Source organism: Pyrus communis, chromosome 11, assembly GCF_041283825.1.
Source record: "Pyrus communis isolate YQ-2024b chromosome 11, ASM4128382v1, whole genome shotgun sequence".
In the NCBI taxonomy this organism is placed as follows: Eukaryota; Viridiplantae; Streptophyta; class Magnoliopsida; order Rosales; family Rosaceae; genus Pyrus; species Pyrus communis.
Genome location: NC_142575.1, coordinates 29,843,146 through 29,912,867, shown reverse-complemented (window position 1 = coordinate 29,912,867; position 69,722 = coordinate 29,843,146). Strand labels below are relative to the sequence as shown.

The 69,722-nt window shown below is 35.8% G+C and overlaps 8 protein-coding genes across 26 annotated transcripts; 3 read left to right on the top strand and 5 right to left on the bottom strand.

Annotated features, from left to right (window-relative positions):
* Positions 1–2,571: 2,571 nt before the first annotated feature.
* On the bottom strand, positions 2,572–8,880 carry LOC137742665 (protein SRG1). Of its 3 annotated transcripts, none has more exons than XM_088680101.1 (4): positions 8,570–8,880; positions 7,541–7,806; positions 3,682–4,006; positions 2,572–2,981 (listed from the first exon to the last, which is right to left on the bottom strand). In XM_088680101.1, the coding sequence occupies exons 1-4, from the start codon at positions 8,840–8,842 to the stop codon at positions 2,736–2,738; spliced, it is 1,110 nt and encodes a 369-aa protein (XP_088536227.1). In that variant the 5' UTR covers positions 8,843–8,880; the 3' UTR covers positions 2,572–2,735. The 3 variants fall into 3 exon arrangements, with proteins under 3 accessions (XP_088536227.1, XP_068338690.1, XP_088536228.1); XM_068482589.2 differs by having other exon boundaries at positions 7,559–7,806; positions 8,570–8,879; XM_088680102.1 differs by lacking the exon at positions 8,570–8,880 and adding an exon at positions 7,948–8,087 and having other exon boundaries at positions 7,559–7,806.
* A 5,080-nt stretch (positions 8,881–13,960) lies between these two features.
* On the bottom strand, positions 13,961–17,377 carry LOC137742569 (putative sodium/metabolite cotransporter BASS1, chloroplastic). The gene is made up of 7 exons (XM_068482476.2): positions 16,621–17,377; positions 16,098–16,191; positions 15,963–15,996; positions 15,620–15,674; positions 15,038–15,121; positions 14,665–14,952; positions 13,961–14,374 (listed from the first exon to the last, which is right to left on the bottom strand). Exons 1-7 carry the CDS (start codon positions 17,185–17,187, stop codon positions 14,222–14,224), a joined length of 1,275 nt encoding a protein of 424 aa, XP_068338577.1. The 5' UTR covers positions 17,188–17,377; the 3' UTR covers positions 13,961–14,221.
* Positions 17,378–17,871: 494 nt separating this feature from the next.
* On the bottom strand, positions 17,872–26,272 carry LOC137741951 (protein FLX-like 1). 13 transcript variants are annotated; one of them, XM_088679278.1, is made up of 8 exons: positions 26,026–26,272; positions 24,893–25,552; positions 24,627–24,790; positions 24,401–24,483; positions 21,580–24,208; positions 19,964–20,056; positions 18,127–18,340; positions 17,872–18,076 (listed from the first exon to the last, which is right to left on the bottom strand). In XM_088679278.1, exons 2-5 carry the CDS (start codon positions 25,471–25,473, stop codon positions 24,116–24,118), a joined length of 921 nt encoding a protein of 306 aa, XP_088535404.1. In that variant the 5' UTR covers positions 25,474–25,552; positions 26,026–26,272; the 3' UTR covers positions 17,872–18,076; positions 18,127–18,340; positions 19,964–20,056; positions 21,580–24,115. The 13 variants fall into 13 exon arrangements, with proteins under 13 accessions (XP_088535404.1, XP_088535407.1, XP_088535413.1 ...); XM_088679281.1 differs by having other exon boundaries at positions 24,078–24,208; positions 24,401–24,477; XM_088679287.1 differs by having other exon boundaries at positions 24,078–24,208; positions 24,401–24,444.
* A 1,944-nt stretch (positions 26,273–28,216) lies between these two features.
* LOC137741871 (uncharacterized) lies at positions 28,217–30,454 on the top strand. Its single transcript, XM_068481574.2, has 2 exons — positions 28,217–29,084; positions 29,719–30,454. Exons 1-2 carry the CDS (start codon positions 28,437–28,439, stop codon positions 29,764–29,766), a joined length of 696 nt encoding a protein of 231 aa, XP_068337675.2. The 5' UTR covers positions 28,217–28,436; the 3' UTR covers positions 29,767–30,454.
* A 166-nt stretch (positions 30,455–30,620) lies between these two features.
* Positions 30,621–34,375, bottom strand: LOC137742352 (bidirectional sugar transporter SWEET2). Its single transcript, XM_068482201.2, has 7 exons — positions 33,948–34,375; positions 32,484–32,520; positions 32,143–32,359; positions 31,892–32,050; positions 31,666–31,785; positions 31,385–31,542; positions 30,621–31,138 (listed from the first exon to the last, which is right to left on the bottom strand). Exons 1-6 carry the CDS (start codon positions 34,006–34,008, stop codon positions 31,429–31,431), a joined length of 708 nt encoding a protein of 235 aa, XP_068338302.1. The 5' UTR covers positions 34,009–34,375; the 3' UTR covers positions 30,621–31,138; positions 31,385–31,428.
* A 5,234-nt stretch (positions 34,376–39,609) lies between these two features.
* LOC137741872 (rRNA 2'-O-methyltransferase fibrillarin 1-like) lies at positions 39,610–45,816 on the top strand. Its single transcript, XM_088680345.1, has 7 exons — positions 39,610–39,625; positions 40,070–40,410; positions 41,577–41,672; positions 41,844–41,921; positions 42,049–42,225; positions 45,028–45,096; positions 45,542–45,816. Exons 1-7 carry the CDS (start codon positions 39,610–39,612, stop codon positions 45,710–45,712), a joined length of 948 nt encoding a protein of 315 aa, XP_088536471.1. The 3' UTR covers positions 45,713–45,816.
* Positions 45,817–49,732: 3,916 nt separating this feature from the next.
* Positions 49,733–53,308, top strand: LOC137741730 (trifunctional UDP-glucose 4,6-dehydratase/UDP-4-keto-6-deoxy-D-glucose 3,5-epimerase/UDP-4-keto-L-rhamnose-reductase RHM1). 2 transcript variants are annotated; one of them, XM_068481442.2, is made up of 3 exons: positions 49,733–50,053; positions 50,896–52,471; positions 52,561–53,308. In XM_068481442.2, the coding sequence occupies exons 2-3, from the start codon at positions 50,909–50,911 to the stop codon at positions 53,002–53,004; spliced, it is 2,007 nt and encodes a 668-aa protein (XP_068337543.2). In that variant the 5' UTR covers positions 49,733–50,053; positions 50,896–50,908; the 3' UTR covers positions 53,005–53,308. The 2 variants fall into 2 exon arrangements, with proteins under 2 accessions (XP_068337543.2, XP_068337544.2); XM_068481443.2 differs by having other exon boundaries at positions 49,848–50,053; positions 50,899–52,471.
* A 1,069-nt stretch (positions 53,309–54,377) lies between these two features.
* On the bottom strand, positions 54,378–68,634 carry LOC137742351 (alpha,alpha-trehalose-phosphate synthase [UDP-forming] 1). 4 transcript variants are annotated; one of them, XM_068482199.2, is made up of 18 exons: positions 68,448–68,634; positions 61,344–61,770; positions 61,023–61,120; positions 60,481–60,869; positions 59,719–59,833; positions 59,454–59,555; positions 58,799–58,949; positions 58,566–58,654; positions 58,002–58,050; positions 57,730–57,830; positions 57,316–57,503; positions 56,857–56,974; positions 56,152–56,328; positions 55,952–56,074; positions 55,779–55,866; positions 55,485–55,615; positions 55,288–55,386; positions 54,378–55,011 (listed from the first exon to the last, which is right to left on the bottom strand). In XM_068482199.2, exons 2-18 carry the CDS (start codon positions 61,699–61,701, stop codon positions 54,610–54,612), a joined length of 2,778 nt encoding a protein of 925 aa, XP_068338300.2. In that variant the 5' UTR covers positions 61,702–61,770; positions 68,448–68,634; the 3' UTR covers positions 54,378–54,609. The 4 variants fall into 4 exon arrangements, with proteins under 4 accessions (XP_068338300.2, XP_088535291.1, XP_068338301.2 ...); XM_088679165.1 differs by lacking the exon at positions 68,448–68,634 and adding an exon at positions 65,855–66,119; XM_068482200.2 differs by lacking the exon at positions 68,448–68,634 and adding an exon at positions 62,397–62,840.
* Positions 68,635–69,722: the final 1,088 nt, after the last annotated feature.

Sequence of the window (69,722 nt, the reverse complement as noted above, 5' to 3'; positions counted from 1 at the left end):
AAGATGCGGTTCATAGCATTCTGAGTCCTATTGTTTGGAAGAACCATTGTGCCTTGCTAAAGAGGAGAAGGCTTCAAGCTGTGAAGTCGCAATGGCTTCTTCATCTGGTTCCAATACTGCAGGTAAGTTCTCGAGTCTTTCTCATGTATGAATTCATCTCTTGGTTAAATGAAGTTGTGATTTAATTGGTTGTATCCATGTTCTTTAGATTGATAAACTGTTCGAGTTTATTCTTACATTAGCTGCTGGATTTCATAGTTTGGAACATAGTGAATCAAGTAAGTTTCTTTGTCTTGTTTGCTTTGCTTCCATCTTTCTTAATCTCTATGCTACATTGTTATTGAGCTTTATTTCGGTTTTCAGTTGTCTTCTTTGTCATTTGAACCTTTTTTTATTATTCGCTCAGATATCATTGCCTTTTTTTTCATTGTTCAAAGCGTTTGTAGTCGTACGTCGAATAACATTTGAACTTGTGGTTGATTCAGTTCGTCTGAATCATAGTATTTATGCCTTCTTTGTGAAGGAGTCTGGACCTATGATGAGTTGGATAAAGCCACGTAACCAACTGATGAGGAATTACAGAAGCTATTTGTATTGTTATTAATTCTTTGGATTCTTGTGTCCATTCTATTGCAGCTCTTGAATCCATCTCCTTTGACTATGCATTCGAATAATTTCATTTAAGATAATGTTGCTTACTGAGCTTTGCAACTCACACTTTTTCCCTTCCGTTTCAGCAGCTTGGGTGAGAAGTTGACACATGTTTTGGTGTATATTTGAAGAGCTGTACAAGATTTTTGTTCATTTTAGAAAACATTAAATGTTTTGTAGCTATTTTGACAACATTGTGCACATTAGATGTTTTCTACGTTTATTCTAGATTTTGGAACCTTTGTAATTTCATTTTCAGGTTATTTGAAGGAAATCGTAATAAATTGTTTATTTTAGTTTGGGAGAACGGGAAGTATTACTTTTTGCTCTTAAAAGTAAAATGAAATGTCACCTGCTCGAATTTAGTTTGGGTCAAATCTGTTACATGACATATAAGGTGATAGTACTAGTGTAATCCATTAGGTACCATTTGGTACGTGGGATGGATGGAACGCAGTGGGATGGGACGCACTCGTCCAACGTCTGGTGCCAATTTTCCTAGGATGTGTTGTCCTGTGAAACGGATTTTAGTCAATTTTTTGTGTCACCCTCCCCCTAGAACGACTTGTTCCAGCCCTTGGAACACCAAATTATAACTTTTTGGACAATAATACCCCTCTTTTTTTCATTAATTTCACTTTCTACCCTCTCACTCCCATAACCTCCCTCTCTCTTATAGCCTCTTCCTCCTCCACCACAAACCCAGCAACCCAAGCTAACCCAATCCCAGTAAGCCAATCTAAACCCAACCCTACCTTCCTTCTGCCGCCTCCCTCCTCCCTGCTAGTCCCACGACAAGACCGTTGCCCTCTGCCAAGAAAACCTCAAGACCACCCCACTTGCAGGACGTGGCTGACGTTGTCGCTCGAGGGATAGGACGACAAGGATTAGGCGGAAGATGTGAGGGATGATGTTGAACCCGTTGGCGGTGGCTCAAGTAAGGTCGAACTCGTCGGAGTGGATGGGTACGATTGTCATTTAATCCTTCATTCCATTCCGACCTAAACGTACACTAAACGTAACCTCCATTCCGTTTCATCCTGTCTGCATATCAAACGGTACCGTAGAGCATATTACTTTGTAGTGTAAACGATTTGATCATAGACTTTAAGACCTTCAATTGGATAGAGACGTGGAATTACTGAACTAGCTTGAGTGCAAAAACTTGAGTGTAATGAGGATATTTCTGGGAACTTGGTTACATAATAGTGTTAGTCTTAGGTCATGTGATAAGTGTTGTAAAGTGATGGAATATGTAACAATTTCATGTCCTTTTAAAATTAGGAAAACTAATGAAAATTGCTTGAAAACTTTGAGTTTTAATGAAAATGACAAAAAAGTGTTGTAAGTGAATACTACCAAGATTGACTTTATAGAGTAAAAATGTGGTTTTTCGTTAAAGTGAACAGTACCGGAAGCTTTTCATTAAAATTCCCTTTAAATTTTGGGATGTTTAAGTAATAAATTAATTGTGATGCACTCACGGTTAAAGTTTTCAACTATAAGTTTGTCAAATAAATTATGGAGTTTTAACGAAATACTCCCTGATACTGTTCACTTTTAACGAAAAACCACATTTTTACCTTTACTGGATATTATTCACTACACTTTTATTTGTCCCTTTTCATTAAAACAAAATATTTTTGAAATTTTTGTTAGTTTCCCTAATAAATAAAGCATCATATCCAATAAAATAAAATAAAAAAAGATAACTATAGTTTGTCAATATTTTTTTGAGAGATCGCATTTTTTAACCATTAGTGTACCATTTAATGTGATAATTGATGTGTATGTGTCATGCTTATTAATTAATTTATCTCATTGGATATTAATTGTATGCATCACTTGTCACAAAAGATAATACACTAATATAATACAAAATTATAATCTCCCTAATATTACTTCAGATTTGTCTCATGATAACAGAGAATGGTGTCCAAACTTATTATTAGATGATAATTTCTGACAATTAAGACATCATTTGGGCAATATTAATTTTACAACATACACCTTTTTATTCCTTTCAGAAATTTACATAATCCTTTTTATTCTCTTCAGAGTAATTTCTCTACTGCTTAACATCATCACTTAATCCTCAACTCGTCAAGAAAAGATTTTCCATGAAGCTTACGTTGAAAAAATGCTTTGAAATATTCTTTAACACTCAGCCTTTTAAATGCTGCAGGTGTTTGCTCAGTGATCAAGCTAGAGGCCGGGCATATTTCACCATCAACTCCGGGGTTGTAAAATGTGGCGATTGAGAGCCTTTCTTTTTCAGAGTTCACAGTTGCACGATGTTCAATGCTACGATACGTCCCATTTGTTATAATCTGCCACGTATACATGCATATATTTAAACACAAAAAATAAAAGGCAACAGCTGCAATAGGTCTAAATTATTAAGGATCAAGCTTTTGTTTGAAATAATTAATTGTTCAAGACATTTCTCACAAAATATAGGACACACTCACGCAGTAAAAAGTTATTGAAGATTAAGCTATGTGTGAAAGATTCACATGCTTAACAACATAGTCAGTAAACATGACATGGATAACACTATATTCTTTTTTTTTATATAACAGAAAGTTTAGAGCAGGGGGAGACTACCCATTCCAAGTCCAAGGCATACCACATGCCTCTTTGAGGACTTATAGAGGGGGGTTTTAGCCTTTTTTTTTTTGTTTTTACAAATCGCTCACCAAGAGAGATTGCTAGCAGCGAGACTCAAACTTAAGTTTTGGTCTAGTAAAGAGAACGATTCTTACTAACTCAACTAACTCTTGTTCGCAACACTACACTCTTTATATACACTTATAAAATTGGTACTGAGTAATGTTGGAGTAAAATTCTTTTTTACCAGATATTTTTCTACGTAACGGTGTAAATTAATTTTGAATATCTATATGTAGTTAAGAAAGAATTGATCACCTGATGGTCAATGGTATGAAAATGACAGTTGGATAACGTTTTCATCTACGTATCGAGCAAGATGATATTCAAAAGGATAAAGTTATCAGTGAAAATCATTACCTCTAGAACGTCTCCAATATTCACAATAAATGCATCTGGTAGTGGCTTCACAGGAACCCAAATCCCATCTTTCTTTACTTGGAGGCCATCCATTTCATTGACTTGTAGGAGGATGGTGAGAGCTGCACCATCAGAGTGAGGGGTTAGACCGAGGACTTTCCCCGGCTGAGGACACGGAGGGTAATAGTTCACCCTCACCGCTTGCAATGCACCTTCGAATATGTTGGTCGCTTCGTTGGTTTCCATCTGCAAAGCTTTTTCCATTTGTGATAGGATAGTCATGGCTAGGTTTTTCAGTTCCAATGAGTAAGTTTCTAAAGTCTCTCTGCATTATAAAAATATAGGTGAATTATTTGTACATATATCTTACAATGATATATTGTGCCTAAAATATGTTACAATATATGCAAAATAATTTTCGTACAAAATAAAGCAATATTGTTTGATTCAAAATTAATTTACTTATTAATTTTACATATATCTTATACTAATAAAATGTGCCCTATATGCATGCAAAATAAACTACCTACATAATAAAGGGTTGTTATTTTGTATTAAAAAATAATTTACCTATAGTTTAAATAAAAATATAAATTAATTATTTGACAATACATATTATTGTTGCTTTTTTTTTTTGTCAAAAAATAGATTTTGTTAGATTAGCCACCGGTAGAGTTTAAACCCACACCATCATGTAAAAGCTTAATTCATTTCCACCATTGTGATAAAGGGCCAATTGCATATTACTATTGCTCAATATATTTAATAATACATGTAAATAATTTACCTATAAAAATAAGTTATTTGCTCATCATCAATTTGTAAATAGGTAAACTAATTGGTAGAATATTTTTGTACGTATTTGTATCTAGGGGTGGAAAAAAAATACCGAAAATTCCGAACCGTACCAAAAAATTCCTGAAACCAAACCAGAAATCCCAAAAATTTTGGTACCGATCCCGACCTTTTCGGTACGGGAATCAGTCTCACGATTTTTTCGCTAATCACAAACCGAACTGAAGTGAAAATATATATAGATTTAGATATTATAAGCCATTGGATTGGTTGATAATTAATCTCAACCGTTCATTCAAAATGAAACCCAGCCTCACCTTCACCTTCACTATTTGACCTCTCCGCCAAACTCTTTGACCTCACCTCACCTTCACTTCCTTACCTCCCTACTCCTGTACTCCTTTCAGTTCAGACCCACAAATCTCTCTCTCTCTCTCTCTCTCTCTCTCTCTCTCTCTCTCTCGACCTCCACTCTTTCACTCTTTCCCCCTTACCTTCACACTACATCCAGACTCCGGTCTTCCATTTTCTTTTTGCATTTGACAACTTCCTCTGCATTTGATAATCAATACAGCCACCTCTGCTTCCTTTTAATTCTCTCTTCATTAAGGTAATATTCTTGTCTTCATCTAGTAACAGGCTCGGCCCAGGCCCAGTGTAGGCAAGGCGACCGTCTGAGGCCCCAAAAAATTGGGGGCACCAAAATTATTAGGGTGGTATATTTATATATGTTTTTATAAGAGTATAAATTTATAAAATTTGGTTTAGTAACAAAGAAATTTAACTAGAACTAGTGGTTTTGTTGTTTAAAATTAATGAGGAGGTCTTAGGTTCAAAACATCATGTGTGCTTATTTACATTCCAATTTTTACAAATTTTTTTTTATAACAGTATAAATTTATAAAATTTGGCCAAATGATAAAGAAGTTTAATTAGAAGCAATGGTCTTTGTTGTTTAAAATTAACGAGAGGTCTAAGTTCGAAATGTTATCTGCATGTTTATTTTTTTTCAATTTTTACAAATTTTTGTTTGGTTGTTAATTTATTTACTAGTTAGTAGCTATGTAAGTTGCTATTTTTAAATAGCCACTCCAATTCAAGTCTAATCTTCAGCAAAGAGTAATGCGTAGACTAAATTTTTAGATCAAATATGCAAATAATATTACGTGTCATCAAAAAGTTTAATTTAGTGTTCATTCATTACTTATACATATTCTTAAAGACTCAAAAATATTAATATTTTTTTAGTCGTATATTGACAAGGTTAGTAAATAAGAAAAAATAACTCACGATTTATACAAAAACACTTTAAAAGTTCAGATGGAAAACAAAACTCATAATCTATCTACTTGTAAGCCCAAAGTTTTTTAGTTTCCTTCTCTTGATACAAAATAAATTAATTATTCCATGTTTCTAAATTATTGAGTTTGAAGTGTTTTTCTAAATATAATTGTATCGATGTCTTACATATGAAAACATGCATTTTTTTTATATGAAATGAGGGCACATTTTTTTACGTCGCCCCGAACCTCAAAAATCTCTGGACCAGCCTTGTCTGGTAATCTTGATGTGGTAAAGTCTATTTGCGGCTTCAATTCATTTTTAATTTGGGCATTTGAATTCTAGGGTTTGGATGTGGGGGTTTTCCATTTCGTTTGAATTCTAGGGTTTTGTGTTTCCAACAACATTGCTAGCAAGGCAAGTTTAAATAAATTCATTTTTTTTAATCTGTTCACGGTATTAATTTTTGGAATTTTTAACCACAAAGCCTTCATAAAACATGGTGGATTAGATTTGTTTATTAGCAAGATACCATCCATATTTGAATTCTATGTTTCTTACAGTCCCCTCTCTTTCTTTACAGGCATGAGAGAATTTAGGCCAATGAGTTTGGTTTCTTGCCTTGGAGATTCTAGGGAAGGATAGTTTTCTTTATTTTTCAATGAATGTTGTAATAGCAGAATGTTTTGCCGAGACTTTCTCTGAATTCGTGAGTGTATTTGCTACTTTAGCTACATGAACTATATGCTTAGCTGTAAACGAAGTTTCTATGTTGTTATAATTGTTTTGACACATGAGCCAAAAACTATTTCGGGATTCTTGAAAATTTGGTTTGGGATCGGTCTTGAAATTGGGATTCCTGAAAACTTCGGTTTGAGAATCGGAACAAGAGTTTCGGTTCGGTATCCCATACCAAACCAGCCCTAGGTGTGACATCCCACATCGCCTAGGGGAGTGATCCTTAAATGTATATTCCTATCTCTACCTAGCACGAGGCATTTTGGGAGCTCACTGGCTTCAGGTTCCGTAGGAACTCCGAAGTTAAGCGAAAAGGGGGCTAGAACAATCTCATGATGGGTGACCCACTGGGAAGTTGCTCGTGAGTTCTCAAAAACAAAACCGTGAGGGAATGGTAAGCCCAAAGCGGACAATATCGTGCTACGGTGGTGGAGCGGGCCGGGAAAGTGATCCGTCCTGGGTCGGGATGTGACTCTAGGTGTATCCCTAAAACACCCTAAAATAAATTGTTTTTAGTCTTTCAAATATAAAATAGAAAATTGGATTAATGTCGATGATGGTTTTATTAAATATTGGTGCCATAATTAGGGTTTCACCATGGTGATAATCATGATATACACGTAGGTACGTACTATTCTAGTTCATTGTTCTGGATACATTTTATGAATTATGTAGCGTACCTATGCGTATAGATTCAAAAGATTTGAAACAATATTTTACCTCATAAAAAGGACCAATATAAAAAAACTAATTCGACACCTGAGTTTAGTATAGGAAAATCATGTTAGGATGAATATAACATAGATGCCCTAATGCACTGATATCTATCAATAATATTATTAGACACATAAAAATGATTTCATTAGTAACACGTGTTAATAGAAGTAAGTCTGTATGTTACACTCACTTATGTCAGTACTCAACTAGAGATTGTCAGAAATAAAATCAGATTTTTTGTTTTTTTGTTTTACTAAATAACATTATTCTTGGATATATTCGTGCATTCACATTCATATTGCACAAAATCATAGACAAACATATTTACTTGGAATCACGAGAGGACCTGAAAGGAGAAGGGAGTTTTGGGAGTAGATGAGGCCTCCTCAGTTGGGCAGGAAGGGTGGTCAAGACGAAAGTGTCAGCCCAATCGAGTTTTTGGTCTTCAGAAACTACAAAATTTTGTCCAAAACCTTCAATGTCTCCTGGCTGTTGCGAAAATTTTTTCTTCTCTTCCATGGGTAGGTTGAAGAACTCTTGAGTTTCTGTCTTCATTTTCTCCAACAAGGAAGAGCTCACACCATGGTTTACCAACTGTAAAAATATATAGAGTGAATACTATGGCCAAAAAAAAACCTACGAAATAGCAAATTCTAAAATTTAGTATGCAGGACAGGTGAAAAAAACATAGGTTAGGCCTAGAAAGTAGCCAATTTAGTATGCACCATACTTCACCTGAGTAAGGGGGCGGTCTCACATATAAAGTCCAACGGCCACATGTACTTCACGTTATCCAATTTGTGTTGTTCATGTGTTAGGCTTGAAAACTCACCACACGTGAGTAAGGGTGTTGACAGTATGAATCCCAAATCGAAGAGAAGAGATTTTACATGTTCTTATAGTAACTGAACTACACTCCATATTGCCACTTGATTTTGTTACGAAACCTCAATATTTTTCAGATCAGCCCATTCGATTGATAGCTAAAATGGTTTTATCCGTAAAACGGTCCTTAAATAACCAAAAGGTCGAAGCCATGAATTTCCAAAAGGGTGGGCTGGCTGTTTTTAAGTTTGACTCACTTGTTGCTAACATGAATTTCAACCAACGACAAATCAAATCGTTGGGAAAGTTTGATATAGAAGTGGACTACTAATTAAGCTTAACTTGAGGTGAAATATATATATATATATAATTACATGATTACATAGTTATGTACTGCTCTTCATATCGCCAACGAAGACTAGATTATACTAGACTAAATGATCATCGGCAAATTCCTCGAACTCGTGGGCAAAAAACAATCAGCACTATTTGATGAAAGATTTAAGTGACAAAGGCTAGGTAATTTAATTACCTGAAAGAAACCCCACTCTTGGCAAGCAAAATGGAGCCTGGCTAGTTCAGATTCAGAAATGGTTGATTTTTGGGAAATCAATATCTGCATGTCAATGGATGGTATTTGATGAGCATGATGATCAGAACTGATGATCTCTTGATGAAGAGGCTGTACGTATCTGGGTGGGATTGTGAGTATTGGCTTCTGTACTAATTCTTGAACACTAGGAACAGGAAGAGAACCACCGTACAAGCTCTTCCCTGCAAATGCCTTTTCTTCCATACTTAGCATTTGCGTACGCTGTAAGTAATGGGTGTTTTAGATAGGCTCTGGTAATGATATATATACTGTGTACAATACTATGTGTGTGGATGTGTTGGTGCCACGACGACGACTGATGGTTTGTCACGGGCTCTCCTTTGTGCCTCACTTTCTGTATGAGCTCGGTAGCGATATGGACCAGTCACCAACGTACCTTTGAATCTTGATCTGATTAGATTAGTCTGTCTCTCTTTAGAAAGGACACGTGGTTCTTTCATATATAATTAAAATAATGACTATTTTAATGATCAAGTATTATTCTTATCTATTTGTATATTACATAAATGATGAGTTAGAGCATCTACAGCGAACTACCTAAATGAGATCCTAGCTAAAGTTTAGAGAGGATTTGAAAATGTTCATTTCCAATCACACTTTCAATCCACTTCTTGAGATAGAGATTAGTCCACAATTATAACTTCCTAACTTAGAGTCACTTAGTATTACGGTATAGTGATATTTCTCTTTACTTGTAAGTAAGAGGTTTTAGGTTCGATTCTTGTCAAATACAAGTTTGAACCACATTATTGCTAGCCAATTATGAGGCTAAACCTATCATTTCCCCCCTTTAGTATAGATAATATCGTTTGTTCAACCAAAAACCAAAAAAAAAAAAATAAAATAAAAAAACATTCCTAACTTAGAGAATATAATTGGAGAAGAAATTTTTTAAGGATCTCTTAAAATAATTTCCTAGTCTTTTTAGCTGCAATCTAACTAAAAACTATTTCGTTGTATTTGACTTCATAAGACAAAACATATCACTAGAGATGACACGTATCAATGTCTAGAAAGGGCTAAAAAAAGGATAAAATGTACGTAGTTGCTTTATTCTTAATTTACTATACTTTAAGAGAAGGGATTTCCAATTTTTTTTTAAAATTGGGGATTAATTGTAGATCCGACTCTACATTAAATTTTAACGATCCAAACTGTTTATTTTGTAGGTCTCGATTCATAGATGATCCTTACAAAAATTCAATTCAATCCGAAATCATTTGTCTATTTAATTATCACAATGGAGTTTCAATGTTTCGTAGAGAACAAAGTGTTCATCAATTTCTTTGAAATTAATTAGATGCCTCAAATATTTTTTATTTTGCTAATATTTTGCAAGGAAGATCTATGAGATACACATTGAAAAATGATGTTTCGAATCGTTAAAGTTCAATGTGATGTGGTCCCCACAACTAATTCTTATTTTTTGGAAAAAAAAAAATTAAGATTCGTTTCCTTAAAGGCCTCTATTTACAATATAACTAAGATCTTGTAGAGGATAGAATAACATTAGTTTGCAACTTTTTTTTCCCAACTCACTGTAGAGATCTTGTAGAGGATAGAATCATTGAAGCATTATTAATCTTCTACGCATATAAAGGGAGAATGCAAAGGATAAAGTTTCCATAATATTTAAATTACTCTTCTTCTATTTGGATATCAAAAAACAAAAAGAGTCCACGTAGTAGGGCCATTGATGGTTACGTTCATTATTTTTTTTTAAATATATTTAAATTAAAACAATAATATTTAAAATAAGTAAAATTAATAAATAATAAAAGATAAAACAAAAAAAGAGTCGATTTCTAAACTCATAATTATGAAACAAGCAAGATGTCTACTATGTAAGGACAAGTCTTGCTCAAATCTGCTGTCGGGGGCCCGATTAGGCCGCCCATGGCGACTTTTATTGTTAGATTAGGGGACTTTTCTGAGTTCATTGTCATCTTCACATTAAAGTAGTGAGGATAAGAATTCTAGAGAGGTTGACTACGCACGGTGACGGTTTATATTTCTTGTTTAAATTAAAGAAATTTAGCTTGACTAGATCAGAAGCAATACTGCTCATGAACTGTGACTAGGGCTGGTTCGGATCGGGATCCCGAACCGAAATCCCTAACTTGAATCCCAAAGCAAAATATTTCGGGATGAAACAAGTTAAGCTCAAGTTCACAATTGTCTACCAAACTAGTTAATTAAAAGTGCATGCAACCAAAATGAAATAAGTTAAGTTTTACAAACCAAACTTCCGAATGAGTTTAGATTAAGTTACAAACCAAAAGCCAAACATAGTTTATAAACAAGAAAGTGCATGCAACCAAAATGAAGCTTAAGTAAGTTCATTCCCTTTTGCCCCTTCCCCTTGTTGATGAATCAACCACACTCTTGATTTTTCCCTTCTCTATGAAATACAATTTTAAAACCGCTGCCGCCACCTTGTTCCTATTTGGAAGCTCATGCTTTGGATTCAAGTCATGGATCCAATCTCTAAAGTCCTCTTGATCAACCATCCTAAAAGGCATTCTTTTTTTATTGAAAGTGTGAGCGACAACTTGACCTCCCATCCCCCCTTGTGACAACAATGGTTGTTTCGAATCCGGGGTCCTAGGTGTACTAGTAGATTGTGATTGGTTACCGCTACCACTACCAGACTCGTCCATCCTGACAATGCACAATAATATATCACAACACAGTTCAGCATATATATAATATTCATATATCTCATCTCATATACTGATCAAACACATATATATCACAACCATAAACTAACAGAGTGCACACGTTCCATAAAATGATCCATATACACATATAATATATATCAAAGTCAAACACATATTTATCTCTGATCCATAACATGCCCCAAAAGACAAAAGGATTATTAAACATCCTCCTACAGTTACAGCAGGGATAAGTTTCAACATTACATATACAGATATACTTATAATGTTTTCCACTACGCGTACAAGAAAAGCATGCGACTTTTGAGCACCACCCAACGCGGAGATTAATACGAAAAAAAAAACTCCTAAAATCGAGTGAGTTACGAAACTTTGAAAATTACCCAAACTTCCGGCCAAGAGCTTCGGGACACTTAATGGAGTTTTTAACAGAATAACCAAAATGATGGATGGTGGACAATCTCAAGGACCATTTCTATTGATTTTCAATCTCAAGGACCAAAGTGATGTGTTATGCAAATTTCAAGGATCATTTTGGCTATTTAGCCATAATGTAATGCAATGTAATGTTGAATTAAGACATCACGCAACTATAAACCTATTTCGTATAAGTTGATCTTCTTCTACAAATCAGTATTGCCTCTTTTTATTTTTGTTATGTTTCAGTATCAAAACACCCAAGAGACATACACAAGGGGCTCTTTGCACTCGAATTACACAAACAATTTTGCTGGACCTGAATGAAAAAAGTTGAAGTTTCATCATAAAATAAATTGACAATAGAGGGTTTGGTAAACTTCCTATGGGAAACATTTCTTCACACTTTTCTCATGTGTAATGAATTTTCAAATCTAACACATGAGTTACATTGGTCTGCTACCCTAATTAAAGTAACAGCATAAATCAATTGGCAGTATGACAAATTAACTAACTTCTTATCGACCTTTGCAAGATTAGCGAACTTCCGATATGCAACATTTATTTACATCCTCATACCGCCGGATGCAACGAGTCCTCCCTTTGTATGTCTTAGCTAGGCAAACGAATAACATCCCACATACTTCCCTGCCAAAGAACTTTTCCTTCAATAGGCACCACATCTTCTTTGACCTCCGTAGAAACCCTAGCAACTGCCACAAATTCCGATGAAAAAGTCAAAGCATGTGGTCAACAGTTTATTGCAGCAATGTCATATGATTCAGCCTTAGACCAACTTCAATGGTGGGTTAAAAGTCAAATTATCCCCCAAAATTTCCCCCCAAACGCACTCCAACCCAAGGGGAAATTTTGAGCTAAATGCTAAATGCTAAACCAATGCCAAATTCCCCCCAAAATTTAGCTCAGAAATCAGGCTAGACTCTACCCAATATTTATCGGAATTTAAATTTTTTTAGATTAAAATGTTCATAAAATTAATTTACGATAGTCTACATTTTATTTATTTTTTAAAATTTAATTTAACAAAAAAAAAAAACCTAAATTCATTCTTTAATAATCCCGGGCTAAAATTTTAGGGTAGAATGGTTGGAGTATAAAATCTGTTTTTGGGCTAAAAGCTAAATTTTTCGGGCTAAAAAATTTGACTTTTAGCCCAACCATTGGAGATGGTCTTAGAGAAGGAAGAGAACCAACTTGAATAGGCATAAGCAGTTGCATGTAAAATATACAATATGCATAGAATATTTACAGCTCTTTCTTTTGACTGCTTAATGCTTACTACCACATGCAGGAACTGAAAGCTACAAATCAATTATACATATGCCAAGGTGCGATACATGAAAATGAAAGAGATCCCTCGTTTTCTAGTTTTCGGGTCTTCCCTTTATTTAACCTATGTAGAAATTCATGTATAAACATATATTACTTAATTTAACGGCTGAATGTGCGGTCAAGAATCCACAAATATCTAGCAAGTGGAATATCTAAGCAACTTATAATGCATTGATTTATAGTAGGACTCAAAATGCAGACCACATATCTAAATATTTGGAAGAAATCCTTAGAGCCTTAGAGGACAGACATAAGCATCTGCAAGGCCTGCCGATCCGAATGAAAAATTCATAAATCAGACATCTCTCGCATAAGTAAACAATAAACGATCTTATTCGAATGAAAATTGGTGGAAATGATTTGGTGGGGGTGATTGATTGAGAAGTTTGGGAGACTTTTTGAGGTTTTGATTTGGGATTAGGGATTAGGAATTTGAATTGAAATATAAGACGAACCAATTGGATTTGTATACGTAAATTAGGCCAATTGATTAAAATAGTGTATCTCCTCTCTTGTTTCCTAGTTCAATCTTCCTTTTAGATTTGACTATTTGTAACTTTTCTTGTCCGAGATAGAGGGAATATATATGGAAAAATAAAGAATCGAAATGGTGGACTGGACGTAGAATAACAAATAAAAACAAAACCTACAAGAAATTGATTTAGTTTTCAGTTTTCATTTTGTTTACTCTTTCCTAACCTCCCGCGGCCATTCCTCCATCTTTGCTTATCCCTCCTTTATCCTTCGTATTCCCCCTCTATACATAACTAAAAAAAATAAAACTGAAAACGAAATGATAATCAGAGCAAGCCAGAATAGGTGAAGATGTTTTTGCAATTTTGGCTTGCTATTATCTTTGAAATCATAGAATATTGGAGGACTTTTGATACATGAACAAATATGTGAAACATTGAGTTAAAATCCAGAGCGAAAATCAAAGGATTCACATTTGTAAGGCAAAGTACATACATTGTTCAACTTATTCACAGACCAGCACCGGAAAGTGCAAATCCAACTGTTCCGCAGCTAAAACGTACGAAAATAAATTCCGACAAATACCAGCTCATACGATAACAGAAGGATTGAAGTTTGTACTGCTCGTCTAAAGATGTTACATGACATTTCAATCTTGCTTCTGGGTTGGCACGGTCTGTCTCCAGAATCCTGCCAAGGCACTACCCAAGATTGAATGAGAAACGCTGGAAACAGCACATGGTACTGCAGTTAGAGGGTTTCCGAAGTGCTGACCGGCTAGAACAATTCCGAGCACCGAATTCTGAAACATAAAAGAGCTGATAACAACACTTGCAGACAACCGATAACGCATACAAATTGACATGGATTCTTTCAATCATACATACACACACATCACACGTGTGCGCACCCACACAATACAAGCAATCATATGGCTTTGGTACAGAATGAAATTAACAATTGACTGTAATGTCTTTTCGATTGAATAAATGAATGCAATGTCTTTTCACTAGAAAGTAAATAGCAGTGGAAAAGCTGTGAAACTCTCTTTTAAAAAATCCAGAAGAAAAAAAACAACCCAATGATGCTTACCTGCATGCCAACCTCGATGGAGATAGTCCTTGATGATGTGACATCAAGCCCAAGCATCCTTGAAAAGAAGTATCCAAAGAAAAATCCACTTGCATGAAGAAGAGCCGAAGCAAGCACCACTTGTTTACCAGACGTAAGGATTGCAGATGAACTCTGGGCAATTGCATTCCCACAAAGAACACCTACAGTTGCTACAGCAATGGGTGGCATCACGGGGGAGACGAATTTAACCAGGCCTTGGAAATACTGATTCAGAAATGCACCCGCCAAAACAGGGAGAAGCACAACCTGTGTTCAAAGCATATGGTACCTTTATATAATTTAAAACAGCAACAGCTATAACAAGACGAATGCAAAACGATTGAAAGCTTACCTGCAGTGTTGAGAATAAGAGCCCAGCTGCATCTACTGCAACATATTGGCCGGCAAGTTTAGCTGTGAGAAATGGGGTCATGATCTACAATATGAAAGGGAAAAAGAAGTAAGGTTCCTTGAAAAAAGCTTATAATTTAAGTCATTAGTAATAGTAAGTGGTAACTAAATTTCTATGATTATAAATCCAAAGGGAATTGGTCATTTCAATTTAAAATTTCTGATTTTTGTCCAAATTTCAAGTTTATTTCCCATGCCCAAACGGTGGGTTAAGTTCTGATCTTTCAGCAGATCACTTTAGGTTGAGAATCGAACAAAGGAAAATTTTATTCATGATTCATATTTAACGAATCATTTCCAAAGGGAGATAGTTTGATGCTCCCCGTAGCTTTTGACAGGCAAAAGAAATAGATATTGCAGAATGTTAATCAGAATTTAATTTTTCTGCGAGTTTCAGCAGAAACTTTGATTCAAACTTATCTTTCTAACCAGTTTTCAATGTATGTGCAAAAATTTGGACCATACCAGTACACCACTTAAAGAACAAAAAAATATCAAAAGAAATTTATGTCAGTTTACCAACCACGGCTGATAAAGTGCTTGCTGCTGTCATTAAAACCGAAAGTGCCACATTTCCACTGCAAAAACAACAAGGTCATCAGATCCTCTGGCCAGGAGAGGGGAAAAAAGTAAAGTAGACTTTTGTCACCCTAGTTTTTGAAAGTTTTAGCATCATCCCTTTTGGTCCTATTCATCTCAGCAGCAAGATGGTACGCAAGGTGCAAGTGAAATGTAGGCGTGCCAATCCTGTAATATTTTTTCAATATAACATACCCATCCAACTCACCAACACTCTGTTGGGGCTGGCAACATAAAGGGGTGGGACAATTACGACAAGTTGATACTATTTCAGATGATTCATGTACCGTGCAATATAAGTTACAATGTTACTTGCTGTTCCTGCAAAGAATTAACCGGGGGAAAATTGTATTCAGAAAGAGCGGTGAAGATTGAGTAAACATAACAACGATATCTACGAAAAGACTGGCACAGATACATACCACCTGGGCAGCAACCAACCAATATCAAACCAGCTGCATAATACGATGGCAAATTCAAAAGCTTGCTCACAAAATATCCTGATAAAGGCATCACCTGCAAGTAGTACTCACCATTTAAATAGTAAATGTTACACATTTGCACCTAAACAGATCGAAGGACACATAACCATAATTTTTAACCCCAGTACAAAACAACATGGAGTTAGAAATGTTTGCAAGATCAAAGTTGTTGACACTGGAGCCTAAGATAACAGGAGGATGAACTCTGCAGGGGTAAAGAGTGCTAAACAAATTTATATATTCGGAGTCGCCAAAAAAAAAAAGACATTTCCTTGAAGGCTTGAACTGGAAAATTAATACAAATATCAACGATTTTATGTGATATGAACGCAAAGGCTAATTACTACAACAAATGAGCTATATGCATCAAACAAAATGTAGGGAACGACATTCAGTATTCGATTCAATTATGTACCAAGTAAATATAAGCATTATTATACATATGAAATGTGGAGCTACAGACCGAGTACTGAAGAACAAAGCCAGCAAGCAACTCCTTGGGCATAGCCAAGGCGCCACGAAGGTCGGCAAAAGTGAGGGTCATACCCATGCCGAGCATGGTCAGTGTTAAACCAAAGATGTTGTAGTTGGGTGTGACCCAATTGAAGGAGCTCGGCTTGAGGAGCCCCAACAGGCACCCCAAAGAAACCCAAATCGGAAATGCAGTCGACACAGCCTCACCAACCAGTTCAACCCAATCCCTGAAACTCCTAGTCGCATTTGCGTTGGAGCTGTTCGACGAAATGCCGCAGTGAAGCGGAGCTAGTGGTAATCGTGCGTTCTTGGCTGTTGGTATCGGTGAAAAGGGATTCGAGGGTAGATGCCAAGTGGGTTTGCTGGGAAATTGTGGTTGCGAGTTGCAGTGGGATCTTAGAACGAGTTGAATGGAAGAAGAGGAGGAAAGAGACGTGTTGGTGTAGTGAGAGAAGGGGAATGATTTGGATGTCAGTGGCGATTGGTTTGAAATGGGGTTCGGTTGGAATTTGAAGAAGCCTGTGATTCCATGGGGATACGAGAGTGACGACTGCATTTTCCCTCTCCCTCTGCCTCTCCCTCTCCGGCTAGTGAGTACCTGATTTCGCTTTCAGGTGTTTACAGTGTTTTGCAACCGGCTCTTCGTCATCTAACATGCACATGGCAGTCGAGATCTAGATTTCTCTTAAAGTAACGAGGCACTTCCATTCCAACAACGGATGGCACTTGGTAACCATGTCGTTTTTAGTTTTTATTGCCTTTTCGACGCCTCTTTATTCCTCTTTATTAGTATTTCTTGGTTTTTTTTTTTTTTTTTTAATTTATTGCAAAAGGGCTAAAGAAATATGTATTGAAAGAGAGAATGAGTCTGGTTTGATTTGAGATCATAAAAAGTAGAGGAGAGCTTTAATGAACGTTTTTATGACATTGTTTACCATTATTGTGTTTCTTATGCATTCTCCCTTGTGTAATAAAGCAACCACCACCACCTCTTTTCCACTTCCACCGTCGCCACCTCTTTTCCAGAAGCCACCACCATTTATGCCACCAACACCCTCATAATCACCACCGCCGCCGCCGCCGCCATATACCACATTACCTATACGTTCGGTATCAACCCCGTCTACATTACCTACGGTATGTATCCAACTCCGTTTCATCTTGGGCTCGATTCCGAAATTTGTATTCGTAAGTTTCCGCCTACAATAATGCATGCAGGGAAAAGGGAACTTTGTAAATATATCAAAACAAACCCAGGAGAATTATAATACCCAGCAAAAGACTACCCTCAATTTACCCTGAAAAATAGAAAGTTATCCTTCCAATCCAATCCTAGAGACCGAAAGACTACCCTCAAATGGCTCCTTGTAAGCAGTCATTTCAAATGCATCAATCAAATGCTTTGCAGTGCACATCTACAGTCCTTACTAAATCCCTTGGTACTACTACAACCCCTCGTCCAAACACAAAATTAGTATCTTACAAACGGTTGAGCATAAATCATTTTGGTTTCCAATTATGCCAACTCTCACATCTTGCCTGGTGGCTTCTGATTAAAGTAGTACGTAGTACGCAGGAGGATACCATTTATGGTCGGCCAACATTCGATCATAACATCGAACCACCTGGTTGTTTGTTCGTTGCATTAAGATAACAGGGAACCAAACCATTCTTGCCTTTAGCTTGTGCCACAATACAGAAATCACCACCTGAGAATATAATTCAACTCATCAAATAAATTGCATACAACAGAACTCTTTGAATACTTGCAATAAATTCATAAAAACATTTGCATACAAACGTAAAAATGCAAATAATGTCGAGCCAAACATGGTTAGCACTTGTGAATCATGTTTATTGACCCACAAATTCGGACACGATTATTTGATTTTCAATGTGTTCCTATGGAGCAATCATACACTAAACTCCAACACCTGCGTCCACAAGACTTCTAGACTAGGTTGAAACACTACTAGAAGGATTTCAGTGGGTTATTACGAAGCAATCAATTGCTCTGCCCCAAATGGATCATCAACTGTGTCCACAGTAAAGCTTTCACAAGGCATTTCCATAAGAGGAACTAGGTTGACGACTCTAAAAGGAAGGTTTTTGGCCTCTTCCACAAATTGAAGCTGACCAATCCAGATAGTAAGGAGTTGAGTCGTCAATGGTTCTTTAACGAAGGAGAGGAAGATTGGGAACTGGTTTGAACCACACATTAAGTACTTAATAAGGAAAATAAAATGAATCAGCTTATAAATTTTCAGTAGTTAAATATATCCTAGTACACATATATACTGTCTGAAATGTCTCCTCTTTTTATTTTTTCAATGGAGACTTGTCAGAGTAATTCAACATTCTTTTTGTGTATGTGTGAAGAGTAATTGATCATTGTGAGAACTTATGTTTGATTGTGGGCCCAATATTTTAGACAAAATCAAACCAAGTTGGTGGAGCCCTACTTTTACCCGAGTCTCCTCTTTTTTCATCTCTCCCCTCCAATCACTCCCTCTCTTCTTGTCTTTGTCTAATCTAACTGCTAACATATACGGGGATTATTCAATTCAAGACGGTTCCAGCAACCCTTGAGCTTTCTTTGAGCACTGTGTCACGGAACTTAAAATTAAGCGGCATAGGAATTGAAGTAATCCCCTGGGTTATATTTTTTTATTCCTTCTGAAAATGTAGACTTTAACTGACCCATAAAACCTTAACCTGAGTTCTCTCATTAAACCTGCACAAAAGTAACTATGTCGCTATTCTCAAGAGCCACTTGAACCACCAGAGTCAAGCTGATTCTTTCTTGCCAACAACATTTACAATCTCCCCACAAATCCGTGTATGTCTAATCTGAAACACAGGTATCCATGAGGTTTAATCGTCAATCGTCACCTTTAGCCATTGCATATTAATTAAAGATTCTCTTTCACCTTTTAGGAAACCTTTATCCAGATTTTAAAACCCTAAATCCCTTGTTCTCTCTGCAAAGTTTCACTCTTCTCATAAGCTTATTTTGGAAATTCATTAGATTAACCTATGTGACAACTATTTCTAGCATCATGGCTCTAACTTTCCAAGTCACTTTAGTAAGAGTATCAATCTTGCATCACCACACATGAGCCCATTCAATATTTTCAACTGTAGCTTATAATGTATCCTCCCAATTTGCTTATTACATCATGTATCCGTCTTCTTTTTCAAAAAAAAATTCTACAATGGTACTATTACCTCATTTATAATGTATTCTGTGTTTAATTACAAAACAAAAATAGCAGTAGTATCGAAATGATAAACCAAAAAAGAAAGGTGCAAAGTTGAATGGCTAAACATACCTCATGAGCAGATTTGAAATCGTGAGCAGAACTAGAGAGAACATTGGACATACGTGGAAGGCAGCAGATTTGCAGGGTCAAAAGGTTGTGAACCTGGAGATGAAGACATACATGAAGAATATCAGAGACCAGATAAGCATATAAACATGTATGCATTTCCTCAATTCTAATTTCTAAGAGAGGCAAGTGATCATGAACAAAACTCAAGAGAAAATAGGACATAAAGACAGACTTGATTAAACACAAATTCAATAGGATACAGCATTAGTTATGGATTCATATCTCCATTCCACTCGAGAAAAGTCATGCAATAGGGTACCAAATGCAGCTAAACCCTGCTCCAATATACAGCTTCCTAAAATGAGTTTAACATACTTGAATGCATAAACTAGCTAAACACTGCCTCTGTCACCCTCCCCAAAAAACAGGAAAAAAATTTCGGTAGCAGTATAATCAGATTGATGAACTAGTGTATCAGGCAGAGAGAAAACTAAGCAGCCCTGACGTAAGGCTTAAACCATCAGATCAGATCAGCATAAGAGCCTAAATAAAAAGTTCTACATCTGAAAGTTAGTTATGCGTTTATTTAGTCCTATGTATAAAATAACACCCAAATAAAGCAGTTGAATCATATATAATCTTCCAAACAGTGCCGTGCTCTAGTAAAAGCTAAAAGAAAAATCATGTACCATTTTAAGATCATGAAGTTGTGATTTCCATAATGGAACGCACTACACAAACTAAATGTTGCGCATAAAGTTTCTGTGGTGAGAGCTGGTGGTAAATCTACCAAGGGGGGTTTCATGGTCCAAACCCAGGCAATGTATTTCATGTTGCCAAGAAAAGAAAGAATGCTGTCAACCGAAAACATCAGCTCCTCCTAGACTAATTCGACTATGAATACTTTAAAAAAATTTCATAGTCAGTAATTTCAAATTCTCATCAGATGACATTAAGCTCGATAGTGCACCACAACTCAGATGCTTCATTACAACCCTTGCATACCTAAACCAAAAGAGGTTATATTCCCTTATGCTCGTAACAAGAGTACCTCATGCTTCAATGTAAAGCCTTTTCATTCTAAACTTGATATCCAAAGTATCCAAAATGGCTTTTGTTCTACCAAAATACTATCCAATTTTATATCCAGCTTTACTTGCTGCTCCTAGTAAATTATGATATAAAATACTGCAGTCAAGAAGGAAAGCAAGCTCTAATTAACTTTACATTAACTACACACATAGCAGACCTGAAATACGAATCAGTCAGAGCTTGCCCATCACAGTAACAATGCAAAACAAAATATCCTGAGAATAAAATCCTACGTGCTGCCAAGGTGCAACCATGGAAGTCTAAAACATTAGTCCATTGATTTGAAGTCTAAGACCCAACAGACGTAAAAGAGAGGATCAAGGATACCAAGCACCAAACTACCTCAACCACAGATCACAAGGAACTTCCTAAAAAATGCCACTGACAAGGGGTTTGGACACAAAACTTATGAGTCCAGTTCTAAAGAAAACCCAATTTTGCGGTAACAACTAAGAGGGGAATATTTAGAAAAACATAGAAGAACAAACAAAGACTGGGAAAAGTCAGAAATTCAAATCACTTACTTGACTGGAAACTCATTCTGCAGCTCCATTGTTGAAAGTCTTCTCAATGAACAGCATACCTCATGCTATGAATACACTCCTTACATTTATGCTGTTGTTGTTCTAAAAGAAGCGAGATACGGAAAGAAAGTTTCCTTAAGAGCATCTCATGAACTAAACTCACTGAAAAAACTCATCAAAAAATTGAGCACTTTCTCACAAGTTCACAACTAAAAAATCTATGCCTTGAACAGTCGACTCCCGTTGTCCCACAAATTGTCTCACCATAGTTTTAATAAATAAATGAATGACTATAGAACTTATAATCCATAAGTCAAAAGTGAAGGGGAAGAATGAAGACCTCTCTTTACATATGCCATGCACAATGAGAGGAGAGAGAAAGAGGGAACACTTTACTAAGATTTTCCTAGCCGTGCCGACAAACTTACTGTTCCACATATGCCATGCACAATGAGCGAAGAGAACGAGGGGAGATAGAAGAGAGAGAAAGAAGGACCACTTTACTAAGATTTTCCTAGCCGTGCCGACAAACTAACTAAATTGTTCCACTAAGAAAACAGATACAAGGAATCTAACTCAAATTATCAGCAGTGAAAATTGACTTCCAAACAGAATCAAGTTTCCTGGGTGCAAAGGTTTCCTGGACATAACAAATCAAGCAAGGGGTAACAGCTCATTCAAACTTCACAGCCAGCCTGCACCGGTGATTGTAAGTGATTTTGAGGAGCGCTTCCACTCATGAGCAGCATAACTCAATGGAAACCAACATACTCACTTGAGACCCCCAAATTACAACATAAGCCACCCAACAATGTCTAACAAAACTAAAATAAAGCCCATGGCTAACAAGTTTGTTTATGTACTGCTGCAAAAATTTGGTTATTAGCACTAACAGTAAAACAATGGCAAACAAAATCTTAAACGGCAATTTTCTATTAAATCTATGAAATATAATAAGTTAATGGTCTGTCCTTGAGTATTCAGTCCAATATCCAAAGAAATTTTTACATGCAGTTCTAATATTAATTGATGTTGCTACACCTTTTACAGATTCAAAATGAATTCTTCCTTATTCCTTGTTTTGGAACTAAAAATGATATTACCAATCCCACAAAGCTTACTCTTTTGAATAATTTTGCATGAATTAAAAAAATGTCTGACTAATTGTTTGTAATTAGAGTCTGAGTCTCGCCAAATACAACCAAAACTCCACAACTGGTATCTCCAAACATTAAAATCAAAATCATAACCAACTCACCAAATAAACATGAAGAGTTGATTCACACCATGTTAATTTAATGTGGGCTATACAAAATAATACAGTAGTTTTAGAGCGTTTATCTTCTCATGTGTGTGGTTGTGTGATATTTTCTTCCTTTATATGATTCCATGAAAAGTTAACTTTCCTGAGTTTTAAGCTAGCTAAGCTAGCACGACCATTATGATACGAAAATGAGGCAACGATAATATAATAGAATGGACAAATATTACAAGATGTACAAAGTCAACAGACTGGAAAATAACAATATTGCTTAATACAAAAGGGGAACAAGAAACCCTAGGTATAGAAATATAAAAAATACATTGATCATAGGTTAGCACAAAACAAATTCACCAAGTGCTTACATAATAATAAGGAAAGAAGAAATGACAAGCTACAATGATAAAGAACTTGAGTCCTCATATGAATTGAAGAAGTTGTACTACCAATTATCAAAGATCAACTTATAAACATTCTGGGCCTGTTTGGCACAGCATTTGGAAGAACGCTTTCAAATAACCAAAAGTGATTCTGAAAATGTTCGACAGAAAACTTAACAGTCCTTTAGGATTGTAAAAGCACTTGGACTTTGATAAAAAATTGTTGTGCTTCTAGTAAAATTTCTTCTAGCAGGACTGCTCCCCTAACACTACAGTAATCCAAAGTGCACAAGCAAGAAAGCTTCTAGGGCAGAAACCTAATTAGCCTTAATATATATGGGCAAACAAGATGCAAAGAGAAACTAACCTTAAACAACAAATAGGAAGAGTATTAATAAACCATATTTGCTAACATAACAGAGTTCACAAGTAAATGACACGAATTCACAATCAAGGGACTGTAAAACACTAGCAATGTTCTTGCTTCAAACCGGACAAAATTCAACAAACTGACCTAACAAACCAAGCATCTGATATATGAAGAGCACAAAAAAAGTACAAACAAAATTCAGAAAATATTATCAGCTATCTATATACAACAGCTGGCAATGTTTATATATTAAGGAAACGGAGCATTGATATCATAATGAAATTCATTTTAGAGAACATAGTACAATATGTGCATCAAAGAACACCAAATTATGAAAACTTTACTGCACCATCAAGGCAATATGATTTGTGATGTGTTTAGGTACAGTTACTAAAGGCCAAATAAACAAGAAAATTTCCAAAATGTCTACTATCAGATAACACTTCAATCACAGATCTAAGCATCTAATACGTTGCAGCCAAGATACCAGTCAGGACGGGGGCTCAGCATCATGGATGAACTAGCTTATCTGTGTCCCTGAGCTCGCTGCATGTCATAAGCACCTGACGAACCGGGCATAGGAGCATACTGAGGAAAATTTTCAGCACCACTATGTACCTGAACAATGAGGGAGGAACTAATGAAAACATATCCTCACTTAGAGGAAAATAATGCATGCATAATAGCCCAGCAGTTTACACAGATATGCATTATTGCGTGGGCACATACAAAACAAAAACATCAATGCTTTAATCAGGCATGCACACACACAACGCCTATTATGAATTCATGAAAGAGAACAAAACTTACAGGATTCATGCCATAGTTGGCAGGATAGGGATTTCCTGCATATCCTGCTTCAAGATTGCCATAATTTGCATTATAACCTACAACTTTAGAGAAAATTAAAAGACAACCCACAGCAATTTCATGTGAAGCTCCAAGTAAAGAACATATAACATATAATTATCATCAATCTGTGCATATGGCTTCAATGTGACTGTGACAACCAATTTAAAAAAGTTCCAATGTATACCTGGATTTCCAACAGCAGCTGCAGCTCGTGCTCTCTTCTCAGTATTAGCAATTTCTGCACGAAGTTTCTCCAGCTCCCTAGCCATCGATGTCAAATTCTTCTCCATGATCTGACCATGCTCATAATTCTCTGCATATCCTTTCTTTTCATACTCAATGGCAGCTCTAAATGCAACCAAAAACTCATAAGGTTAAAACAAATCCATAGATTATAGTCAAAACATAAAAATTAAATTCAAGCACAATAATAAATCATGCAAAATCTACCTAGCACGTTGCAATTCCTGTTTCATTGCTTCAATTTCTGCTCTCAAAGCTGGTGCTTGTTGCAAATCAGCAGTCATTCTAGCCAAATCTTGTGTCATCGCTTGTGCCTGAGCCGAGAGGTCCTGCCTCGCAGCAGTGAGCTCCTTGATATCAGTACGAACCTGAAGAAGTTCATTCCTCATGGCCTCAACTCCACGAAGGTCCACTTCCAAACGAACAGACTTGTCATACAAATCTCTCATTTGAACATCCTTGTCTGCCCGCAGTGAATCAACATGGTAAGCCATTCGCTGCAACTCAAATTGGGCAGCCTCCAATTCCTGCTTAAGTGCGACATGGGTTGCAGCTAGCCTTTGGTTATCACCTAGAAGTCCTTGTATATCTTGATGTTGAGCCGCAAGATGCTCCTCTATTATTGCAGGGTGGGGAGGACGTTGTCTGGGACCCATGCCAAGCTGAGATTCTCGCATTTCCTCGACTAATGCTGGATGGGGTATCGGCCCAAGTCCTCTTCCATATGGAGATTCATGAACCGGAGGGGGCAATCCAGCATGAGGTGGTCCACGATTTCTTCCAGACATGACTTTCTTTTACTCAAAGACTCAACTATAAAAATATGCGCTTCTCAAAAATATCAACCAAGCCCGTTCAGAATCAAACCTGAATGACATCAAAACTAATCTCAATTATCTACCAACTAAGAACTTATTTCTCACAGCCACCATCAACCTTAAAAGTTCAGCCAAACAATCAAAACCCAGCTAGAAACCTCAAATTTTAAACATTTGAAAGCATAATTCTAACCAAGTCTCTTTCTTCTAACTCACTCAACTATATTAAAACAAAATCGAAATTATAATCCATCAATTTAATCCACATCCATCTACCTAACCCTACGTTTGGTGGCCAAGAAAACACAAGAAACTAAAAAAAAAATCAGAATTCCCAAAATTATTACAACCCAGCAGAACTGAAACCAACTGGGATAATTACATTCAAAAAATTCGAATCATATTTAAATTTTTTGCGCCAACCAAACAGAAAAGGAATTATATCCTGCGGAAGGTAAAGTGATACTCGACGAATGTAATTGAAAGAGTAGGAAAAAAGCGCAAATTGTAGAAATTAATAACCTTTGGGAAGGTAGAGGGCTAAGAGAGTCGTACGGAGTGGCTTCTGGGCATGGATTCCGTCTCTGAACGAGCTTGGAGTGGTTCAGAAACCCTAGCACATGAGATTTTCCTCGCTGGGCTGTCTTGTGAAGGAGAAGGAAGGAGGAATTGGAAGTAGAATTTCTTTTTTCTTTTTCTTTTTTATATTTTAATTTTTTTTTTTAATAAACGATATTGGAAAATGTGGCTTTGCAAAGTGTTTGTCATACACTTACAAATTACGAAAAATATCACTAGATTGTAAGACTAAAGAGTGCTATGCGAGTTTTGTGTGATGGGCCATTGGGCCCAAGTCATTTTCGGATGGCATGTTTAGTTAGGAGCCATCCAAAAACAAGATTAATCCAACACAATGAGTCAGCCATAATTTAACGTCAAACTTGTTATTCACGCAAGTTGAATCTAAATGTATTTCACTTACAAGTGAAATAGCATAACTATTTCGAACTCGTTTGGAAGTATTTTTAAAATGATTAAAGTGTTTTTGCTTAAAATGTTTTTGAAACCAATCATTAATAAAAATTTAAATGAATTCTAGAAAAACACATTTGGGCTGTTTGAAAGTGTTCCAGTAAGAAGTATATATATGGTGCTTTTTTGAAAAAGCATTTTAAGTGCTTTTGAAATCCAAAATTAATTTCATCAAAAGCGTTTCTAGTTATTTTAAAAGCAATTTCAAACGAGGTGTTAGCCCATCTTTCATAATTCATGAGTGGCGTCGTGCTCTATATACTAATTTGTTTGTTTTTTTTTTACTTTTGCTTGTGAAGAAATTGAAGTTTCACTATAAAACTAACTAGGAATATAGGGTGTAGCTAACTTATTTATAAACTCATATCAGGTCTCTTATTCTCAACATCTTGCCTAATTTTGCAAGATTTCTAAGTTGTGTGCTATTGACTTCTCTTCAATGAATAAATCACCAATCGACAAAACAAAATAATCTACACCACCACATGTTTATTAAAAATCGGAAAGACTTTATATCACAAATACACTAACATAACAATGTTCCGTATCATATAAGTTACTCCTGTTAAAAACACACACATGCAACTCCAATACTTTTTTTTTCTATCTAAATGCATGCATGTGCAAGTGTTGATGGAACCACATCCCTTGCTTCCTATTTCATCATTGATTGTCCTCACACCATAACATTGTTTGTGGTCATCGTGTCACATTCAACCCAAGAAATGTCAAATCTCTTTATGACAAGGAAATGGGAAAGGGATCCTCTCTCCGGATCTTTTTCATCTAATTCACCAAAGTCACAAATTCGAGCATTTGAAATTTAATATAATAACTAAAGTTATTATATATAACTTTTAAAGTAGACCTCTATTTTTAGCCGTTAGATCAAATTTCAAAGGCCTAAATTTATGGCCTTGGTGGATTAGGTGGAAGGGATACAAAGAGGATCCCTTTCCAAGGAAATGATAACGGCAATTAGTCCTACATTTGCGTTTGGACGAGGACTTTCAAAATTTTATATAATTAAAGATAAATTTACTAAGTAAATTAGTGATGTAAAACAGATGGCAAAATGGATTTAAGAGGAAATGAACCGTCGAAAGGCAAAAGGACGCAATGGAAATTTACGGATTTGGTGTACAAGCTTCGATTTGGGCCCATGATACATTTTCAGGAAGGGAACAACAACACGAGTCAAACACATTGCTTTGTTGTGACATACGATGAATTTTGACCATCTAAGATCATTTCAACTTCCAAAATAGCATTTTAATTTTCGTAATAAAAATCGAACATTTGAGTTGTCATCTTATTAATGTCGAAATATGTCATTTTAATTGTTGGAGTCCTTTAAGTTGTTCAAGAAGTCGTAATCAGTCTACTTAAAGCCTTTGAGTGTTTCAATGTACTTATTCAATCATCAATTAAACAAACAACCTTTTGGGATTATCTCTATTTTCTGGTGGATTCCAAATTAACGATTCTTCAAGAATTTACGTCTATAATCCTTATACACTTGTGCTACGTCAATTAGTCTCAAGTTCGACTACAATTATCAACGAATCCAACCGTATCAAACACATACACAACGAAAACTTGAAAGGTTATCACTTTTGCCTCTATTCTCTCAAAGCAAAATTATCCGCACTCTCGCTTTGTCATCCTGCACTCATGTCAGTAGTAGTAGTGGTAGAGAGAGAGAGAGAGAGAGAGAGAGAGAGAGAGAGAGAGAGAGAGAGAGAGAGAGAGAGAGAGATGTTTAATTAGGGTTTAAAACAACCATGAAGACCCCATGACTGCCTTTACTCCCCAACGGTCGTAAAAACTCAACCAAATAGAGCAACCAAGCCCTGCAGCCAGGCGGTGGACCTTCACGTGTAGACCGTACACTATCATTAATGCAGAATTACTGCATGCACCTTTCTACGTATAAGAAATCATCATTCTTTTTCTACCTTCCCAAATATTCCCCATACAAAACCATCAAGAATCTAACTTACTTTGTTGCTGCTGCACACCATATAAGGAGACAAGGGAATTCCATGGAAGCCTTGTGGAATTTAGAAGACAAGTGGAAGATCTCAACCCAACAAGCATTTCTCCTCTTAGTTTCCGCTGCCTTCGCAGTCATCGGTCTTTGCATGGCGGTGACGGTTTTGCTAAAGAAGGCTCAGAGGAAGCAGGAGCAGCAGCTTGTGATGAGCAGCCAGCGAGAGGCTGTAGTAGGACAACCGAAATGGTCTGAGCCGAGTTGTGGTTGGGGGTCGATAACGAGAGCGTTGGTGAGCTCGGTGCGGTGGAGCAGAAGGAGCAAGTGGGAGGAGAGGCGGGGCGGGAGCTGGAGAGAGACGCCGCTGCCGCTGCCGCTGCTGGACAAAAGGGTTGAGGTTGAAGTGGGGTGGCGGAGCCATAACTCGGACTCTCCTGTGTGGCAGAGACCTATACTTATGGGGGAGAAGTGTGAGCTTCCTAGATTCAGTGGGCTTATTCTCTATGATGAAAGAGGTCGTCCTCTGTGCGACTCCCACAAGGAAAGTAGAAACCAGGTAAAATTATCAACGCACTACTTTTTTCTTTTGAATTTTAACTGATTAAATTTATCTAATTATTTGCCGAGATCATAAATTTGCTAGTTGATAACCAATTTCACAATCTTTAGCATGCAGAGACTAAGACATTTTTCTGTGCATATATGTAGTAGTGTAGTGATCACATGACACATTAAACATCTGCCGATCTCGGCTTCATCAAGTTAGCTAAAGCAAGATGCTCTCCTTATGCACTCAAGTTTGAATTTTCTTCTTTGCTGTGTAGACTATCGCCACGACTTTTCTTTTACATTCTCCTTTTCTAGAAACCAATTTAGTATAAGTTCAGTGGGAAAATGCATCATGCCTCGTAAGAGGTTCATAAAGAAAACTTATCAATTCCAATCCGCCCAAAAATGGTAGTATTAGAAGGGAGGACGAAAAACCATTCTTCTCTACCTTCAATACTAAAATTTAGAGGATTATTCATTCAAATTCAAACATCAATTGTCTGTAAATTACGTAAATCCGGGCAAAACACGGACATTTATCGATTGCTCATTGTGTACATTGAGACCGAACAGAAACCTTATTTTTTGATCAATTGTTGCTTCTTTCTAAATCAACATATTGTTTTTGGTTTGATGTGCAGGAAAATACTGGTGGTGTTGGCAGAACAACTTTGAGGGACTTGCTGTAGTTTTTCTAACAGAAATGTTCTAAAAAGATTTACCAACACAGTGTGGTAGGGATTTCAGTAGCCATGTGGTCCAGTTTTCTTCAATATATATAATAACCCTTTGTGAGAAAGGAAAAAATGAAGAGAAGATATGTGATCTAGCTACCAATGACGTGCATTATGAAGGTTTTGTGTCCAATGACAGAGAAACATAGTGTGCACCTTAAGAGAATGATCGCTTCTCGCTTCATCCGACGATGAATAGAGAAATGTTATTGGCATTCCGAAAGAGTCATTCTAAACTCGTCTATAAAGAAAAAGACGAGGGAGGATCCAGTGCAGAATGACTACTTTCGAGTGCTAACTTGATGATCCATAGAGGTTCCCATGTTCAAAATTAATCTCCCTTTCCCATCCACGTTCAAGAAAATCTATAAACGGAGTTTCGTTGAAACTCCATAAGTTAACCAACAAATATCGTAGAAAGCTTGGCAGTAAAGATATCGAAGAACTTGTTTCTGCAGAATTATTGCTATCAGCTAATCATCAGTGGATCTTATAGTTCCTTTCAGTCTAAATTAAAACTTTCTGCTCACAGCCTACTCTCATGCCACAAGTACCTAAGCTTGCTACCCACGTTTCTTTTAAACCCTCCCGTGTTTTTTCGGAACGGAGGTTTCTAGTGAAGATAGTATTTCTGCTATGTTCTGATGGTTTGCTAGAATGTTTCTTCTAAAACTTGAGGTGTATGAGTCAACAATTAAACTTGTTAAATGTTTTATGCTTTACTACAAGAAAGTTTATAATTCAGAAGACGATTGAATTTTCCTAAACTCCCTAAAAGAATACGAATACAAAACAGAAACACAAGCAAAGAGTAAAGTATTTCATGATTGATTCTGAAACAGGCAGGCACAATCACAAATCACGTATACAAAAAGAAGCTGAGAAAGGAAAGTGGAATTGAAACCGCGGCACTGCATTGAGGCAGGAGACTTCTTCCGTTCTTTTCCTTGAGATATACCAACAGTGAAGCTGCTAAAGCCATATAAAAAAGGGCTTTACAGGTTTCAAGTTGATGTAGGAATGATGAGAAGGAAGTTGATTTCACGATCTTAAACAATTCCATCGTAGAAGTCATACCAATTCATGAATGCTACCGATTAAAAAATGGGGAAAGTAGTGTGACAAACTCTTCAAAATATCAATGATACTCATAGATGCACTTTCACACATAAACAACAGAAGACGAGGAGGGAGGGAGTGGGAGGGGGATGACCCGAGCCGCCGAGGAGATTGAAAGGCCGAAGAACATACTTTTTGCTTTCAAGTTGGTAACAAGCACCACTCTTCACTTCAATCGTTTTGCCTACTTGATAAGATTCGTTCTCACCTATTAACAGTCAAAGATGAATTCATAAGATTGGCATGACATTAACTTTACATTTACACAACTATTCAGGGAAGGGAAACCCATTACCCAGGCCACCAAATTATTTTGTGCAAGGGAAATGGAGCATATATAGCATTTATTTGCGATATATTTGCCACTCAGAAAGATCAGACTTGTACATGCTAGAAATGAGAAGAATATGGTTTCCTGTTGCAATAAATAAAATAGATAAAAGACAACACTTACGTCAAAGTCAAAACACATGCACTTTTCTTGTTGCCGGAACTGATTTATTCATATGAAACTAACAACGGTTCTCTGGAGTCTTCTTTAGACGAATCCTTATAATAAAAGTACAACGCTAATTGTACAATCCCCAAAATGGTTCCTACTCCATTTGGGACCTGAAATGCATAAAGAATGATACTGTTAGACCTGAGAAACCATTAAACTGGATTGACGGCGCCAAATATCCTTGTTGAAAATTAAGAAAAAAATAGAGAAAATGTGCCGCAAGGAAATCTTACATAAACGAAGGGATCAAAATTAAAAATTCCATAAAGCAAGAAAGAGGTGCTCATTAGGAAGGTGGAAAGGGAGAGATAGAATGGCATAAATTCAACACTCTGTGTCTGGATCACCAAGTTCTGCAAAAACATAACAAAGTAAATAAGGTCACACAACAAAATACATAATTGATACCAACTTATACCAAAATAAAGCAAGTAACGCAAATGCCTTGGATTAACTTACAATTATAAACAAAGGAGACGCAAACATTGATATTAAAGAAGCACAACTAAGCAGTCCAACAACTAGCCGGCGCGTAGCAGCATCAGTAATTTGCAAGCTCCCAAGGACTATGATTGCAATTAGACCACAAACTGCTGCCAGCAAGCCCAGCATCCTCACCTGCAAAGATAGAGGGAACTAACGACGCTTAGAACATAATAAGGCTTTCAGAAACTTCACTAAGGGTAACAACTGTGAGTAGTACAAGTAACCTTTGTTGTTTTCTCAGCATATATTATGAAGAGGGTTATGTACACTAATTGAAACACCGCACCAACTGAATTGACTGTCATAACCAATATGTTATCAGAAGATACAACAGGCGATCCATACCACGTGCAGATCAAGCAGTTCAAAAGGGCATATATGTATGGGAGCCCTGAGAACTCTTCAGTGGCATGGTTTCTTATTATTCTTCTAAATGTGTGTCTGAAAGTAAGAAAATAAAGCCAGTTAAAAACACAAACCGGGGAGTAAATGAAATAAAAATCGTTCTCTTTCTCATGTTTTCTGACAATGACATTTAAGTATTACCAAACCGATCAAAACTTACGCTGGTGAAACAAACAGCCCAAAAGCAAAGATGTTCCCTGCAACAGATATTAAAAATAAGTGGAACCCCAATATGTGTACATACTATATACATATATCATAATTATCATGGATTCAATTGCGAGAATCAGAAAGCACCACAGGCTGTTGATCACATTGACCACATGGTCAATTTAACACAATTAACAGCTTTTAGAAGCTTTACATGGCCAAAAGGCCCAAAATGCCTTGTAATAGCGTTCACAAACACTACACTTGTAATATACTACACACACACACACACACACACACACACACACACATACATATATATATATATATATATTTGTACATACACATGCATGTGACAATACGATTCAACACTCAGAATTTGATATAGTGGGAAAGATTTTTTTTTTAAATATTATTATATTTAAATTGCCGGTGTAACTGGGCGTTTCTCCTTTTAAAGTTCTAAGACATGATTTGCACACATGTCCAGGCATTATTATTTAAAAATTGTAGTGTAACACAAACATGCCGTTATAGTTCAACGCAAATTAGTGATGTCTGATATTCTGAATTTGTTATTGAGCACAGTAAGCCTCAGAAAGTACTAAAACATGGAAGTTAAAGCATCTGAAATCGAGTAGCCACTTAGATGGGCAAATCCCACATTTATAAGCAAAAGCTTCAAGTCAACCTAACATGTGAATGTGCGTTTTTGCTCAGAGTCGAATGCATTGTTGTAGCTCAGTAAAAGTACAGCATTTTTGGAAGCCAAAAACCTTTAAAGACAATAGAATGCGATCGGGACATTGCTTTCAGTAAATGCCATATTCCTAGCATCGAAATTTCTACTAAATAGGGCGAGAGGAAGATGTTTAAACCCGAGAACAGTCATGAAAATAAACACATGACAATACAATCAAATTACTTCCTTATTGCTGCTAAAGCTTTGAAATTTGACTTTTCGCGTGATGCTTTGGGAGCCCCTCAAAAAGAGAATTATTTGGTGATGCACAAACACTTGGTTTCATATATTTACAGTTCTCTCTAATCACTATAACATAACATCGGTATCTTTTCGGATTTCAAAACTCTCGTTGATACCGACTTTGAACTAACAATCCTGAAATCAAACTATAACCTGGGCTGCTGAACTAACATGAAGACTTTTGCCCAGTTGACTAGAAATCAACAATCTTCTCTTCCATCACAATCCAACACAACAGAGCCAAACAGTTCCCACAAAAATTAACCTGCTGGAATATCACACATCCACCAAAAAAGGGGTTTCCTTTCCTTTTGCAATAAATGCAATACCAAAAACCAACAAGTTCTTCAATAGTAAAGGTTTAATCTTTAATGGTTAATTTCCAGTTCTTAATTAAGGAAAAATTTAAATCCAAAAAACAATAACAGTTCAGACAATGCTCACAGAAAAACCCACAACTTAAAAAGGGGTTGAAGAGAATAATAATACCTGCAACGCCAGCTGCATCTTTGCAGATTATGAGCACGGAATTTGAAGCTGAAAAAACCATCAGTCCCTTCAACTCCAACTCCACGGTAAACCAGCCAGAAAAATAACCCAAACCACCGTTTCAAATAAAACACAAGAGAGTTATAGTTAAACCCTCTCTCTCTCTCTCTCTCTCTGAAAGATTGGAAGTTTAGCAGAGCCCAGGTCTCTGAGAAAGGGAGAGGCGCAGTCCAAGGCTTTCAAGACCTCAACTTGGGAAGTTTGGCAGAGGCCTTGTGATTGTTTCTGCCTCATTAATTATTTATATTTAGACAATTTACACATGTAGAACAGTCCAAGGGCTTTCAGGCTTCAACTTGGAGAATGAAGATTTCTCCGGATCCTTGTGAGGATTCGGATTCTTTAATCGTGTACTTTCATTGTATATCATATAAAAATGATTTTAAAATTTTTAATTAAAATTAAACATAAATAGTATTTGACGAAAACTGGTCGCATAATTTACGATAAACGAAAACAATTAAAATCCCCTGGATCCTCTTTATGAGGATCCGGAGAGGTTTTTCGTTCCAACTTGGGAAATACAAGATAGAGACTATTAAAAGCTAGAAAATGTAATGGAGATTATTTTTTAGTGTATTTTTTAGATTATATGCTGTGTTCATTGATGGTTAAATTCTTTTTTTAATGTTTTAAAGAAAAAAAATTCAACCATCGTCACATTATATAATTTACAAGATATAAATATAGGGACTTAAGCCTTTCTAAATCAATCTTGTGGGGATCCTCCTGACAAATTGATCTCATTCGTTGGTACAAATCCAACGGTCAACTTAGTTGCAAGCCTTTCTCTTCCTTTCCGCAACTATCTCTTCCCCTTCCTCTCTTCTCTCAACTTCTCTTTCTCCCTCACTTCAAAACACCCATCGCCATCATGTCACAAACTGAATTCAACCATTAATCGTCATATTATATGGTAGCCTTATTGTGTACATTGTGCGTTCCATGTTAATTTGAATAAATGTGATGCTTGCGTGCAGAAATCAGACAACTTGAGTTTGATACATCTAACATTATTATTACACTAGTGTAAATTCAAATATTGATATCACAATCAAATGTTTCAGTCCACTATAAAAGTGTAATTTCTATGAGTTCAATATATCAGTATTACACTTATTTTTTCCAACCAAATATAGGAAAACACGTGATTTACTTGTGTTTCGAACACATAAAAAAAACTCTCTCATGTCATACTTTGTGGTATCTTTTATCCACGTTGAGAACTACGGATGGAAGGTGTTAATTCGAACAAGAGCTGGCACGAGTGGGCCCCGCCCGCCCCAATCACATGTGTCATGACTCTATGTTTAACGTACTATTATATTTGTGAGTCAAATCAGCAACAAAAAAATATGCACATTATATGCCGTTTTCGGTGCATCTGGGTTCTATAATTTTTTTTTATTTTTTATGGATAATGTTACCCAAATCAACAGCCTAGATCAAATTTTAAATCAAATGGCATGATCATTGATAATCAAATTATTATTTAAGTTTTAATTAACGTATTATTTTTTTATCAGTGAGATATCACATGATTTACAAATTTAATCTAAAAAATTGATCTTCCAATCGGTTTTTCAAATAAAAAATAAAAATTTGATCTACCCAAAACTTCCTACTTTGCATCAAAACTGCCTACTTGGCAATTTCATTATTTAGGTAATTTAACACTCTACACAACCGGTCACCAAATCAATCAATTTCAGGCGCTTTATCAAATCAGACGGTGAGAAGAAGTTCTGTACGCGAACCCGGTCGCACCGAAGGAAAAATCGCATTAGGCATGCAACCCCAAAGATGTCTCTGGTGCCAAAAGATCCTACATACTCCCCCCATCTGACACTTCCATCATGACATATCATGAACATGGATCAGATCGTGGTTAATATTTAGATTGAATCTGGATTCGAAAGATATATGTTGGGGGAATTGAGAGACTGAATTATGGGTTATTTAAAAAGGTGTTCAATCTAAAAGAATTTTAGGGTTTTAATTATCAAAGTTATAAATATGATTGTCAAAGTTTTACCTAAGACGGTAAGATCATTGGATTTTCAACTATCTTTGATTAACATTCATGAGTAATTCAAATGAAAAATGTAGAATGAACTAGCGGAAGAGAAGAAGAAAAAAAAAAACAATACATTCTCTGCATTAGGAATAAAATTACCATTTTGCAACTACAAAATTAAAATTAGGAGGAGAAATAGATCAATTACAATAGTTTATGGGGACCTTCAAAAAAAAGTTTATGGGATAATCGGTTAAAATTAAAGTTCATGGAAGAAATTGTCCAATTATAAAAAAAAATTAAAAACTCAAGGAGTAATGACTAAAATTAAAGCTGAGTGGAAAACTGGCAGCTCCTTGTAAATGCAAGAGAAAAATCGACAAATATCTCACTATTTGTTCTAATACTTTATTTATTTTTGCTTTGCATGCATCAGATATTTTCAAAAAAGTACAGGAGGTGATGGACTTGGCAAGAAAGTCACAATTAGGGAAAAATAGTTTGGTGCTTTTTCAAAAGCTTGTTATTTGCAACCAAACAAAACCAACAACTACTTCAACATGGCATATAGTATATACATTATGTTTTTTTTTTTCAACAAGAAAGCTTAATAAAAAAGCTTATAAAGAAAAAAAAAATTAAAAAAGAAAAATTACTAAACTTAATACAATATTGGCATATGGACACACAAGGTATGTGAGAAATTTTTTTATTTTTGTTTTTGAAATAGAAGGAGAGAGAAAGAGAGTGATAGAGAATGTAGGAGTGGGATTTAAAAAAAAAAAGAAATGGAGATATGTTAGGATTACATGTAGGTGAGGTTTTGAAAAGAAAAAAAAAAGCAAAATTTGGTTGTGTGAAATTACATTTCTACCCTATATTTCTTATTCATGATTTGTTTTAATTAGAGGTTTACACTAGTAATTTCATAGGGTTTTGGCTGACAATAAGTGTTTTATTAATTAGTAGAGATTAACTCTAATTATGTGCCAAAGTAGCTAAATCATCAATGAATTGTTAATTGTTAAGAAAAAAGTTAATGAAGATCAAATCCACACAAGAGTGTATACAATATAAATGTAGTTGCTTTCCTCCCCATAATAAAGTGCTATTTGCCTAATATGTTTTTTAATTAGACCATCTTTAACCTTTGAATTAAAAACTAAAATTTAGTTTTTAAACTAACCCAATCATTCTCTAATGGTTGAGCCTAAAATAAGTTTTGATTAAAACCTAAACTTTGGGCAAATTTAACACACAATTCTAGTCGGGGTTAACAAGGTTGGCCTACCTTATGAGCGTGGACACGCCCGAAAAGTGGAGGTCACAACAAGGCGATGCGCCCTAAGCATGAGACATTCAAGGGTTGACAAGAAGTGGGGCCCACTCCTAACGAGCATGTCGGCCACACAAAATGAGCCCAACGGCTCTTTTTCGATGATGATTTTAATTATTGGGCCGTTGATTGATCTAGTGGTCCAAATTCAAACCTATTTAATTTTAAATTTTTTAATACATTAAATCCAACGGTTGAGATCGAATATGTTCAAATCTAGCGGTAAAAAAAAAAAATTAATAAATCTAAGGCCCAAAATAAATTCAACGGCTAAAACAATTAAAAAAATTATTTAAATCGAAATTCATCATCAACTTTATAAATACATGTTTCATGGGATCGATTCATTGAATTTTCAATTTTTATTGGAATCTAAATATTTTTGGGTTAAAATGTTCATGAAAATAAATTATGATATCTACATAATTTTTAAAAAAAATACCAAAAAAAAGTTAGCCTCAATTAATTTTTTAATAATCTCGAATTAAAATTGTAACTAGAACCACTAAGCAGAAAAACTGTTTCTAATTTTTTAATTTTTTGAGTTATTGATTTATGTTTTAGCCCCAACCATTAACATTGGTTTTAGAGTATCGTATAATTCACTTAACCATTTGGAAAAAAAAAAAAAAAAGTTCCACGCCTTCCATGCAGCTATTAAATTAATGATTAAATATTTAAAAGAAAAGGAGAAGCATGTGGTTGATAGAGTACTCCATAATTTAGGGTGAAAACAAAAGAATAATTAATGGGACAGAGAAAAATGCCTGCCTTCTCCAATTTTCTTCTGTTTGACATCTGAACGGTTTTAAATTTATCTAATTTTTTGAAATGGTTTTAAATTTATCTAATTTTTTTAAAGATGAGTTGTGGATGATATTCTAAAATATAGACGGTTCGGATGATGATATACGTTACAAAATGAACCCTATTAAAATGGAAGTCACAAAGTGTGTAAAAAATATGCATCCTCAAATCCTAATCCATATATATATATATAATGAGTAATGTTAAGTGGACTAAATTTGTAAACTAAATGATGTGTCACTAATAAGAAATAAGCACGTTAATCAACACTTAAGTACTAATACAATCATCAACTTACATGTCATTTAATTTACAAAATGTAGTCTACAAATTTAGTCTCTATAGGTAGAATGAATTTCCAAACTAAATTTTGTAAACTAATGATATGGTTGTTAATAATTGAATTATTATTTAAGTGTTGCTTAACATACTTATTTCATATTAGTGACACATTATTTAGTTTGCAAATTTCGTTTGAAAATTTAATCTCTTTAGTATTACCCATATATATATATATATATATATATATATATTTTTTGAGTTAATTTTAGGTACACCATGATGCATGCATGCATCCATGCAGTTGTAAAGATGCCGTGGAGGGATGCAATTCTCTTCAACACGATCACTTTCAGCCTTTGACTTCAGCACGTCGCAAGGCTAAGCTATACATAAATACCGGCTTAAATATCATATCATTGTATATAATGAAAATGGTACTGCATGCTTTTGATTTTTAATTGTGATAATCCATCTGATTTGGAAGAGAGTGATGTGTGTTGATTTGATTTATAGCGATTGTTGGTTTTATTGTGTTTGGAAGATGAATGAGACTGGCAACGTATTGCCAATCGACAAGGATTATTAGTTTCAAACAAGCATCTTAAAAAAAGAATATTGCTTTAGAAAATGAAAGTAATAAAAATAGTTTTTATATCTTAAAGAGATGATAATGCATATAGTAGTTTAATCCAAAAATGATTTTCTAATAAAAAAAGTAATGACGTCATGTCTACAAAGACGTTCTAATCGAAGGGTTATACTTCTCACCTTGGTCTTATTATGGGAAGGCCAATGCACCACCTAGCCGGTGTGGTGACGTCTAGAAGAAGAAAATTTGTATGTACTGTTGCCTCTTTGTGCGAGAGGCACCCATTCAATCTCTTTAGATAACGTTGCCATTAACCGTCGCCTCTTTGGGCATTTTTTATTTTTTGTCTTTATGGGCTTAAATTTAAACCCTAGGTTGTCCGTAACACGAAATTCCCTCTACCCACGAAATTCCCTTGGGCCGTAGCAGGACTCCCACTAGCAGGAAACTATATATACACTCCCTTTCCGAGAAACCCTAAACCCAAAAGCGCTCTGCGTCGACTTCCTCTTCCTCTCTCAATTTGATCGCATTCTCCTTGCTTTCTTACTAACCCTAGTTTGCCTTAACAATGACAACTCCAAGAGGTAATTATGATATTATCACTTATATTTCCATCGCCTCGGTCTACATATACTTGCATATAAATTCATGTTTCAGGTTGTCTATTGCATGAATTTAGTCACATCGACACCTGTGTCTTTTGCTGTTATAGTATTATTTGTGTATATTATGAAATCTGTACCATTTTACTTTTGTCAATAATGATTCGGACTTAAGACCTCCAAAACTGACTAAACCCTAATTTGTTTGAATTTTTTTAAATATATGTGTGCGGGCGTGCTTGTGCATGTTTAATTGTTGCTATAATGCTATAATGCTATGTAGCAAGATATGTAATATTTCGTATTCAACATGTCGTCGGCTTTTCTTCCTTAGCACTGAATGAATGTCTTTGTATGAATAAAACTATCTACTCTAGATTAATGATTATCCTTTGCTTCTTGGATTTTGGATTGAGTATAATATAGGTCGTAGTGGTGCTGCTCGTGTTGCCCACAGAGGCCTTGCTGCACCTTCTGGTGTCCGCAGAGGACCGCCTCCTGGTGTCCGCAGAGTACCCCCTCCTGGTGTCCGCAGAAGACCACCTGGTGACTTCAGAAGACCACCCCCTGGTGACTTCAGAAGACCACATCCTGGTGACCGCAGAAGACGGCCAGCACCTGGTGGAGGTGGAAACAAAGGAATTATCACCCCATATGGTGTGCATGAAGGGGTTTTCAAACATACGTCTATTAAAGGCGATGCTCTCGTCACTAAAAACATGGTCCCTGGTGAATCTGTTTATAATGAGAAGTGCATCTCCATTCAGGTTAGTTGATTGTTTTTATTTTTTATTTTTAATACATAGACAGAATTGATGATTCAGATCTTCTAATTTCATAAGAAGTTTATGCAATGTACCCGAAAAAAAGGTTTGTACTATATACATATCTATTCAATATTCTTCTTAATATTATATGTATATGTGCCCCTTTGCATTCGTACACATCCCAACTCCGTTGTAGACGAACTAGGATCGATGTATTACGTGCTCTCCTATTCCCTGTATGGTACCATGTATACCTATAAACAATACTATGTGGTCAATGCTCCATACCTGTTCACTATATGGACAATACAATATAGTTGCTATGTTATTCTGCTCTGTGAACAGTTGAGTACATATATATGCAGGGTCGTCCCGCCGCGAATCCAACAAAAAAGCCCTCCTTATTTAAACAATAATAATTTTTTGAACAATACATTCATCAGAATTCAAAAATCAATATTCAAACTTAATTGAAATCAACATCTCATTTTTATTAATTGAATAATCTCCAGTTGTCATGAAATTATAATGAGGGTTCATCCACAAAAAAGGGAGCACGAATGAAAAAGAGATATGGAAATACGTTATGTTTGTGGAAGAAAGTAATACTCAAGGTAATTTTTTATTGCTACAAAAAAATGGAAGAAAGTAATATACAAGTCTTTTATTGCTAGAGAAAAGTGGAAATTAATATTAAATATAGATTCCACTTAATCAATTGTAACATAGATAAAATCACATGATGATTTTTCTTTTTAAGCAAATACTTTTTTGTTAGAAAATTTATACTCATGTAATATAGAGGATGATGAAATTTTTTGAAGGGCTCAGAAATTCATTTATCACTCCACCTTTTGCACGCCTGTGGCCTTTGAGTATACCTTTGCATGCAACTTTCTTCTCGATCACCTGTTCAATATTGTATGAAACTCCCCTTAATTTGTGAAACTCTGAAGTATGCCTTTACATGCAAGTTTCTTCTTTTTATTTATTTGAAAACATGAATACAAAACATTTTAATTAATTAAGTTTGATGGCCTAATTAACCCCTTTTAGTTTATATATGTTGCATTATTTAAAACAACATTGTCTGCAGATAGTATACAATTATTTTTTTGTATAGAGAATTGATTGTAATTACTATTTCTTTTTGTAATATTATTCAGAATGAAGATGGAACCAAGGTGGAATATAGGGTTTGGAACCCCTTTCGTTCAAGGCTGGGAGCTGCAATCTTGGCGGGCATTGACATCATTGGGATTGTGAGTTCCTCTATCTTGTACAATATCTTATACACATGTCTAGCAAATTTTATGATACTTAATTGCAACATAATGAATCACACCCTCAAATATCATAGTTATCTTTGTTATTTCTATAAATTTAATTTATACGTATAATTGATTAATTGTGTATAATTACTTGATCTCAAGAAACCTGGAGCTCGAGTTCTCTACCTAGGAGCTGCTTCAGGAACCTCTGTTTCTCATGTATCCGACATCGTTGGACCTGTAAGCCTTTTCCGACCAAACGCTCTAATTGTTTATCATGAATTAACAAGCTGTTTACTATTAACACTTCAAATAAAACATCATGCATTTGTTTGTTCCAATATCTCTCGTTCGTTCATCTTCATAGACTGGAGTGGTGTATGCGGTCGAATTTTCCCCTAGGAGTGGTAGGGACTTGGTAAAAATGGCAAAGAAGAGAACTAATGTCATACCAATCATCGAAGACGCAAGACACCCTGCAAGATATCGGATGCTTGTCAGCGTGGTAGATGTCATATTTACAGATGTTGCTCAGCCTGATCAGGTTTTTCTATGCACTGAATCACCAATTCATTGTTTTATTTGTAGCACAGAATTACTGTTTTAATTTTCATACTAAGTGCTTTCTCATGGTAACAATCTTGCAGATACGGCATAGTGCGCACAAGGGTTTTTCATTAGCCATATGTTGCATTTGCTAAACCAACATTCCAAATTATTTAGGGTCTATTTGAAAATCATTTCATTTTCAATTTTTTTTGTCCTTTGTTTTCAAACTAAAAACTTTCTGGTGGTAATTTTCAATTGAAATATGCTTTTTTTTATTTATTATTTTTTAGTTTTAGTTTATAGAAAAATGAAAACAAAAAATTGATATGAAACAGTCCTTTACAAGATCAAATTTTACGTAAATAATTTGTTTTTGTCAACTAATATTTGAGCTGTAGTAGGTAGTCTTTTTTAATGCTCTTTCAAATAATTTGAAACATTTTTCAAAGTTTACCTATGGATTGTGGCACGAAACTGCTGATTTTCAAAGCTTGAATTATTTTCGTATCTAGCATGTGATGTACTCAGGAATTCCCGTTTATTCAATAAATAATGAAGCGGAGATCCAATATATATACATACATACTAAGTATCTGATGCTAATTTGAGTTGATCATGTGTGTGTTTGTTTTTTTTTCCATACTGAAACTCAAATAAGGACAAATTAAGTTTTTTTGGTGAATAATTAAGTTTTTTGGTGAATAATTAAGTTTAACATATCAATTTCTTTTCTTTTTCTTTTTTTTGAGTGTGACAACTTTTTTATTTTTCGTCACATTTTTTCGACTTTTTGTCACACTTTCAGCAATAACCACCCGTAGACGTTGCCCATTTTTATTGTACTGACAGTTAGTCATGTGACATAATTACTAACCTGTCGATTAATTCTCGGTTTTGAGTTGGTTTCATATATATCAATTAAGCATGTGATGCACTCAGGGACACCATTAAGCAATCAATTAAGGGTGATTCTAACATTGAGTTGCTAATGCTAATCTTAGTTGGTTATGAATTATTTTTACCTCATTTATACATTGATTTTCAACAATTTCATAAAATTTAAAATCTGTATATTTCTAGCCTTGCATATGCAGGTAAGTTATAAATTGAATTAAGCCAAAATCTTCGAACTTCATGATTTTCACATTGATCTACTTGGTATGTGTGTGTGTGTGTGTATTTATTTCTAGCCTTGCATGTGCATGCAAATTATAAATTGAATTAAGCCAAGAACTTCATGATTTTAACATACGCATTAGATGCCAAAATACAATAAACAACCAAGCTTAGAAATAATCCAAATATAATTTGTACCTACGGCAACAAAATATTAAAAATTTACTCTGTTGAAATCGTACCAATCTACTAATTTATTCAATCCATTAAAAGTATGAATGTGAAACAAAACTATAGGAAAAACATGATTAAACCTATGAATCATAACCAACATTCATCAATCCAAAAATAGAATAAATAAGAAATTTCATTAACATCCACAACATAAAATTTGACATTGAAACTCCGAAATAGAATCAAAATAATAAAAATACATAATCATAGTAAAGGTTTCTCCCCTAGCCTTAGATAGAGAGATTAGTTCTCCATAAACTAAAATAGAATCAGAAAAAAGTCTAAAATTATGAAAGAGCAAAACTCCACCAAAAACATAAAAATGGGAATGGTTATATTGAGCTGGTACGCAGCCAACCCCCATATCCCTCATGAATAATGGTCATTTATCAACCCCATTATTAAGCCAATTATAACTTAGCCGTTCCTTGTTCATTGCCTTCCCATGTCTGTTTCATTTTCTTTCCATAACTGACAAGCTTACTCACCAATTTATTATCTTTGCCTCTTGGGTTAACTCGTTGCAGACAGCCCCATCTTCCTTTCTTCATCCCACCGTTTATCTTCTAAGAAATTCCAATAAGTGACCTGACAAAAAGATCAAGATAAAATGAATATCAATCCTCATGTATATTGTAAACCGCAAAATGTGAACCATACACTTCAACCAATGTCATAAGGCACTCAAACTAAATTAATTAGACCAACTGATTAAATTAAAACAAGGGATTTATAACATGATTTTGGTCCAATTCATTAGCCTGACCATAACAACACAAAGTCATGTAATTCCTTTCATTTAAATCCAACATATTATCAGAAAATGTAACATCCAGGATGAAATAAGATATGCACTCATCATTGACCAACATTACATCACAATTTCGGTAAATTACTAGAAAAATTACTTAACGGGTATAATGAAAGAGCATTAGACATGCACTTTTGAGAAATTATCAATGACAAATGCTCTAATCGCGTTTCTGTCAAAAGTGCATATTAAATGGATATATGCACTATATATATATATATATATATATATATATATATATATATATATATAAGGCAAGAGAGAACAACTACTTTCTCCACCTCCGACTGAAACCGATTGGGATCTTATAGCATTTGTCATCATGGATCAAGGTACGATTGATTGTTTATTGTATTTCTCCATCTAATGCATATGTGAAAACCATGAAGTTAGAAGATCTTGGCTTAATTCACTTTATAACTTACAGTGCATGCATGCTTCCAAGGTTAGAGGTAGAACACTGGAATGTCAACTTAAATTTATATATTGCTTAATACGATTCCTCTGTTCTGTTAAAGCTTACAGAGATGGTGGGGAGGATGAATTACTTTATTTTTATTGTATTAAAAATAGTCTTTTTTTTTTTTTTTTTTCCCCACCGAAAGTCCGCTTTGCTATTTAATCCTCTCTTTGCAGGCAAGGATTTTAGGTTTGAATGCAAAATATTTCCTCAAAGTAGGAGGTTGTTGTTTGATGTCAATCAAGGTTCGTGTTGCCCTTATTGTTGATCTCCAAAATTGCTAATATACTGTTTCAACTTATCTTTTTAGGCTATTCTGCCAGTTTTCACCCTTGAACATGTACCCCATTACCTATAATTTTCCAGTGACTAAACTTTAGAGCAAAACTTTTATAAATGGCCACTTTAACTAAATGTCGTATAACTTTTTGTTAAAAATTGTCACATTTTGGTAAGCTAATAAATTATTGGCATGCACGTATGGACAGAAAATTAGATGGAATGTGGTTGAACATGACAGTTGGGGGAAATTAGGCAGTTATAGTAGTTTAATGAGGAAATTGGTCCAATTAGAAGTTTAGGGAGCAAATCGGCTTTGGGGAACTAGTTCAGGAAGAAAATCTGAAGTATTTGTTTCTTATTAGTCAGTGTAAAAGGATTGGGTTTATATTTGTTCCTGCATTTTTCCAGGCAAATTGCATAGACTCCACTCTACCTGCTGAGAAAGTTTATGAACTTGAAGTGGAAAGAATGACGGCAGAACAGGTGAAGCCTAAACAAAGGGTGACACTTGAGCCATTTGAACGAGACCATGCTTGCGTAGTTGGTGGCTACCGAATGCCAATCAAGATACAAAAATAAACTCTCTGATGTTGGTGCATACTTGTATGCCTGAAGATTGCCTCTCTTTTGAGATTCAGCTCTGCTAGAAGATTCTTTTGATTTCAAAATCCTCAATTATTAAGACTTACTGGAATAATTATAGTACTGTGAGTTAAATTTATGCAAGTTCTTGCAAATGGGATATTTGATAATTGTTTGGTTTAATGTCAGTGGAGATTATTTGTTTGTTTTTAATTTCCATGAGTTTGTCATTATCACATGGAATTATATTTACTGATAGAATTCTTATGAATTTTGTTATTAATTTGCAATTTGACCCTTTTGTTTATATAGAACTTTAAGCATGTAATGTAGGACACGAAACTGGGTATTTTCATTTGGTTTGAAGTTGCATTTCACGAGAATTACAATAAGGGCCTCTTATAAGACTAGAACTAAATGACAACTTTTGCCTATAATTAATAGAGAAATATCATTAGACCGTCAATCTTTTCCTTGTTTGTTATTATGTTTTCCTATTTACTCCAAATTTCTGCCTATATTACTAATAGAGAAATATAATAAGCTGTTCTTATTCGTTGGTAATATTGATCAAGAATGAAAAACAATTCCCCAACTCCTCTCCAAATCTTCCATCCAGCTATGTTAGATTGTAGTTTTGAGAAAGACAAACATGTGCTAGAACCCTAAAGTTGCTCATAACTTAGGCTGAAACCAATAATAATATTGTAAGGACAAAGAATGATATGCCAGGATTTTGCGAAACTTCTTTTGGTTGATGTTTAACGTATATATTTAAATGTTGCAAGTATAATTTAATAAGCAGTTCAACATCTCTTTCGACCTTTTCACTTGAGTATGTTGCAACCTAAGACAATAATGTATGCTTTGTTGATTTGCATTTTTTCTTGATGAAAGCCATTTGTGATCTGATTATTTCACATGTATTTTCAAGATTAGAGTTTGTGCTCCCGGTACTGTTCACTTTAACTAAAAACCACATTTTTACACTAAAAAGTCAATCATGGTACTATTCACTTTACCTTTTATTTTGTCATTATCCTTAAAACTCATAGTTTTCAAACTCTTTTCATTAGTTTTCCTTGTTCTTTATGAAAGATAATAAGAATATTGAACACACGAATCAATTGCAAATAAATTGAGGTTTAGTAAAGCTTGATATTAGGTGATTATTCACAAGACAAATATGGCTATTTTTTATACACGCGATATTTTATTCTAAATATATTTTTTGATCAAATGATATTATCTACACTTGGGGGTAAGGGATGAGCTTAGCCTCACAAGGAGCTACCAATAATGTGGTTCAAATTCGTCTTTGCGAGAATCGAACCTAAGACCTCTCATTTTCACTTACAACTGAAGAGAAATATTATTAGACTATAGTATTAAGTGACTATTTTACCCTAAATTTATTAAAACTATGCAGAGAAAAAATCGAACTTGAGTGTAAAATGAATAATTACTAGTACGTGCTTAACAAGCATTTTTCTTAACTTCTGCATGATGACAATGTGTCTTGCACTACTAGGGCAAACCCCACATATATAGTGGTTAGCTAACATTATTCCCTTCGAGTTAGCTAAACATATCGGAAAAAGATTTGCAAGCAAAATATACACATATCTCTGTTTGGTATGCACCCTTATTTTTCACGTGACGTAAATGTGTTGCATGCAATTTCTCTCGATGCAATATGTAGCTCTCATGAGACCATAATAATTAAAGACCATTATGACGTATTTATACTATCTTTAAAGGAGATGTCAAATTATAAGAGTCAAATTACAAATGATGGTTGATGTGGTAATTTGAAGCCTTATGTCAAATTTTGTACTTCTCCAATTGAATTGTCAAATGTTATTTTATTATTTAAACGAAGTTTTAAATAGTTGTAATTATTAAAAAAATGTTGAAACAAAATTTTTATTGATTGAAATGTTAGTAGAATAAGAGACCCACCATTAAAATGAATTAAAAATAAATTTGATATTGATGTCAAATTTGACTCCAAATTACAAAGCTTCAAATTTAGTCAGCAAATAACACTTCGGTTGAAGAGGCTTTTGACGTCAAATATGCACAGTGACATTCCACCTAGAATTTTGACATCTCATTTGAAAATGCTCATAGCAACGTTTTATATAACAGTTTTTCATTTTAAAAATGTAAAAACCAGTGTAGTTTGTAACATGTTTTTGATAGACTGTTAATAAAGAATATCTCAGGAAATAAAAAACCCACATACAATAATTAGCTTGAATTCTGTAAAAATTAAAACATAATAATTGTTAAGAACACGATCTAAAAAAATAAAAAACTTAAGATATGTACAAAATATGGGTAATGCTAGAAATATTAAATATAAAGATTAAATATTTTAAACTAAAGGACATGGAAGTTGATGATTAAATTATTGTTTAAGTGTTGATTAACGTACTTATTTATTATTGGTGACATACTATTTTGTTTACAAATTTAATCTACCTACCATTACTCATAAAATATAATTAAGATTTTGAGAAAGAAAAATAAATTATGTACCTCACCACCACCTTATCATGATCATCACAATTGCCAAATACGTTGTTCCTTCCTTATCATTCTCCTTCACAATTAAAATAAATTAGTCTATAATTGTATCGGGTGGTTTGTGTTGTAGTCAATATTGAATAAATGTGATTATGCAAGTCAAATCCAATAGCAAATAAAGCCATCTTGATTGACTCTAGGTCCTGCAATCCGGAGTGACGGACTAAAAAATTGAACAGTTCAAGAAATAGAAAGAGAGATTCAGACCCTTGATTTGTGTGAAGTAGGCTAATGAAATGTACTAATGGGGTCGTAAATTTTAAAATGAGCGACTCGAACTTGTCAATTTGTAAGTTTCGAACTAAGATATCTCAAAAGAATCTCATTTTACAATAGCTTTCCATTTCTTACCTAAATTCGCAACCATTTCTCTCATTCCACACGTAAATTACTTCTTTTATACATTAGCTTGCAACATATGCACATGTTTAGACTATTAGAACGTGAACATTTTTAGAATATTAGAATGTGTGATCTTTTATGTCGGTACTTTACAACCCAGAAAATTAGAGATGATTGAATAATATATAGTATGATGATTAATTCCTGGTAAGTGCTTACGCATTACTAATTAGCTAGCATACTGTCTGACTGCCAGAATATACTCTTGTGTGAACAGCTATTACAAGAGAAAATTCGATATAAATCCAGTTTTATTAGCCACCATCAGTTATAGTCCACATTCATTTAATCAACAGTACTAATAATGTAATCTCTTCATCAAATCTTTACTTATAAGTGAGAGATTTTAAAATTGATTCGCTAATTGCGAATTGAAATCAAATTATTATACTATTCTATTGTAAGATCTACATATTATCAAATATTAAAAAAAAAAATTAATATAACCTATCCAAATGCAACCTTAATATGGTCACAAGGAATATCAACCTTATTTGTTCACCTTTAATTAGGCATTAAACTTTTTGTGCTAGCATATCCAAAAATTTCAAATATCTTTTCCATCAAAATTGGAAGGAAAGAGGCAAAATAACAATAAAATCATGTCATAGTACGTTTATGATTGAAAAAAAACTTTAGTTTTCGACAACAATTTTAACGCGTGTGCAACTGTGGTTAGTATTTTACCCGCTTTGAGATTTGAATTCTGAATTATTTCAAAATGTGGACGAAAAAAACACCAGCAAAACATGTCAAAAAATTTCAAACACCCTCATCTTGAAAATAAAACAAGTCAAACGAAAAAAAAAAAAAAAAAATCTTATCATGAAAGATTATGGTAGTTTTAAACAGCCATTTGACGCGTGAACAACTGTCAATAACAATTTACTTACATTACTCGACGGCTAATAAAACCTTAGCGTAAAATACGTGTCGAAATTTGATTGGGTGTTGTCAAGAAGTTCACCTGGTAAGACCAAAATATCCAATGATCTTGACGTCATAAAATCACAATTCTGACTTGCAAACCAAAATTTGCGCCCAGCCTGCCCCTACAAAAGAGGCGGGCCCACAAAACGTGTGCCGTTGTAATTTGCTGAACCGTCGGAGGGCATTTCGGTCATTCGGTCTCTTCCACGGGACCGTTTCTAAGATTTACGGAGGGCCTATATATACATACAGAGGCTCTGCACCTCCTTTCTTTCACAGATGAATCCTTGGCCATTTTTCTCTCTCTAATTTCTCTGCCTGAATCTCTCCCTCTCTCTTCGCTTGCCTCCTGAGGCTTCGTCTCTGAATATCTCTATCTGGGTTGGTCGATCTTGATCGAAGCTAAATCTTTAAGTAAGCTTATTACTATCTTTTCTGCATTTTTTCTTTTTTTGTTACATTTCATGTGGCCAAAGTATTGGATCATTGCTTTGGTTGTGATATTTGTGATTTGGGTACTTTTGAAACGTTAGATCTGTGATAAATATGTAGAATTTGAGTGTTGGGTTTGCTATTACGCTTTGATTTACTAACATGGCATTGCTCAATTTTGATCTGGGATCTATGAAACGAGAAATGGGTTGTCATGAATGGGGAAGAGATTCTGATGTCTGCGTGTTTAGTCCAAATGGGTTGGATGATTTGATGTGATCATTTGTTTCTGAATATGTATGATCTGAAATTTGATGTATTGGTTGTGTTAGATGTGATAGGATTTAGTGAATGTTTTTGTGATGTGTTGTGGTCTTGCTTCTGTTTGATACCGATTCGGGCATGTTTACTTGCTTGTAAGGGAAGGAAAAAACATAAAAGAAAAGTTAATCCTTAGTATATAATGAGGTGTTGGAAACTCTTTAAGATATTGATGAGTCATTTCTAAGAAATTGGCTGTATATGGTGCACTTGATTTGGCGACTTTGCGCTTTTAATCACCAAATTAGAAACTTTATATGTAATTTTGGTAGCTCTGTTTTGTTATAAACTAAGGGGATCTGTCATTTGAATTATCTATTTCCTATTGTTTACAGTGTCGTGATAATGTCGTTTTACCTAGGGTTATGGGATAAATGGAAAGTTTGCTTTACATGTTCTTCTAGCTCCATTGTTGATTTTCAGTAGTTTATGTATTTTGGTATGTATTGTTATATTGTTTTAGCTTCGGTTCTCATTGTAGTTTTCTAATGTTTGATATTTAGAAGCTTCCCCAACATGGGTTCATATACCCCCAAGAACATCCTCATAACTGGGGCTGCTGGCTTCATCGCATCTCATGTTGCCAACCGGCTCATCCGCAGTTACCCTGGCTACAAGATTGTTGTGCTTGACAAGCTTGACTATTGTTCAAATCTGAAAAACCTCCTTCCCTCCAAATCATCACCTAATTTCAAGTTTGTTAAGGGGGACATTGCCAGTGCTGACCTTGTCAACTATCTCCTGATCACTGAGTCGATTGATACCATAATGCATTTCGCTGCCCAGACCCATGTCGACAACTCCTTTGGTAACAGCCTTGAGTTCACAAAGAACAACATCTATGGCACCCATGTTCTCCTAGAAGCATGCAAAGTTACTGGACAAATCAAGAGGTTCATCCATGTCAGCACAGATGAGGTCTATGGTGAGACTGATGAAGATGCTGTTGTGGGAAACCATGAAGCATCTCAACTTCTCCCAACAAATCCATACTCCGCAACAAAAGCGGGAGCGGAAATGCTTGTTATGGCATATGGCAGATCATATGGATTGCCTGTTATAACTACCCGTGGAAACAATGTCTATGGACCAAATCAATTTCCTGAAAAATTGATTCCGAAGTTCATTCTGTTGGCCATGCAAGGGAAGCCTCTGCCCATTCACGGGGATGGTTCTAACGTGAGAAGCTATCTATATTGTGAGGATGTTGCTGAGGCTTTTGAGCTCATTCTTCACAAAGGAGAGATTGGACATGTGTACAATATTGGAACAAAGAGGGAAAGGAGAGTTATTGATGTGGCCAAAGATATATGCAGACTTTTCTCAATTGACCCGGAGACAAACATCAAGTTTGTTGAAAACAGACCTTTCAATGATCAGAGGTATTTCCTAGATGATGAGAAGCTGAAGATTTTGGGGTGGTCAGAGCGCACCCAGTGGCAAGATGGGTTGAAGAAGACTATAGAATGGTACACTCAGAATCCTGATTGGTGGGGTGATGTATCTGGGGCTCTGCTACCTCATCCTCGAATGCTGATGATGCCTGGTGGGATTGAGAGACTTTCGGAAGATTCTGAAGAGGGCAAATCTGAATCTTTTGTCTCAAGTAATCCCCGAATGTTGGTTCGACCTTCCAAAGCCAGTGGCTCTCCTCGTAAACCTCCCTATAAGTTCTTGATCTATGGTAGGACTGGTTGGATTGGGGGTGTACTTGGGAAGCTATGTGAAAAACAAGGGATTCCTTATGAATATGGAAAAGGGCGTCTAGAGGATCGCTCATCACTCTTGGCAGATATTCAGAATGTCAAGCCAACCCATGTGTTCAATGCTGCTGGTCTGACTGGTAGACCTAATGTTGATTGGTGCGAATCTCATAAAGCAGAAACAATTCGAGTCAATGTTGCTGGAACCTTGACCTTGGCAGATGTTTGCAGAGAGCATGGACTCCTGATGATGAACTATGCTACTGGGTGTATATTTGAATATGATGCTAAACATCCAGAAGGTTCGGGAATTGGGTTCAAGGAAGAGGACACACCCAATTTCCATGGTTCTTACTACTCAAAAACCAAGGCCATGGTACATTTCACTGAGAGTTCTTGGTTTTATTCTCTTTTCTTTATTCTTCCTCTTCTCAAGTCTTACGTTTGTCATTTATTTTTAATCAGGTTGAGGAGCTCTTGAAAGAATTTGACAATGTCTGCACTCTCAGAGTTCGGATGCCCATCTCATCTGACCTGAATAACCCTCGCAACTTCATTACCAAGATCTCTCGTTATAACAAAGTGGTAAACATTCCTAACAGCATGACCATCTTGGATGAGTTAATACCCATTTCTATTGAGATGGCAAAGCGGAACTTGAGGGGCATATGGAACTTCACAAACCCTGGTGTCGTAAGCCATAATGAGATCCTGGAGATGTACAAGCAATACATTGACCCAAAGTTCACATGGGCTAACTTCACACTCGAAGAGCAAGCCAAGGTCATAGTTGCAGCTCGAAGCAACAATGAAATGGATGCATCCAAGTTGAAGAAAGAGTTCCCCGAGTTGCTGCCAATCAAGGAGTCGCTGATCAAGTACGTCTTTGAACCAAACAAGAAGGTGTAAGCAAATTTCAGTTATAGAGCTCGGTAAAACCTCCACCATCCATATTAGGTGATATATGCTTAGATTACCTCAGTTTAGTTGAATCAGTATCACTCATTATTCATTTTTAGCCTTGCCATTATTTCTTGTATGCCTAGAGGGTGTTGGGTATAATTCTACTAAGTGTGCTTTCTGTGTTTTCATCGGTGTATCTTACTTTCCTTCGTGTTTCATTTTACAAAAACTTTCCACAGATTCGGTTCCCGATAGATATACTTCTGTAAACTTCTTTTACATTCTGTTCAATGAAGGTTGTGGTGTTTAATTCTTTTGTTTTCAGCTTATATAAATGTGTGTGTGTGTATACACTCGTTCATGCATTGCTTGAATTCAGCTTATATAAATGTGTGTGTGTGTGTGTGTGGGTTTAGGACAAGTGGCTTTTGCTATGTTGCTCGCATCTTCCCTCTGCCCTCCCCCTCTCTTTCTCATCTTTTCTCGCCATGTCCTCACTCTCTCCCGCTCTCCTCTCTTTCCTCTCTCCTTCACTCCTCTCTCTTACAAACCCAAACAAATTTGAGAAGCCCAAAGAAATCAGCACGGTCGTCGCTGCAAGCGTCGTTCGATTCCGTCGCCAATCCGTTCAATTTCGCCGCGAGATCTGTTCGACTCTGCCTCTGTTGTTGCTTTTGTCACGACTAACGATCTGGTGGTGGCTCAAACTCAAAGTTGCCTCGGGAACGTTAGAAAAATTGTACATCTTTGGGAACTCTGCCGTTACAAGTTGGTTCTAAGGGGCAACTGTATTCGCGAGTTCTTAACAAATTTTGATTTCTGCACTCTTGTTTTTACCTTTTGCATTCCTCTTGATTTGTACATTGATTCTTTTTTGATTTATTTAATTTAATGATTACAAAAAAAGAAAAGATTACGTAAAGCCATCTGGACTAGTGCACGACTAAAGAGCGGTGGGCTATGCTTTATCCCTCCAAGATATATGTCCCCACAAAATATATCTTTTAATGTGTAGTCTTGATTATTTTTGTTCCTCTCCGTGAATTATAGAACTATACTACTTATAGTTTGTTAGATTTAGAGGAGTAGAGAGAGATATGAAGTCCACGTGGGCCCCACCAAAAACATGTCAGAGGGCTGAATGCGACCCACTCCACTCGAGGGCTACAAGTAGCCAACCCTACTTGTTGACTAGGATAGGATATAACCTCTTGTCGACTAGGAATATAGCTTCCTCGTGAGAGACGGACTTTGCACATTTCCGAAGTAAAAATAACCTATTGCCCTTGGCTCGAGATGGCCTAAGGAGAAAAGGGGATTGCAAAATCACCCTCCAATTTTGATAGTGGAAATGACACATGCAAATAAGTGGAGACAAATGGAGCAAAAGAACTGCATATTTGAGTAAGGATAATACTTCAAGTGTGGTGTTTTTCTTCTTCCTCTTCTTCTTCCCAAGTCTTTAATTGTCACTGTGGTTTAGATGCTTTCAATACCTACTCTGTCACTCAATCTAATACTTCAATTGAAGCATTAGAAATATCTACGATGTAATAGTACTCAGAAACATATGAAGCTACACTTTCGAGAAATCCTAGAGCATTATATCTCTCAATCGGAAGATGAAACGCTTGCGGAAGATGCACTGGCCAGTTCCTTCAGAAACGAGACAACATCATCCGAGGACTGAAATAGATAGCGAGCATTTGTGCGAGTCCGCCCCACAGAGCAAGAGTAGTAGTTCTCCTTCTTCAGATCAAGTACGTTCCACGAAATCTTTTCTGGAGATGGCCATCGTGGATTCGTGGTGTTATGATTTGCATTTTTCTTCTCAGAGTTTGGTAAAAGCCGTTGCGCCTTGCTCTGAGATGATTTTGACCCGCTTTTGATTGCCGGAGCCTTCAAAGAAGATCTTCTCTCATTTGGCTTTAGTCCATCGGGTATCTTGTTTCTTGGAAGACCAATCGGCCCAGACGGAAGATCTGGGTCGAAAAAGGTGTACACATCTTCATCCTGAAATGAATATGAACAAACACTTGAATCAAATGTTCTCCATTTTCCGCAGTTGGAAGTTAGAGCATATAAACACTCTTTCCCATGCCAGAAAAATTATCATAAATCAACGAACAACGAGGGTTTCGAGTCTTTAACATGATGGTATAGCATGCAATGAAGGATTAACCTCACATTCTGAGTTTTCCTCATATCAGAAAGAAAGCTTTCAGAATATGACTCAAATAACGAGTTCAGAGACGAGACAACGCATGACTTGTGGAACAAGAAAGTTACCTTGCCAAGAAAATGTCCAATACACAGCACATAATCAATGGGGGACGTCATGGATTTACTGTGAACTATCTCTCCCAATATACGGTCAATTGCTGCACCCTGAACCGAAAGAGAATTTTCAGAAACGAAACAGTTGTTTGAAAAGTATCAGCAAAATAATTTCAACTGTTTTCACAGGCAAAGCATCATAGTCTCACCTTTGTCACACCAACTGCTCGAACCTCAACAGACCGGCTACCTTGAACAACATCAAGAGAGGCATTAGAAATCGGGCCAGTCCAGAGATGCTGCAGCATATCTCTTGCTTGAAGTCTTCCAAAATCAAAATCTGCAGTTATGATAAGGTGAAAAAGAAACAGAAAAAAGTAGGCATTAGAGTAACCAAAAGTTCACTTATTCAAAAAACTTAGTCCAAGTGAAATCGGGTTCAACAAAACCGATTTCTTTTTCTGGTTGGATGGTTTGAAAAAAAAAAAAAAAATAAGCTATACCTGCATATTTATAATTCCACACAAGGGAAGTTTCGCGTAGTTCAAAACGTGATCGCGGTGTTCTCTCTGTGAAATATTCAAAAACATGCTGAAAAAATAAAATCAGCATTATAAGGATGAAGAAACGAGGATACAACTAAACCGAATATAACTTGAATTCAAGACGCGAGCACCTTCACACTGTCAACCCATTCCATATTCAAATGTTCAGGCATTGTTGTCATCCATTCTCCCTTTGTAAGGCGTAAAAACATCCCGTTTTCAGCTGCCAACCACATATCAAGCTCCCCAAAGTTCTGTAAAAACACCTTAATTAAAAAAGGGATAAGACAAGGGTGGTAAGAGAACTTAGATGTGGAAATGGATGAATTACATCATCTAAGACATTTCTGTCACTCCCACTGAGGACGACAATAGTTGTTGTCGGATCATTGCAGAGTGCTGACAAGGTTTCTTTCAATTTGGGGTGCAGTTTAAGTTCCATTTCTTTTATTTGATCACCTCGTCTCTCGGGTGTGTCCACTGGTTCAGTCAATGTCGCGTTGAATCCCTGAGTTCCCATCACCAGAAAGATCAGATGGATGAAAGAAAATGCCAACCAGATGCTAAAACCATAAAATCTTTTAACTGTGATGCCTACACAAACTGGGCTCAGGAAGAAAATTCAGCTCTTCATGGTCTCCGAAGAATGGATAATAAAGAGTCTCACAATCGATGAGATAGCTGAATACTTCACTGTATTAAAATTGGTAAGAGACTTGATGTATTATTGGCTACTTAAAATGTCAAACACTTCAATGGAAGAAACCTTTATATGCTGCCAGCCTGCCAGTTTACTCAGCAAAGAAAGGCATGCTGCATAACCAAAACCTACAATTTGGGGAGCGAAATTTGGTGTGTACAAGTAGATCTGATTACCAATACGAAACCTGAGCATTCCATCACACTTCCTATACTTGACCAAGAATACCATGAAAATCCGCTAAAATTTGAATACCATGTAGATACCTATGATAGCAAAAGGTTTGATAGAGGTACATGAACATTACTTCTTAACTGGGACATTCCCATGACATACCAGTATGATCAATCGATTATTTGCTTGCAAATAACTTTGAATTGCGTCCTGGTTTGGAAGTGATGGTGGCACCTGTCTGGTCCGTAATTGTGCCTCTATAACAGTATCGTTCAGTTCACTGAAAAATAGTGATATGAATGTCAATTCTCAGTGCATAATTCATCTATACTACCTTTTAAAATACAAGCATGCCATTCAGGATTTTTGTAAGGGTCAATCTATTGGAAACTGCATATGCAGATATGTTTCCAATTTCAAGTCAGAAAACACATTATTGCCAAATTTTTACAGGTTTTACATTGTCCTCGAAAGCTTAAACTGTTAAGATGAGGAAAACAAAATGTATGCCACGAATCACTAAGAATCATGTTAAATTATGTTGGTTTACCATCGTTAGACGTAGCAAAGAAATAGTTTTGTGCTTAAAGAATTAAACACATGACACTCAAGCATGCATACCTTACAAACGTTTCGGCCCATTCCTGTGCAGTGTGGGTTGTCACGTGTAAAAAATTATGCTTATGTCGCTTCTCTCTTTCTTCAGAGGGCATATTCAATGCTTGAGCAATTGAATTGGCAACTTCTGTGATGTTCCACGGGTTCACTAGGATTGCTCCAGCACCTAAAGACTGTGCGGCACCAGCAAACTACAGAAGGACCAGGAAGTGTCAAAGCAGACTAAAGACCAAATATTAGGTTGTTTTTAAAGATGATTCTGTATGCTTTTTGAAATCAGATAAACTTTTCATGTATCGGATCCAAGCCATGTAACATGACAGCTATAAAAACAAAAGATAAGTTCACCAAATTGGTAGATATGAGACTTTGAGTGAAGATCAAACATAACAAAGCACGCAAATTTTTAGTTATTACCTCACTCAGAATAAGGACCCCTCTCTTTGCATCCTGGCATGCCACAAACTCATAACTGACAAGATTCATTCCGTCCCTCAGGGATGTCACAAGTGCTATATCTGGACAAATTGAAAACGAAAACAAACGGACAGAAGAAGATATTACTAGATGAAAAATTATATGTACATTTTCTCAGATACTAGCTGAAAAGTTATGTTGAGAACTTATTTGCTTGCAAAAAATGGGTCAAAAGAAACGGGGAACCAGAGCCAGAGTACGTAGAATAGTACCAGTTACAGCATATAGTGCACACAATGCATAAAAGTCAAGAGAACGATCCTGTAGACAAAAAAAGAATTGGTTAGGAAGTATTCGTTCAAATCCCCAGCAAACTTGATATATGTAAGAAAAACAACTGCTATCAATGAATCCTCTAATTTTTTTTAGTATTTATTTTATTTAGCCAACCCAATGTCTAAAACTAAAAAAATAAAATAGCGTCATCCCCCATACATGGTCTTACAACTTTGCAGAGACCTGTGTTTTTGGTAAACAGTCGCCCGGGGCTGGTCACTGCGACCCCCTTTGTGAGGGGGCACTCCTTAATAAGGTGCTACAAAACTACTACACCTTATCGCATAGTGCTAAGTAGGACACATATAATTCCACTGCAGATGAACTTTAACCAACTAATGACCCTTGTGGCATGAATCCAGCATTTTCAAATTTAAATTATGTCTCCTAATATGCCATTATCATACAGAATGTTAATAAAGACAGACCAATAACGTCATACACCGAGGCCCCTTCAATAACATGTTGCGGAATAGTTACTTAGAAAATCAAGGGCATACCAGGTGATGTATTGGGACAGCAGTCAAAGTTCCAAATCTTCCGTTTATTCGGCCAACAATTTCATGAACCTGGCTTGTAAGTTTTTGATCTGTGAAAATGCAAGATAAGTAGTTTATACATCACAATTAAGATAAAACAAAGAAATGAAACGAATATATAGATCCTAGCTTATTCTAAATGCAACTAAGAGTACAAAAAACACTTGACAAAGCATCCTAAGGAGGGGGCATACACTCTGGAACATCCGTTCTTGTTGGCACCGCAATTTGCAGCAAAACCACTTTGTCACGCCAAGTTGGGTTTTCCTCAAGAAACTTTTCAAACGCCAGTATCTTTTGAGGAATCCCTTTAATCATATCAAGGCGATCAACACCTAGCATTACCTGCAGTGTTAAAAAAGAGAGTCATAACTAGAGAAAAAAACGGCGTACATAGTAAATAAGAAATTGAAAGACTTCGTCGAAATTGTTCGTTTGAAAATTTCCCAAAAAGCTAATCGTAGGTTCTTTCCATTGGAACAATAGGGCCGTTATGCTCATTACTAAACTTGTTGAAGAGATGAAATATAACCAAGGTATATCTTTTTGATCAGAGGTTAAATTGATTTGCTTTTCCTCACTGAAGACCCTAAACAAAAAACAAAAAAAAAAGCTTCTAAGGCTTCTATTCCCGGCATCCTTTTCGAAAACGAACTCACTTGTGAAGTTCCTTGGAGTAATGATGCCAAAATAAAGAAGGTAAAAGAAATAAACTTCTGCATTTGAGTTGCAAGACTGATCGTGCTACTTTTTAAAACTACCCATGTGTTTGGCAGATTTCACTGACAGAGATGAAAGGCGGATTTGTACATGTGTCTAGGATCATTGAAACAACAAAAGAACATTTACCTTTCGCCCAGCGAACCGTTCTTTTAATTCCTTAATGTGTTTTTGGACATCAGGAACATCAAGTGCACGTATGAAGCGGTCTGAATCTATTCCAATAGGAAACTGAAATTAAAACGTAGCAAGTACAGCTAGAATTAGATTCCAATGTGCGTATATCACTCAATTTGTTAAACGCTAAACGTTGTATAAAAGGATACTAGAAACCTTAAAAGATAGAATACCAAAAAGCAAGAAAATAACAGGTGACAATTGAACAGATACAGACCGCAGCCACTCGAGTAAGCCTCCCTTGATCCTCAACTCCTTCAGGAGTGCCCTCAAGTCCAAGAATGCGGGTGCAAGCACTAACAAAGTGCCGTGCATAGTCATAAGTGTGAAAACTGAAAAAACAAGACAATAAGTCACAAAACTTTCTAGTCGCTATGCATATTAGGTTTTTGTGCATGAAATCACTTCACACAACATCTCAAAGTACCAATAGAAATTCGATGAATTTATAGTTAACTAAAGCTGTTAACACTATTCCATTCCTAGTAATTGGATACCCCATTATTGCCTCCTTGTTTTGCCAATTGAAATTGAATTATGCTTTACCGATCAGATATTCTAATGTTTTATGGTTATTAAGGATGATTGTAGCATAATTCAAAAGAGGAATGAAGGCAATGGTCAGAACACATTATTTCTACATAAATGGGGTCTTCTATTTCTGAAATTTCTATACCATGTGAAATACAATAAGCCATATCATGCCTCATGCCAGCACAAAAGAAACAGAATATCACGGCTAGACCTAAATATTATGCATCGCGGATGAAAGCCAGATAGTTTTAAGCATTTGAGGAATAGAAGATGTCATTAGTTTTTGCAACATGAAATACCTTCTCAATGATAGATGCAAAGGCAACCAAGCTTGATAGATTCAAAAGATATGCCAAATGTCTAGTAACAGCATTTCTCAATTATCATCAGCAAAGTAAACTGCAAAGAAAATTAATTACTGGTGCAGAATGTAAGGAATAATTACCCAACTAAATCAGCTGCAAGAACTGAACGGAGTAGTTCTGATCGTGAAGGCAATGTCCTATGGATTTCAGAAGAAGGAAAAGGGGTGTGGAGAAACCAACCAACTTTTATTTTACTATTGTAATCCTTCAAGCATTTTGGAAGAAACATAAGATGGTAATCATGGACCCAAACTACGTCACCCTCTTCATAGTACTCATTAACCACGTTGGCAAACATTTGATTTGCCTTCTTATATGCAGCAAACTGTGACTGGAAACTCCGGGTGGTGGCAAGTCGGTCTTCTTGTGGAAGTGCAAGGTAATGGAAAAGGGGCCACAAAATATTATTGCAATAGCCATTGTAATATTGATGAACAATCTCCTCGTCAAGAAAAACTGGGATACATCTCTGCAAGGAACAAAACAGCCATCTTAAAATTTCATGGACATTTACACCGGAAAGTGTTGTATACATAAGCAAGAGTGAAAATGAGCTGAACCTATGTCTATGAATGACAGAAAATTTCAGTTTTAAAAGAGATCCAGGTACAGAAATTTGGACCTTCTCAGCGAGAGCTCTAGTAAGTGCCTTCTGTCCAATTTCATCCGGCACATTTACCCCGGCCCAACCAATCCACCTTGCCTCAAACTCCTTTATACCTGCAGAAAAAATAAAAAACCATCCAGTACAAATTAGGTTCATCTTTGCAGTTTAATTACCAAATCATAATTAAAATGAAGGGGATATCATCACTGATGAAAATCTTGTCCCCTTTGTGAAAATGATAGACACGGGAACAGAAACTTCGATAAAGGAACAAAGATCGATGTTAAACCGGTCATCAGTATTTATTATTTAAAGAAGAGTTAAAACACCACATACCCAAAAGTGCAGTGACCAGACCCCCTGCACTCATCTCTAGAGACCATGAATCTTCGCCTCTCCTAATTGCAGACACCGGTAACCTGTTAGCCACAACCAACAGTCGTTGCCTGCTAGGCCTCCGCTCTTGCTTTTCGCATCCCTCATTAAGCGCCCTTGCAGCTGCAGCCCCTTCCAAGAATTGTTCAACATAGGCAGCTTTTGAGTTTTCATCTTCTCTTAACTGCAACTCAGGCTCAAATGATTCATTCAAGTTCAAGCCCTTGTTATTTTTCCTTAGCTCCCTTTCTCTCAAGAGCCGTTCAAGTCGATTTGGTGGGATGTGGTCCGAATTACTGTTGTACTTGTTCCCAGGCATATGCTCTCTCTAGTAGTGAACCCTCCCTTCTAACTTTATTAACACAAGTTATCCTCCGACAACTGCGTCCTACATTCCGTTTAAAGCAAACAAAGTCATCAAACCATCGCCACAGGCCAAACAAAAATCTTCGACATTTTGGATGCCAGGAGCAAAAAATCATAACGCACTCGGTCTGAATATAATAAGGACATCTCTACAACAGTACATGATAATCTTGGCACACTAATAAAAGTGACAGCAGGCTTACTGGAATATTAAATAAAAATCATGCCAAGAACATGATCCACAGTACGAAAAATGGGGTCTACCGCTATCTCGTGGTCTTTTAAAGTAGCAATTTAAAAACTCACATTCATAAAATCGACACGAAAAAGGTTAAAAGCATAAAGGCAAAAGAGTAAAAAATGGCAGTAACAGGAGAAGACAGAGAGAATAAACCCCACGGCTCTCGGCTAGTGGCGGAGTTCTCTGGTTTTCTCAGCCAAAAAGTTATGAACGTCATACAGACGAAACAACAACAGACACCGAAATACGAAAAAATAACTGAGAAAGCAATATCATATACTGTTTCGATTAGCATGCCTAATCCTGCCCAGAGAATTCAGAACCAGCACAAACAAAACAAGAGACAAATAAATAATAAATGATAAATATTAAAACTAACAATTCTTGAATTCTCTCTAGAAACCCACCTCTCCCCTTGAGTTTGAATAAAATATGCCTTTGGAGATGGATGTCAACTAAAACACTGTCACTGGATTTGAGAGGGAGAGAGAGAGAGAGAGAGGGGAAGAGAGAGATGGTAATCTCCAAAATCTGAAAACGTAGTGAGAGAAAAAACGAAGGAGCAACAATATCCTCATGTAAGCGTTATAAGGTACTGAAATCCTTACAGCCATGCAGGAGATACCAATCATTATGTTGTAAACAGAAAAATTTATACCCAAACCGGGCAGAAACAGAAATACTTTGCTTAGTGGTTTATACAAATCTGCTATATTAGCAACTAATTAATTGAAAATCTAAAAGTTTTTATTTCATTTTTTCTTTGGGAGTGAAATATGAAGATAATTTCTGCCGCTTACATAATTCTACATTTTTTTTTTAAATAAAAACATTTATGTGCGTATATACTGGAAAGAAATATCTTCTCACTCGATATTTATCTCATCCGGAACAAAAGTTTGATAACAGTTTGTTGCTAAAGACCAACCAAAAACAACTGGAACCCACTTCATTGCATGTCGTTTTTGTTACGTCATTTTTTTTTTGTGGTTCAGACATGTGAACCGAAGACGCTCTGATTAGAAAATGCGATTATGAGACAGAGCCTTAAGATAAAAGGAGTGGAGGAAAACCTAGAAAGACAGGAAAAAAACTTTAAGAAATTAAAGACATGGAGTATTTGAAGTGGAAGACTTAACGCAAAACCGAACATAATGCCGTTATAAGATTCATACAGCCTACACCATTCAGTAAGATAAGCATTGTTGTTGTTTTTTTATTTTCTTTTTGTCAGACCAGTTTTCACGTTAACACGTGTTCTTGTTCAACAAATAAAAAAAACACGTGCTTGTTTTTTCTATCGTTTTATTTTAAACTTAACAAATTAAATTAGCAAAAGCACACAACACGCATCTTAAGAATAAACAATATAAGGTCCATCCAATTTAATCTCAAACAAATTTGGTACTTTGGATCAAATAAAAACCCGATATAATCTCATGTTTTAAAAATATAAAAATTTAATTCTCCTATTTTTTTATTAATTAATTGTTTTGTCCTAAAAAACTTCAAGAATTTTGGGATTCTATCTACATATTACCTAAGAATTTTTAATTTCAAAACATTTACCAAATGTGTAAATGGAATCTACAAGTCAAATGTTGAGTAAAGAAGGTAGGTAGCATCCTATGCATAGCAGTGTAACAGCTAACCTATTTAGATTCAATAGTTTTTTTAGCTCGTCTCGTCTCAGTTAACTAACTAATAATCCATCGATGATTGTTAACCTACTTTATTAGTAAGACAACAACAAACACTGACAAGAGTGACAAAGCACATCAACCAAATTGTTGCTATATGGTAGCGACATAACCAACACCCTAGGATACTGGAAGACGCACATTTGGGCTTTACAAAATGTTAGGGCTGTCGCATGTTGAAGGGTTGCTGGCCGATGATTTATGCAAATTAAGTACATAGCTAAATGTATCACGTCCTAGAATCTTGGACAACAAATATTTGACCTTCATAAAACGCATAGTTGGTTTCTAATTGTAATCTCTGCAAAATACATCACTACAAAGTTGCTATAGGGACATGACCCGCATCATAGAATAGTGGACGACACACTTTTGGGCTTCAAAAATGTGTACAGTCAATCATGCGTGGACTCGTGGCTGATTTCTAGCCGGTGATACGGGCAAACCACATCACTAAATTATTACTATAGTAACATGACTCACATCCTAAAATACTGAATGACATACATTTTGGCAAGGAATGTTTGGAGTGGTCGTTCGCAGTCAAGAAACGTGACTTAATAAGAAAGGAAAACAAAATTATTTCTAATATAAGGATTCCTTCAATATTTTCTAGCAATTTTGATCCTATATATCTATAAATTGACTTCGATTTTCAAAGATTTATAGGGAAAATAGTACTATATACTTAATCGAAAATCTTACGAGATTTGCTATATTTACCGTAACACTTGTGAAAATGGGCGTTTCTATCTATTTTCTTCTTATAAGGAAAGATCAAGGCGAGCACCATCTGACTAGTTTCTATCTATTTTCTTCAAGAAGCAATAGTTTTTTGTCTCTGATAAGGACAAACAGCAGACAAACATTGACGAAAACAAGAATTTTGACTGAAGTGTCAACTGCTAATTGATGGAATTTCCATCACTACAATGTGGTCACAACACACTCCATCTGATTAGGTTGTTTGACATGTCGGTAACACAGCTTGCTCTCCACGCATTAAGTTCAAATTATTCTGCCTACACAGGAAGCAATTTCGAGTTCGCAAATGATTTCTTCACATCATTTTTCTATTTTATACACCCGGTTTAAAATTGTTTTTAACTTTTTTTTATAAGACGAGAAATAAACAAGAGTGTACAGTAAAAAAAACAGTGTGTGAAAATCATTTTCTTCTAATAAATTAGTAAAGTAAAGAAGCTAGAACATGCAAACACGTTATTCATTCATTTGGTTCTTAGATTATAAAACCAAAAAGGACATGGCTGCGCATAAAGTTGAGGGACAGAATCATTGAGGACCAAAGAATAAAACACTAATTAAGCACACATTTAGGAATGAAGATCCTCTTTGGATCCTCTTTGTGAAGATTCTGTGAATTCTTTAATCGTATCCATTCATCGTACATCATGCAGTTAGAAATCATTTAAAATTTTTTATTTAGATTGAACACAAATAGTACATGAAGAAAACTAGCTACACGATTTACGATGAACGGATACGATTAAAGAATCACCTGGATCCTCATAAAGTGGATCCGAAGAGGATCCTCATTCCACATTTAGGTCGAAATTCTTAGCAGGGCATCATTTCATCCACAGACAAGTCGAACATTGACTAAACACGATGAAATATAACGCAGCGACAATGCTTACGACCACAAGTTTTATTTACTAAACCAAGAAGAAGCATCAGACACTTTCGTATTCAAGTATAATGATCTGTTAAGCATTTTAATTAGGACTAATTAAGCACCAACAATTACAAGGTGACAATTCTTCTTTTCCTCTAGCTTTGGAGTCCCTACTAGCAGGGACCAAATGTCCGAAAGCTGGACCGGAAACACCATAATCAGGCCAAGTCTAGAGGCAAAAACTATATCAAGACGGCACTCGGATAAGAAGAAACACTTAATTAGTTTCTATAATCACTTCCTAATCAAGAATCGATCGTTTACAATCTGCAATTAATCTAGGTAAAAGTAAGGACCTCTCTATCGTTCGGAAGGGACTATTGGACCTTAAACAACCAGAAAAACTTGAACATTCCAACAATGGTTGCAAGAGAAACAAATTTCTGATTTATCCAGCAATCAAAGTGGCATATAAAATAAGGTAATTAAACATGAACACAAAAACACAGAGGAAAAAGAAAACGCTAACCTTCATTGACTTGTTGGAAAAGGAGAAAAAAAACCTTTTGTCATGGAACAAATTACGGCACAGAACTTTTTAAGTATCTTCTTCTCAGAGTATCTTTTGACTGATGATAAAGATTTTCTGGTCCTCTCCTCTCTGGCTTTTTTCTTATGGAAAAGCAAAAGAAAAAGGAAAAGGGGGTGACAAACAACCACAAACATGTGACTAAATGGAAGGAAGCGGCCAATGAATTGTGCATGCAGCGCTCAGTGTGTTGTTTTCTTCTCTGCTACAGCAAGCCAAGTGGAAAACAACTTATATGACACACAGTTGACGTCCTGTGATAACAAAATGAGAACATGCAAACAAAAACTTACACATAAAATAAGTACATGTGGACGCCATTGTGACGGTGTGTACCGTTTGATATAAGTCATGCATTCTCCAAGTGGAATTGGTAATATTGCTTTGCTTTGCTTTGATGTGCTCAGATCAGATAAGGGGAGGGATTCTTTTACTTTCTATGGTGCAAAGCTCTTGAAACACTCACCTAGTCAGAGAATATGCAGAGCTAAACTTAAATTTGTCACACATGCAAACATAAAGCTTTGGCACACAGAGTTGTGTGGCCCCCGGTTTGATGCGATATCCTGAATTTTGGACCAAATTAACCATCCAATTTCATCCAGTCTAAGCAAGCAAGTTCTCTTGGGTTTGGACAGTAAAAAGGGCACACATCATGGGGCAATTTTAGTAGAATCACATCAAGGGCTGTTAAAAAATTGAAATTCTAATGTGCCGTGGGGTTGAAAACAAACAAAACTTTTTATTGTCAAGTTGCTTAGAGAAGTCTGTCTCTTATGTACTTAAATTCGAAATCTTCATCCCTACCTTAAATTGATTACAGTGTGACAAATAACAAAAATGATACTGCATTTCAAACAGCAAAAAGAAATGGGGAAATAACTCATCGAAATTTGAACAGGAAACATTTCAGATTAATCTGAAGGTTAGAATTCTTGTAACATAAGAAACTTGACCTTGTGAAAACTACCACTAGCTGGAAACCTGAAGCTTCCTATACCCTAATCTTTTTGTGAATTACAATTTCATCCTACGTGTATTCCAGTGGACAAATCAAGTTCAATAGTTTTGTAACCTGACCAAGCAATCCAAAAACATAAAACTAATGAGTGATTAGAATAGCTAAAGGCTAAAGCTAATGAAGTTAGTAAAAACCTAATCAATCACTTGAAGAAAGTCTAACGAAATTTAAAAGTATTAGATAAATAAAAGTTTAGATATGAAAAAAAAAATAGAGGGTAAATTACACTTTCATACCTTAGGTTTGGGATCTATTTCAATTCCTTACAACATTTTCAAAACATTTCACTTTCATACCTTAAGTATTATTTTATTTCAAAATAATACCTTTGTTACATTTTCCATTTATCGATCTGTTAAATGCTGACGTGGCTGCCACATATATGCCACGTGGCTGCCAAATGTTTGCAATGTGGCAAATAAAATAATTTTATAATTTTTCTTTAAAAACCTGAATTTTCTCAAAAAAAAAAAAAAAAAAAAAAAAAATGGAACCCAGTATCCCCCCACCAGCGACCCACATCCCTATCCCTAACCCAAAACCCAAAAAACCTGCTGCAGCAGCAAGAAGAAGAAGAATGAAAAAAAAAAAAAAAAAAAAAAACCTGCAGCAGCATCAGCAGGAAGAAGAAGAAGAAGGAAAAAAAAAAACCCCCAACCCAGTTCGTCCCCCTCTCCCGCGACCCACCTCCCTTCCCCCCCAGGCACCGCGCGACCTTCCCCCCTTCCCCGCCCCTCTCAGGTCAGGATCTCGTGATTTTTAGTATGGGTGGGTTTTGAAAATACTCTAAGTTTGAGATGATTTTTGGACTGGTTTTGTGGTAGATCCACCTAATCTCGGGTGGAATTTTTGTGGGTGATGGGGGATGGGAGAAAGGGGTGGCTCGAGTGGGATGAACTGGGACTTTTTTTTTTTCTTCTTCTTCTTCTTCTTCTTCTTCTTCTTGCAGGTTTTTGGGTTCTGGGTTAGGGTCTCCGGGGGGGGGGGGCACTGATTTCAATTTTTTTTTTCTTTTTTTGAGAAAATTTAGATTTTTTTTTTTAAATTTGATTTGCCATGTGACATATATGTAGTAGTCATATTAGCATTTAACAGATCAATAGATGGAAAATATAACAGAAGTATTATTTTAAAATAAAATAGTGATGTTGAAAGAAATTGAAATAGACCCCAAACCTAAGGTATGAAAGTGTAATTTATCAAAAAAAAAAAAAAGTGTAGTAAAAGCGAGTTTTGCTAAACTTGAGGATAGTAAGTAAAACTAACCCACGTTTACTGACAAACAAAACGAAATTGCTCCTAAAATTATTACATTGCCTAAAAAGATTCGCAATAAACTGAAATAAATATATATTATGATTTCTTGAAACGCTTAATCCTGACTTAACTCGCAAGAATCAGTACAACTACGACAGCAATCCGATTCGATGAACAGTCCGAGATTCAATGCAGTTGCCAACACTCAATCAAGCAAAACGAAAGACAGTTTGCATTCAGAAAGAAAGAGCTAACCGATTCGTTCGAAAATCGACTCGAGCTTCCAACGAGCACTGAGAGCTCCTCCGTCGTCCGATTGCGAGAGAGAGAGAGAGAGATAGATGGAATGTGTTGTGGAGAAGTGAGAGAGGGGCAATGTAGTAGGAGGAAATATCTGGGAAGAAATGCGAGCGACAGAGAGGAGAGAGAGTAATTGGGAGACAGTGGTATCGTCGTCAGAAAGACTTTTATGGCGGGAGAGAGAGAGGGGGAGAGAGAGAGAGAGAGAGAGAGAGGAGGGGCTACCAATCATTTGGAGGGAATTTGTTCCCCTTTTGTTTATTTTTGAATCCTTTTTTTCTTTCTGGATAAAGAGAAGAAATAAAAAAAATAAAAAAAAGATTATATTCACACAACCCAAATTACTTTTTCCATATAATATTTTTCTATCAAGTGTTAGTAGTGTAGAAAATATTAAAAAATAAAAAACTTGTGAGAGAAGTAATTTGGGGTATGTGAATATAATCTCTCAAGAAGAAAAGAAGCGATGTTGTTTTATTTTGTGGAATTGGATTATGACAATGCATGACCAAAATCTATAGCAAGAAAAAGTAAACTTTTTCAATGATTTTGCAATACAGAATGCATCTCATTGACATAATCTTCGAATTGATAAGGCAAAAAAAAAAAAACTTATTTCTAGCATACCCGGGAAATTGTGAATTTTGGCAATATAAACTTGATTTCGTACTAGATTGGATTTAAGGGTGCAAGTTGAATAAAAAAATGTTAATTTTGATTTAAAATTTTATAACTACGGGTGGTGGTGGTTCAAGATTCAAACTCTCTGGATTTTAGTGTTAAATGTCCAAGTATTTTAGATGGAAAATAGAACTTGGCTTCTTTGTCCTAAAATCGCATGCAATCTCGTATTAGAATTCTATATTCCTCCTTGTGTTGTCGTCGTCCATGTCCGAGGTAGCTACCCACAAACCATGAAACCACCATGATAGATCGTACAACCGCTAAACACGCCCAACCCACCCACATATTCACTCTCGGTCTTTCTTGTCTGTTGGCCGCCAACGGTTCGAAGAAACTAGAACCCGAGCACCTCGGATCGGCCACGGGTAAAGGCCCAATCCGCGCGGCACGAAGTGATGCTCACCTCGATTTAGACGTTTGCTAGGGGGGTTTATTCACATAAAAATAATAATAATAATAAATAAATAAATAAAAACAGCTATAATAGTAGAACTTCAAAAGCATGTGTCAAAAAATTTTCATTTAGGTCTAATTGTAGATTTTGGT

Coding starts and splice junctions, on each gene's coding strand:
- LOC137742569 (XM_068482476.2), bottom strand. CDS start 17,187: ATGCAGTCGTCACTCTCGTATCCCCATGGAATCACAGGCTTCTTCAAA. Junction 15,997..16,097: donor GGTTGGTTGCTGCCCAGGTG/GTATGTATCTGT, acceptor AATTCTTTGCAG/GAACAGCAAGTAACATTGTA. Junction 15,675..15,962: donor ATTGTAACTTATATTGCACG/GTACATGAATCA, acceptor TTGTTTTTGCAG/TGGAAATGTGGCACTTTCGG.
- LOC137742352 (XM_068482201.2), bottom strand. CDS start 34,008: ATGGTTTTTTCAGCTTCAAATTCCGTGCTCATAATCTGCAAAGATGCA. Junction 32,051..32,142: donor ATGCTGAGAAAACAACAAAG/GTTACTTGTACT, acceptor CTATCTTTGCAG/GTGAGGATGCTGGGCTTGCT. Junction 31,786..31,891: donor CGTCTCCTTTGTTTATAATT/GTAAGTTAATCC, acceptor ATGTTTTTGCAG/AACTTGGTGATCCAGACACA.
- LOC137741872 (XM_088680345.1), top strand. Junction 41,673..41,843: donor GCATTGACATCATTGGGATT/GTGAGTTCCTCT, acceptor CTTGATCTCAAG/AAACCTGGAGCTCGAGTTCT. Junction 42,226..45,027: donor ATGTTGCTCAGCCTGATCAG/GTTTTTCTATGC, acceptor CTCTCTTTGCAG/GCAAGGATTTTAGGTTTGAA.
- LOC137742665 (XM_088680101.1), bottom strand. CDS start 8,842: ATGCTAAGTATGGAAGAAAAGGCATTTGCAGGGAAGAGCTTGTACGGT. Junction 4,007..7,540: donor AGGTCCTCTCGTGATTCCAA/GTAAATATGTTT, acceptor TTTATAATGCAG/AGAGACTTTAGAAACTTACT. Junction 2,982..3,681: donor ATATTGGAGACGTTCTAGAG/GTAATGATTTTC, acceptor TATACGTGGCAG/ATTATAACAAATGGGACGTA.
- LOC137742351 (XM_068482199.2), bottom strand. CDS start 61,701: ATGCCTGGGAACAAGTACAACAGTAATTCGGACCACATCCCACCAAAT. Junction 58,655..58,798: donor AAGAACGGATGTTCCAGAGT/GTATGCCCCCTC, acceptor GCATTTTCACAG/ATCAAAAACTTACAAGCCAG. Junction 55,012..55,287: donor TTGGACATTTTCTTGGCAAG/GTAACTTTCTTG, acceptor TATTCATTTCAG/GATGAAGATGTGTACACCTT.
- LOC137741871 (XM_068481574.2), top strand. CDS start 28,437: ATGCAGAATTACTGCATGCACCTTTCTACGTATAAGAAATCATCATTC. Junction 29,085..29,718: donor ACAAGGAAAGTAGAAACCAG/GTAAAATTATCA, acceptor TTTGATGTGCAG/GAAAATACTGGTGGTGTTGG.
- LOC137741951 (XM_088679277.1), bottom strand. CDS start 25,473: ATGTCTGGAAGAAATCGTGGACCACCTCATGCTGGATTGCCCCCTCCG. Junction 24,791..24,892: donor CAGGAATTGCAACGTGCTAG/GTAGATTTTGCA, acceptor GGTTGCATTTAG/AGCTGCCATTGAGTATGAAA. Junction 24,484..24,626: donor AGCTGCTGTTGGAAATCCAG/GTATACATTGGA, acceptor TTTTCTCTAAAG/TTGTAGGTTATAATGCAAAT.
- LOC137741730 (XM_068481442.2), top strand. CDS start 50,909: ATGGGTTCATATACCCCCAAGAACATCCTCATAACTGGGGCTGCTGGC. Junction 52,472..52,560: donor ACTCAAAAACCAAGGCCATG/GTACATTTCACT, acceptor ATTTTTAATCAG/GTTGAGGAGCTCTTGAAAGA.